Consider the following 71,172-nt stretch of genomic DNA (forward strand, 5'->3'; position numbering starts at 1 on the left):
GGGGTGGTGAAAATTTACACAACACAAAAGATGAAGTAGGGGCAGGGAGGGATATTAAAATGCATGAAAGTTCTCATCTTGATTGGAAAGAGGCTAGAGATGATGACTGACCTTAATCTTTCTTAAAAAAAAGATATAAATTAAGGCATGTATATTAAAATTAAGGATAATCACTAAAAGAATAGACACAAAATGTATAAATTCCACACTAGTAAAGGAAAATAAAGGGAAAAAGTTAAGTAAACAATCCAGTAGACCACAAGAAAGGAAAAATAAAAACAGCATATGAAATAAGATGTAAACCCCAAATATTTCAAGAATCACAATAAGGATAAGTAGGTTAAATAATTAATTAAAATAGAGTCTCAGATTGGAGAGATAAAACAGAGATACATCTAACAAAGTGGTTAAGAAAGACTGAGAATAAAGGAAAAGAAAAAGACGAACCAACTCAATACTAACCAAAGGAGAAGAACTATTATAATGTTAATTATCTTACAAAATAGAATTTAAGGCAAATAAGAGGTAGAAGAAGCATTTATATTGATAAACAAAACAATCTACTTTGGACATTAAAAAATGAATTAACCTATCTGTAACTAATAATAGCAGATACTTACAATTCTAAGTACCTTATACTATTAAATCACTTAGTACTCACAAAAATCCGATGAGGAAGGTACTATTGTGATCCCCATTTTACAGATGAAGAAACTGAGGCACAAACATTAAGTCACTCATAGAGAGGAGCCAGGATTTGACATCCGTAGTCCAATACAGATTTTATGATTTTTAACTGCTATGCTATCCTTCCTTTTCTAACAATGTAGTCTATCAATCTATCTACCTACCTATCATCTATCTATCTATCTCTAAAAATTATAAAATCAGTCATTGGAGGAAATGGCCAAATCTACAAAAGATAAGAACAGTCTAACATAAAAATAAGTATATATTAGACACATGTGAATGTGCACACATACATTCACACAAAAGCTTGTGCCCAACAGAGAAGGTTTTTCAGGCACACAGAGAATATTTATAAAACTCAACCACACATTAGGCCACAGTCTCCTCAAAAATGTTCTCTGACTACAGTGCAACAAAAATAGAAATCACTAAAAAAAAAAACCTCTCCCATAGATTTACAAATATTTAAAACACACTTGCAAATAATCCATTAAAGAGGTAATGGAAAATTCTGAACAACTTGAAATCAAAATTTTGATATATATCAAAATCTGTGGCATTCAGCTATGGTAGTTTGTGGAGGAAAATGCATAGCTTTATAGGCATTTATTTTAAAAGAAGAGATCATGAAAGTGAATTAGCAACTGTTCAGCTTAAGAAGCTAGAAAAAGAGCAACAGAACAAAGCCAAAGAAAGATGAGTGAAATAAATAATAAAGATAAATGTGAAAACTAATGAAACCACAAACAAATAATGAAATAACAAACAAAGCAGAAATGATGACCACCACCAAAAGCTGATTTTTGGAAAGACTAATAAAATGTGCAAACTTCAGACAAGAGTGATCAAGAAAAAAAAAAGGCAAACAATAATCTGCATAACAGATTAAAGGAGAAAAATCATATTACCATCTCCATAGACCCAGAAAAGGGATTAGACATACATAAATCAACACCTGTACCTGATGAAAGTTCTTGTCTAACTAAGAATATAAGACAACTTTCTTAACCTGATAAAGGTTAGCTACCACAAAACCTACAGCAGCCACCATACTTAATGGAGAATAAATTCCCACTGCTTGTTACTACCACCACTGTTCACCTTTGCATCTGAAGTACTAACCAATGCAATAAGAAAAAGAAATGAGCAGGATGGAGATTAGAAAAAAGGAGACTAAATTACCAGTATTTGAGGACTGTTGGATTATGGATTCTATATTACAAAAAAAAAGAGAATCAATGAACAACTTACTAAAATTCATAAAAAGTGTAGCAAGGTAGCCAGATAGAAGGTCAGCACATAGAAAACATTAGTATTCCTATATACTATCCATCACCAAATAGAAGATGAGATAGAGACACAGGAGATACAATTCACAAAGCTATAACAATGAGAAGGTATCTAGGAGTAAACCTAACAACAAATGTGCAACACCCTTATGGAGATAATGATCAAACTTAAGTGAAGGGTAGAAAAGACTACCTAAGTGAATGGGGAGATATACCACACTCATGAAGGAGAAGGTGTTGCATTGCTAACATGACAATTCTTCTACAAATTAATCTCTGAATCAAATATAAATCCAATAGGTTTGTAAAAACCTGACGAACAGATCCTAAAATTAACATGGATGAATAAAGAATGTGCAGAATATTTTTAAAAAGAAGCACAAAGAAGAGTACTTGCTTTATCTGATATCAAGACATTTTCAGCTCTGGTAATTAAAGAAGCCTGGTATTGGCTCAGGAATAGACAGATGAATGGAACAGAAAAAGGATGAGACCTTTACATATCTAGTATATGACATCTGGTATATGACATCACGAACCAGTGGGAAAGAAGAGTGTCTTCAATAAATGGTGATTGGAAAATTCAGTGCTCCACATGGACAAAAAGAAAATAGATTCCTACCTTACATTATTCTCAAAAATCATCACCAGAGGAGTTAAAGATATAAATGTGGAAAACAAAATTCAAATACCATTAAAATAAAATATGAGACAAATGATTTGTACTAGGAAATTTTCTGAAACTTTCTTAAGTAAGACACAAAAGCACAAAGGCAAATATACATTTTACCACATCAAAATTAAAAACTGTGTTGATAAAAGTCACCATTAACAGGGTTTATAATCAAATGATGGACTGGAATAAGATATTTCCAATGTATAAAACAGACCAGGAATTAATTTCAAGACCTTATAAAAAATTCCTACAGATCAGGAAGAAAATGACAAATCATCCAACAGAAAAATGGGCAAAGATAAAAGCAGAAGATTCACTGAAGAAGAAATAAAAATGGGCAACACAGCTATAAAAGATATTAGATATGATTAGATGTCATGGGGATATAAATTAAGATATCAACAAGGTACCATTTTTATTAATCAAGTTGACCAAAGAAATTTCAAATGCTGGCAAGGGCATAGGGAAAATTATATTCTCTTACGTTTCTGATGGGGGTGTAAATTGATAGATCCATTCTGGAGAACAATTTGACAATAACAAGTGAAATGAGAATGAACACTGTATGACTCAGCAATTTACTCCTGGTGCTATACCCTTGAGAAAATCTTGTCTATGTATACATGAGGACATATACATGGATTTTCGTTGAGGCATTTTTTAAAATAATAGGGCAAAATTGGAAACAATCCTAACATCCATCAGGAAGAGAATAGACATGTTACTAAGACATGTAAATACGTTTTAAATATATGATCAAATGCTGCACAGTGATTCATTAATTCTGTTATATTCCAGTTAGTGACCAAAATGAAGTCACTGCCCTCTTGGAGCTTACACTCTTGAGAGAGGAGGCAGAAAATAACCATACAAGTATCAGATGATGGTATGTGATAAGAGGTAAGATAAAGCAAGCAAAGGAGATAGCACATATGAGGGAGGGAGCAGCAGTAATTATATATACATGTATATAATTTATCCTTCAATGCAGCAATCCCACTTCTAGGAATCTACTCTCAAGATATACCTTTAGCAATATGAAAATACATATGTACAATGTTACTTATTGCAGCTTTACTAGCAATTGAAAAATATTGGAATATTGGAAACTACCTAAATGTCTAAACATAGGAGAGTGATTGAAGAGACTAGGATATATACACACAATAGAGTATTATGCAGCTGTAAAAAAAGAACGAGGAAGAGCTCTGTGCACTGATGTAAAGTGATTTACAGGAGTTATTGTTAAGTGGAAAAAGCAAAGTGCAAGGATAATATATAGTATGGTGCCTTTTGTACAATAAGGAAGTGAAAATAAGGAAATATACACACACCTGCTAATCGTTATAAAAACAAAGACAGGAAGGATAACCCAGAAAACAAAGAAGTTGGTTATCTACAAGAGGTGGGGGAAATGGAGCAGAAAGGGTATGGGAGGGAGCTTTATTTCTCTGAGTATGTCTTTTTGATTAGTTTTGACTTTTATGATCATGCTAATGCTCTTCATATTCAGAAAATAAAATCAATAAGGATAGGAAGGGGGGAAAACCCTAAAACAGAAAACAAACGAACCTGATTGGATGTCAACTGAATATTATAACCACATTGAGGAGGAAATAAAACACCAACTCATCAACACTATTTTTAAAAATTATTTTTAAGATTATTTGACTATTTACCCTCAGTATTGGGCAAGGTTGCTGGGCCAAGGGGGACTGCCAAGAGGCCCAAGCTCTTAGTAGGTTTGTTTATGGTAGTGGAAGTGTGAAGCAAGCTTGCTATATTACAGGCTGGGGCAAATGTGTGACTGAATGTGTCATAGTTGGGAGTAAGGGTTCTCACTGGAATAAGAGAGGTACAGATAAGGAACAGAGGAAGACAAATAAGAAGCCCAGGGGATGAATGTGGAATGAATGTATAGATGTATATGCATGCATATGTGCACATGTATATGTATGCGTGTGTGTAAATATGTATGTGTGTATAGTAATAAGTACATGAATATGTTTCTTAGCTCCTTCCAGTGAAAAAAGCCCAGTAGCAACTAGTACACTCAACACCCAGATCTTGGTCCTTAATATCGTTCTTTACTAAAAGAAACCAGGGCTCCTCAGAGAAATAGCCAATCTCAGAACTGGGGCAGAAAGTAAGGCAGTGCTCAAATAAGTAAGGAGAGTAATGAATTATAAGACATTGAAAGATGGAAACCTGTGAGTCCACACCCATAATAAAGAGATAAATAGATGGATAAACAAATGGACAGGACTCTTGTTTTTAGTAGCAAAGATAGAAAGAGAGGATGAGAATGATAAAGTAAATGGGTCAAAATGTTAAGAGTAGGTGAATCTGGTTAAAGTGTATATGGGTTGTTTTTATTCTATTCTGGATACTTTTCTGTCAGTTTGAAATGATTTCCAAATAAAAATGGAAAATATTTAATTTATAACAGCATCAAGATTCTAAAATATTTTGATGTAGCAAAGGTGATGGGTTGTCACTTGCATAACTTTTAAGCATGTACCTTTAAAAGATGGATTCTATTAACATAACTATAATATCGTTATCACACTAAAAATTAATGACAATTCTGTACCATTGTCAAATATCCAGTCTGTGTTCAGATTCTCCATTTTCACATTTTTTCTTTATATGTAGTTTTTTTGTTTGAATTAGGAACCAAATGAGGTCAAGTGGAATGATATGTTTTCAAGTGTCTTTTTTTTAATAGTTTTCAGATTTTCTGCGTGTTCAGTTTTTTTTAAATAAAGTTATTTATTTATTTATTTATGGCTGTGTTGGGTTTCATTGCTACACGCAGGCTTTCTCTAGTTGTGGTGAGTGGGGGCTACTCTTTGTTGTGGTGCGTGAGCTGCTCATTGCGGTGGCTTCTCTTGTTGAAGAGCACAGGCTCTAGGTGCGTGGGCTTCAGTAGTTGTGGCATGCGGGCTCAGTAGTTGTAGCTCGTGGGTTCTAGAGTGCAGGCTCAGTAGTTGCGGCGCATGGGCTTAGTTGCTCTGTGGCATGTGGGATCCGCCCGGACCAGGGCTTGAACCCGTGTCCTCTGCATTGGCAGGCGGATTCTTAACCACTGCGCCACCAGGGAAGCCCTGTTTTCAAGTGTCTTTTAAACGGCAGGTTCTTCCTCTAGCTCTTTTGGTTTTTTTTTTTTTTTTTTTTTTGCAATTGATTTGTTGAGAAAACTGTGTTGTTTGTACTGTAGAGTTCCCACAGTCTGTATGTTGATGATTGCATCCCTGTGGGGGTAGTTGAACAAGTTCCTCTGAGCTTATTATTTTCTGTAAATTGTTAGTTGGATCTAGAGGGCTGACCAGATTTGGGTTCAAGTTTTTCTTTTTTTTAGCAAGAATAATTCATATGTGGAGCTGGGTGACTTTAACGCACTTCTCTCAGTAATTGGCAGCTTTATCTAGTGAACATGTACAGAACACTGCACCCAACCACAGACTGCACATTGTTTTGCACACACAAGGGAACTTTACAAAAACTGACCACATACTGGAAGTAAAGCAAGTCTTAACATGTTTCAGAGGATCAAAATTATTCATAACATGATCTCTGACCACAGTGTAATTAAGCTAGAAACCCATGAGAAAGGAAAAAAAGAACAAAACAGCAGCCCCTGACAGTTGTAGGCTGGCCTGGCTATGAGAGCCAGGCCATGCTGTTCTTTTACTGGATGTAAACCCTCTCATGGAATACCAAGCTTAGACAAGGTTACTCTGAGACCATGATAAAGTCAGATGAAGCAAGGCCATTTCATGATTTTTTTCTAAGCACAGATAAAACCAGGGTCAATGTGCAACCGGCAGATACCAAACATTTCCCTCTTACCTGACTTTCCCAATCACAGCTTTAGACTCACTGTAGTTGATCTCTCTATAAAGAAGATTTACTGACATTTTCAGTCACAGAATTGTCCTTGCTTTCTGATTGCATCTAAAGCAAACCCTCAATTCCTTGGACTCTCCCCCAAATCACCCAACTAAAGCCCAAATATTATGATAGGTTCTTTCTAGTACATTCATTCTGAGACACCCCACAGCTCCCCATGACGTGCATCTCACTCACTACAGAGAGTAATAGGCCCAACTTGTTCATCTACAGTTGTGTTTCTGGGCATATTGACACTCATAGCAAAAAGATTACTAGGAAAATCCCCACACGTTTAGAAATGAAGAAATACACATTTAAATAACCCAGGGTTCAAAGACAACAACATGATGGAAATTAGGTAATGTTTCATCGAATGATTAAAAAGTACTACCCATCTGAATTGGTCAGTGGCCTGACAGGAAACAGATGGTGCATGCAAACTAAGTAATTTGAGGAGAGTTAAATAAAGGGATTGGAGTGGTTTTGTAACTTGTCGTCTTGAGTACCCTGAACTACATTTCCCAGAATTCCCTTTCCTATAGGTTTCAGTTAGGGTGGGCCACATAAGAGATTCTGATGGGAGATTTGGAGAAGAGAAGGGAAACACACATCACTGAAAACATTCTCATAACTAGAAGATAGAAGGAACAAAATAACAAGAAAAAGACAAATAACACAGTATAAAAATGGGCCAAAGTTTTGAACAGACATTTTTTTTTCACATTATAAGAAAACCGAATGAATCACAAGCATATGAAAGGTACTCAACTTCATTTGTCATTACAGAACTGTGAGTTATCATTACACACCCACCAGATTGGTGGGAACCAAAAAGTCTGACGATTCTAAGAGTTGGCAAACCTGTGGAGCAATGGAAAATTAATTTCATACACTGCTGATGGGAATGTGTGTTGGAAAACAGGCTGGCATTTTGTAAGAAGATTGAAGGCATACTTCTGTGAGCCAACATTTCATTGCCAAGTATACTTGGCAACTTATGTACGTTGGCACCAGGAAACAAGTGTAAGTGGTTGTAATGGGTTCAACAGTAGCCCCCAAGAGATACGTGCACATCCTAACTCCCAGACCTTGTGACCTTATTTGGAAAAAGGGTCTTTGCAGGTGTGACGAAGTTAAGGATCTTGAGATAGGGTCATCCTGGGTTAGCTGGGTGGGCCCTAAATGCAATGACAAGTGTCCTTGTAAGAGCAAGGCAGAGGGAGATTTAGATAGACAGAAGAGGTCATTGATCAAGGGCAGAGATTGAGTGATTCTCCCCTAGAACCTTCAAAGTGAGCATGGCCCTGTTGACACCTTGATCTTGGACCTCTGGCTTCCAGAACGGTGACACAGTAAATTTCTGTTGTAGTAAACCACCAAGTTTGTGGTACTGTTAAGACAGTCACAGGAAACTGAGACAATGGTTCATCATAGCATTTGGGTGCTGAAAACAAATCCAATATCCAGCGAGGATAGAATGGATGTAAAAGCTATGGTAAAGTTATACAGAGGAGGGATTCCCTGGTGGAGCAGTGGTTAAGAATCCGCCTGCCAATGCAGGGCACATGGGTTCGATCCTAGTCTGGGAAGATCCCACATGCCGTGGAGAAACTAAGCCCGTGTGCCATTAGCTTGCACTCTAGAACCTGTGAGCCACAACTACTGAGCCTGCATGCCACAACTACTGAAGCCCGTGTGCCTAGAGCCCATGTTCTGCAACAAGAGAAGCCATTGCAATGAGAAGCCCGTGCACCACAACGAAGAGTAGCCCCTGCTCACCACAACTAGAGAAAGCCCACGCACAGCAACAAAGACCCAACACAGCCAAAAATCAATAAATAAAAAGTTATACAGAGGAATACTTTACCAAAATATGAGAATAAACTCTCTATATGCTACAGCATGGGTGAATTTTAAAGACAGTGCTGAGTGAAATAAGCAAGACACAGAAGAATACATAAATTACAATTCTATTTATATAAAGTTTTAAAAGAGGAAAACTTAAAGCACATTATTTATGGTTGGATGTATGTTCAGGTGGCAAGACTCTGATGAAAAGCAGGGAAATGGTTACCATAGAAGTTAGGGAGGGAGAGGGAGATGATTTCAAGCAGACATGCTGGGGCCAGAGGGTAGGACTCTAAGTTGGTTTTTTTTTTTTTCCAGTACGTGGGCCCCTCACTGCCATGGCCTCTCCCGTTGCGAAGCACAGGCTCCAGACGCGCAGGGCTCAGCGGCCATGGCTCACGGGCATAGCCGCTCCGTGGCATGTGGGATCCTCCCGGACCGGGGCACGAACCCGCGTCCCCTGCATTGGCAAGCAGGCCCCCAACCACTACGCCACCAGGGAAGCCCATGAGCCCATGGCCCGGACTCTAAGTTTTTGATCTGGGGATGGTTATAAAAGTATATTCACTTTTTTTTGTCTGCGCCACACAGCACGTGAGATCTTAGTTCCCCAACCAGGGATCAAACCCATGCCCCCTGCAGTGGAAGCGCAGAGTTGTAACCTCTGGACCGCCAGGGAAGTCCCTAAAAGCATGTTCACTTTATTTAAAGTTCAGGAAATGCATGTAAAACATATATGATTTACACCCTTCTCCGCATCTATGTTGTACTTCACAATTTGAAAGGTTAAAACTTTACAAAACAGATTTGAAATGATGACTATTTGCAGATGATATGTCTCTATATCTGGAAAATCCAAGAGAATCTACTTTAAAATGTTACAAAGAGTTAAGAAGAATGCACTAAGTTGGCTGGGTACAGAACCATTTAGACAAATGACAAACTAGAAGACATAATGAAAGAAAAAACTCCATTTAACAAAAAAGATAAAATATCTAGAAATGAACTTAACAAGAAATATGCAAGACCTATGAAAAGAAACTTTAAAATGTTCCTCTGGGACATAAAAAAAAGTCCTGACTGAATGCAAAGGTCTACCATGTTCTCAGGCAGGAAACTTTAACTTCAAAAAGATGCAAAATCTCCCTACATCAATCTATAAATTAAAAGTGATCTCAAAAATACGATATAATTTGTTGGAACTTTTCAAGGTGATTCTCATATATTACTATGGAAAACTAAAGGAGTGAAAATAGCCATCAATATTCTTAAAGGAAGACTAATGAGAGGGGTACTAGTCCTATCGGATATTAAAACATAATAAAGGTACAGTAATTTAAAAAGTATGGTACTGGTGTATGAATAGAATGACAGAATAGAAAAAAAAGGAAAGTCTAAAATACACCCGAATAGAAATAAGAATTTAGTATATGATAAAACTGTTATTTCAGTTCAGGGGAAAATGAGTCACTCAATAAATGGTGTTGGGACACCTAAGTGGCCATCTCGGAAAAATATAAAGTTGAATCCCTACCTCACAACATACAGCGAACTAAATTTCAGATGGATCAGATTTAAAGATTAAAAAAGCAAAATGATAAAACTACTAGAAGAGACAATGGTACATTTAAAATATAATGTTGGAGGAGGGAACAACTTTTAAAGTACAACTTAGACCTCAGAAGCCAAAAAAGAAAAGGGATCCTAATTAAATACATAAAAACAACAAAAATTTTTTTCTTTAATACAAAAATTACTGGGCTTCCCTAGTGGCGCAGTGGTTGAGAGTCTGCCTGCCGATGCAGGGGACACGGGTTCGTGCCCCGGTCCGGGAAGATCCCACATGCCGCGGAGCGGCTGGGCCCGTGAGCCATGGCCGCTGAGCCTGCGCATCTGGAGCCTGTGCTCTGGAACGGGAGAGGCCACAACAGTGAGAGGGCCGCGTACCACAAAAAAAAAAAAAAAAAAAATTACCGTTAGCAAAGTCCAAGGAAAGTGCTAAGTAGGGAAAATTATTTGCAACTCCTTTCAGAGACGAGGGGACTAGCTTTCCCATTATGTAAATAGTACCTACAAAATAGTAAGAAAAATGCCAACAACTCAATAGAAAAAATGGGCAAAAGCTATGAATACAGCTCACATGAAAGAAATACAAATGACTTCTAAATAAGAGAAATCAAAATTAAAACTACAGTGAGCTACCTTTTTCCACTTATCAGTTTGGCAGCAGTAGGAAAGTTTGCCTGGCAAATCATTAGAGCTCATATGAGAGCTTTTCACAAGCTCTATCTTCCCAGCAATTAGCAATTAACAAATGTAATATTTTAAAAACTCCTGATCCCAAGAGCAATACAAACTATAAAATTCTTTGGACTAAAATGTATTAAAATGTGTAAGACAGATGTGAAGGAAAATATAAAAACTCATAATAGGACATAAAAGCAGGCCTGAATAAACAGTGAGATATACCATGTTCTTGGACAGAAGACTCAAGTTTTAAAGACGTTAGTTCCCTTGAAATTAATCTATAACTTCAATGCAACCCCAATAAAAATCCCAAGAGGATTTTAATAGAAACTGATGAGCTGATTCTTAAATTCATTCTGAAGAGAAATGCACAAGATTGGCCTATAAATTTAAAAGAAAGAACTTATTAGATATCAAAACATACTATGATGCTATAGTAATTGAAACAGTATAGTACTGATGCAAGAATCAGCATACTAATTGATGGAACAACAGGAATTCCAGAAACACACCCCAGGAAACTTGGCAGTTTAGTATCCATCCATCCATCCATGCATTGAATCCATTCTTCCATTCAGTTGACAAACAGTGATTGTCTATGATGTGTCAGAGATTCCTGAATGATTAAAAAAATATAAACATAAAAACCAGAACTATAAAAAGTAGAACTATAAAAACAAATTTATAAAAAGAAAACTAGAGTATATCTTTCTAGTCCTTGGATAAAGATGTTATTTAGCAAATATGCAGACACCACAAAAGGAAAACTCGATAACGTTTGACAGCATGAGGATAAAAAATACAACTTCTGCATCACAATAAATGTACTATAAACTAAGTTAAAAATAAATAACTGTGGAAGAAAGCATATGCAACATGTATAACAGGTGAAGGGCTAATGTCAAGCAGATAAGAAGACTACAAGTCAAAAGGAAAAAAGACGAAGAATATGAACAAGCAGTTCGCTGAGGCGTCAATGTGAATGGCCCATAAATATTTGAAAAGATGTTCAGCCTGACTCTATTAGTAACCAGGAAAATGCCAATGATAACAAGGAGATGCCATTGTCCCATCAGTGTTGGCAAGGCGGGGGGGAATGGGAACTCTTATATACTCTTGATACAGGCTCTTTTGGAGGGAAGTTTGACAGTATCTATTTTTTTAAAATGCCCATATCCTTTGAACCCAGTAAATGCCACTTCTGAGTATCTGTGGAGGAGACTGTTCATTGTCCCCACCCGAGGCTATCTTTCCTGGATGCTGGACAGCTCAGCTAGACTGTTTCCCAGTCTCTTATGGGGTAGGTGTGGTGGCCCCTTCACTTCACTGGTGCCCGAGCACGGGTGTGCCATTGCGGGAGCTGACCTCGCAGTCAAGGCAATGTCCTTGAGCCGAGCTCCTGGGCATGGTCCCTGGACCACTGCTCAGCCACTAGCTGTCTGTTAGTGGTCGATGATGAGGCTAGTACAGACATCAGGAAGAAGTGTTATGAAGCTTTTATAGCAATTCAACATCGCCATGACATCTTTATTGCATTTTACCAAAGTCTTGGTCTGCAGTGGATTGTGGGGGTGCATATAAACTGGTCTGGAGGAGAGAGAATAAACAAGATGCAAGGACCTGGGGTCCCTGAGTGACTGTATGGGGCAGAGCTGCCACATCAACCTGGACTGCTCAGCTCAGACTTCCGTGGGCAAGGAATAATCTTCAGTCTTCCATAAACCACCACGTTATTGGTGGACTCTTTGTTGAAGCCGTCTAGTGCCGCCCTACCTGACTCAGCATCCGTCCTGTCCTGTGTGATGGGGCAAGGCTGCCCATGCAGCGTTGTTTCCAAAACCCTGCAAGACACCTGAATGTGCACCAAGGAGCAGAAGCAGGGAACAAACCAGGCTATATCTGTGCTGTGGAATACTGAGCTGTAGTTAGAACCTCTATCCCAGGCATGCTTAATTATATGAAGAGAGTAAGCTGCAGAATAATCATATAGTATGAGAAACTCTCCCATGTATATGTATCTATATGCATGTAAATGTGCAGAAAATGTCAGGAACAATCCTTTGGGGGGGGATTAGGAGGGGCCTAAAGAATGGCTAAAATGGCTTCTATTTTATCCCTATTTGTTTAATATTTTAAAATGAGCTTATATCCATGCTTTGCTTGTGTAATTAAAATAAATTTAAAAGAATATAAAATACAGAATATTTATACATTTTAAAGTAATAATACAGTACAGAATAATAATGTTATTCAGTGGTTCGGGGTACCAGCACAGCATTCACTGCACTGAGTAAAAGAACTTTAAGAATGGAATTTAGTACTCAGTTGTTTGATTCCATTTAGGTCATGAATGTTTTCAGAAAAAGTCCTACGGGGAATTCTCATTTTGTAAGATTTTCCAGAAGGAAAATCTCCAAAGTTGTATACAACTCTGTCTTTGATAAATCATCTCTGATCCTGAAATAATAAAGAATTGAAGGTATGAAGAAAAGAATCAAGTTTTAGAGAAAAACGAGGCTCTCAAAACAGGAGGGATGGGGGTTGATGGGGGGGTGATAGTAAAAGGGTATAGCATTTCTTTTTGAGCTGACAAAATGTACTAAAATTAACTGGTGGTGGTTTTGAACATCATCATATTGTACACTTCAAACGGGTGAATTGTATCATATGTGAGTTGTATCTCAATAAAGCTGTTAAAGAAAATAAACAGAAGGCTAGAAACAAAACAAAACAAAACAAGTTTGGTCTCAACTAAACAAACGTCAAACCAGACTTTACAAAATGCTTAAATTGCTAAAAAATTTAAAGGAAATCTTGTCACAAGAACTGCTATAGATGCCGACAGTTCTCAGTGACTAAAGACAATGGGCTTTGGAGATTTGACCAAACTGTTAATCCTAGGTTCTGTTGACTTAAAAAAATGCGCAACGTGAGAGCTGCGAGTTAAGTTTTATTTGGGGCAAAATGAGGGCTGCAGCCCGGGAGACAGCGTTTCAGAGAGCTCTGAGAAACTTCTCTGAGGGGATGAGGGGAGGGGCCAGGATAAAGAGGAGTTTTGCAATGAAGAGCAGGTAATTGGGAACATCAAAATATTATTGTTAAATAAAGAAAACCAGGTATCTCAAGGCAAGGGATTTAGTGCTTTTCTATGTCTGGGAAGATGCAAGAGTCTGGGCTCACTGAAATCATTCCTTTGATGTGCACCTCAGCTATCTGGGGCCAGTATCCTGTGTTTTCACATCCTCAGGGCTCACCGCGGGGAGTGGCTGCAGTCTGATGGCTGCTAGATGGCAGGTATTCTTTTTAGCCCTGAGTTTCCTCAGGGCTCACCAGCTCACTTTGGAGGGCTGCAATCGTTGGTGACTGTGACATCCTTTGTTTCTTGATATGGCAGGAAATATTCCATTTATAACTATTCCATTTATCAGTACAAACTTCCTTGTGGCAAACATACTACTGAAACCTTTCTTCTCAAATCCTCGAAAAACATGAGGTCATGCTGAGGCAAGTGCACAGCACAAGGGCCCAATGAACCAGTCACAGGCAACTGAGAGCATGGGTCCTGAAAGTCGGAGGATGAAAGTATGTAACAAAATTGTAATAACAGTTACATTTGGAGAAAATTTCAGAATTATTGAATCTCAGAAGTTCATTCTCTGCTAGCGAGATCTGGGACTTGGCCTTGGCCATCTTCGGAGCCAGCTTGGTGCTGTGAGGCTTCTAGAGGTTCAGGGTCAGTAGTCCCCACCCCCAACGATTCTGCACCTCCCATTCAGCTTCCCAGAGTGCAGGCGTCTCCCGGTCTGGGGGTTGGGGCTTCTGAGTCAAGGCTGAGGTTGCATCCATTCCCATCCTCCGGGCACGTGCCACTCACCTGTCATCTCCAACCAGACTTTGAAGTGGCTGTCCTGGAACACACAGAGGCCTGGGACGAAGTTGAGCCTGGCCAGGCTTCCTGCTCCCTGACGTGCCCGGGGCTCTGGCACCCACCCCGGCTCCCCCGGGGCCCTGGTTCCCTTCCCGAGGGTTCTGGGCCGCACTTTGCCCCATCTCCCCGCCTGTAAAGGGAGCCATCGGGGCCTGGCTCCGGGGGTGGGTGCGGGCGGAGGAGGCGCCCCGGGGGTGGGGAGTAGGGGGTCGCCCTGCCCCCCAGCTCCCCAGGCCCTGTCTGGCAGCCGCTGTCCGCCTGCTGCCCTGCCCCCACCTGGACGTGCCGCAGAATCCTCCGAGCGCACCGGTCCCCCAGCTCTGCGTAGCTGCCCGCCAGCTCCTCGTCGGCCTCCCCAAGCTGCTCCACCAGGCTGAGCAGCATCATGGGCACCGCCATGGACTCCGAGGCCCAGACAGGAAGGTCTTTGTGAAGCAAAATCAACAGGACCTGAGGATGGAGGGAGGGTGATTCATTTGCTAATATTATGCGCGTGTGTTTGGCTCTGTAGTTGTTTTTTTTTTTTTAATTTTTAACCCAAGCGTAACCGGTATCCACTAAACTGCACAAATCCTAGGAGCCCAGCTTTGTGAACTTAGGTCCCGTTTGTGGTAACATTTTGGTTATGGGTCTGTCTTGCTCTAGTGCTCTGTCCCCGGGGGCAGGGGTTACGTCATTCTCTTTCGGACTTGGAAAACAAGGTCCTCAATAAATGCTTGTTGAATGAAGGTCAGAAAAGGGGTGAGGGGTGAGAGAGTACAGGGTTTTTTCTAAGCTGTCTTGCCTGAAAAAATTTGGGGGCCATATTTTTATTATATATTTTAAAATATTTTAATTAAAGCAGTAATATGCGCTCAGTGGGAAAGAGGTCAAGCAGTTCACCAAAGTATAAGTCAAACTCATAAATGCATGAATCCAAGAGAAGCCCAAGTCCCCTCACCTCCATTAATGGTGGGCAGGGCAGCCTTGCCCACGAGTTTCTCTCTTCTTCTTTCTTCTTTCTCTCATCACCAGTGTGATAGTTTCAGTCCAGTCCTGCTGGACCACCTCAGACTCACATCAACGGTGCACTTCAATGTGAGGCTAGTGGCAGCCCATTAGTCAGTCTTTTGAATGAAATGCATTTTTTTTTTCCGGTACGTGGGCCTCTCACTGTTGTGGCCTCTCCCGTTGCGGAGCACAGGCTGCGGACGCGCAGGCTCAGCGGCCATGGCTCACGGGCCCAGCTGCTCCGCGGCATGTGGGATCTTCCCGGACCAGGGCACGAACCCATGTCCCCTGCATCAGCAGGCGGACTCTCAACCACTGCGCCACCAGGGAAGCCCTGAATGAAATGCATTTTAGCCCAGTGTTCCGATGATGACCTGGGCCAGCGGGGCTGGTACCCAGCAGATGCTCAGCATCTCTTGGAGGAGCTGGTGAGGGTGGACCTCGATGCAGCTCTGGAAGCTTCAGCCTAGTGGGCTAGGAGACTATTGGGAGTATTCTGCATTTTAGCAGAAGTATCCCCTTTCTACTTACATGCTGGCTATGGACTGCATGTCTGTGCCCCCCCCCGCCCCCGCCAACTCATACATTGAAATCCTAACCCTCAGTGTGATGGGATTAATAGGTGAGGCCTTTAGAGGGCTTTTAGGTCATGAGGATGGAGCCCCATGAATGGAATTAGTGCCCTTATAAAAGAGACCACAGAAAGCTCCCCCACCCTTTCCACCACAGGAGGACACAGCTAAATGACAGCCATCTATGAATCAGGAAGCAGGTCCTCACTGGATACTAGCTCTGCCAGCACCATGATCTTGGACTTCCCATTCTCCAGAACTGTGAGCAATAAATGTCTGTTGTTTAAAAGCTACCTAGTTTATGGTATTTTTGTTATAGCAGCCTGAATGGACTAAGACAATGCCAGCGGCCCCTCCCAGGTGGTCTGTGAGCTGGGCAGAAGTGGGCTGGGGCAGAGGGCCGTGGGTGGGAGCCTCCTTAGCAATGACGGAGGCTCAGACGCTGGCCCATGAGGTGGGGGGTCTGGGGACTGTGAACTCTCAGGTAAGCAAAAGACTTCTGGGGGCCCTCAGAGGAAGGTGGTGTTGAGAGAAGCTCCAGGGCTCCAGAAGGCAGGGGCACTAGAAGAGGGGCAGAAATGAACATTCTCCATCCACCCCCTGCTGGAGGTCCACAAGGCCCCAAGAGAAAAGCCCCAGGCTGTCCCCCCTCCCCTGGGCCCATTATTAGCTATTCAAGTGGACCTGTGGCCTTGACTTTTACACAGGGAAGTTTGCCAGAACAGAGCTTGCACGTTTTAAGGAAAAATCGGTGAAACTCTTAGTAGCAAGCACATCATGAAACCAGCAAAGCAAATGAATGGCTCTTTCCAAACAACTGGCTTGCAAGCAGAGAAGGCTGGGCTGCGGGTGGGGCAGGGTGGTATCACACCACCTGCTTAGAAGCTGCATTTGGGTAGAAGAATAATTGACAGCGTGATGAGGATAGGACCATGGGGGAAAGATGACATAGGCCTTGCCTGGGCGCCTCCAGGGAGACTGGGTTGGTGGGTGGAGTCATGCGCCTTTCCAAAATGTGGCTTCCTCTTGTTGGAGCACATCGTGGCCCAGAAGGGCCCAACCTAAGCACTTCCTGGAGCCCACTTTACACTTGGCCTTCCAGGATGGGGCAGCTGACTCCATGGCCGATCTCTGTTTGTTTGCATTTGGGAGGGTCAGGAAGCCAGCAGCCTGTCCTTGTCACCTGCCTTTTCTGAGGCTATGGACACTAGAGAGAAGGCCAGCCACTGGCCACCAAGAAGACTGACCTCCCCACTCCCACGCAGCCCAGAGAGGCTGGCTAATTCTCAAGTCCCAGAAGCCACTTCTGTCACCCCATTCCTGATTCCTAGGGGAGAAGCTCAGGGTCAAGCCGGTCTTCTGCTTCCACTTGGAATTCAGACCCAGGGGAGAGCTCCAGCTGGAGTGGAGGCAGACAACTGGCTGAATGACAGGCCCCTTCTGCCAAGGGACAGCTTAAACTTCCAGGAAAACCAGCCCTCTCTCTCAAGGCACCTCCTTTCCCCTCTAGGCATCCAGCAGGCAGTTGCAGGGGCGGGGAGGGGGCGGGGGGGGGGCAAGACAGGGGTGTAACTCCAGAGTGTGGAGAAAAGAGGAAGGGAAGAACTGATAAACCAAGCTTTGACAAAATAAGTCAAGGAAGACCAATGCCATTGAACATATATTTATTGAAATCTACTCGATGCAAGGCACTGTGCTAGATCTGGAAGGGGAATCAGACATGAAGGGTCACCCCTGTCTTCTAAGAGCTCACAATCTAATGGGTGGGGAATGGGTGGGGAGGGAGAAGCTCTAGTGCAAAGCTGATTATAGTAAGTGCCATAAAACAGACAAGTTAAGGAGACTGGGGAGGAATGAGAAAATAGTGCCAACAACCAAAATACAAACTGGGGCAGGACATTGCTGTTCTCAGATCTGCAAGTAATGCTGAAGGCCATTTTTGTTTAAAGAGACCATTTCTACTTTTGAAAATAAACACCCAACTGATGCAATGAGAACTACACAACGTAAGTATTCTAGTCATACAGAAGTTATCAATTCCCCAATCTGACGGATTTGCTACAAGTAGCGAGACACTTCCAAAATAAAGAACAGGGTGGGCGGTGACTTAAACTCATTTCCTGGGGCAAACATGGGGTCAGTACAGGAACAGTGCCCAGACAGAAAAGCATTGGTCAAACTCACTGAGACTAGGAGGCATAGATTTGCACCCACCCTAGCAAACAGAATACAGTATCACATTTAAAACAGGTGTTTACGACAGTCAGGTGGGCCTTGGGCCAGGAACGAGGGCCAGGTAGGACATGAGGAAAGCGAGCCGTGTTATTCTTCTCAGGAAGCAGCCAAATGGGACAATGCAACTGCTCTTGACAGACTGCAAAAAGCAGAGACCCACTCAAGCTGGCTTAGGTCAAGGGGTCTATGGCAGGGACACAAGTGGACCAGTGAGGGCAGTTGCCAGAGATCCCAGAAGGTAACCCAGTCAGGCCTCCCTTGCGGTGCTGGGGTTGAGGCTGCTCTGGGGGTGCCCAGCCGGAGCCCATAGATCTTCAAGCTGGTGCTGCCCATGGGGGCAACTCCTCTAAATCCCAGGTGGCTCCCTCTTTCTTCCAGCACCAACTAGAAACTTCTCTCTCAGTTTCCTTGTTTGTACTTCACAGTTGGAGAACCCGAAAGGTCTGGTCCGTGTCTCCAGCGCTGTGGACCGGTTGCTGCCTTTGAGTCAGGTGCTCAGTTCTGGTTGAATTAATGTGGCCTAGACAGGGTGGGGGCCACATGGCACACAATGGGGCTGGAGCCCCAGGCACGTGGAATGCAACCCCGTGCAAGAGAGACAGACGCCCACCGTAACCGGGTGGGGCTCAGTCTGGAATGACACAAGTAATGGGTATGACACAACTAATCCACACAGTTAATCTTATTAAGCAGCAAAAGTGGTAAACAGTTACTTTCTTTTGAAAATTTCAGCAAGTATTCAAAACTTTAATAAAAGCAATGGAGGGTTTCTTTCAGAATATAAGAAAAGGGCCTATTTCGAAGGAGAGCCAGCATTCTATATAACCCACCTGCTCTCCATTTGCCTTGCAAAAGGAATATGTGTGATTAGAAAGAAAAATGAAATGAGGTAGATACACAAATGCATAGACAAGCACACACGACAGCAAGTCTCATCACGTTTTGCATCTGACGTAGCAGTAGACCTAGAGAGTCCAAGGAAATCCACCCCCCAGGGACCAGAGGCAAACACTTGAACTCGGTGCAACTACAGGACACACATTAAAGCCACAGAGAGAGCACGGACTTCACCTGCAAACAGAGTGACGGAAAAGACGTGTTCACTCTGGCAGACGGTTTGTTCGAGAGAAAATCATAGAACCAAGAATGGAACAAAGGAAAGAAGGGCATGACGGGATGCCAAGATGCCGTGCCCTGGCTGCGGACAAGTGCAGCGGTGACGGCGACACTAAGTTCTGAGTTAATACTCCATCTGGATCCTTCATAAAACCCGGGCAAGACATGGCAAGGTACTTCCAGGTTAAGGTGCCAGACTTGCCCCGCCGTGGACGCCAACATTCCTTACCAAATAACAGTTGTAGCAAATACGTCATAACAGCTTGAAAAGAGAAAACTCATGAGAGAAGGAAGTAGTGATTTCACACACAGATTCACAACTACTGCAAGAACTGAGGCCCCCAGAGCAGAAAGAATCACTATGCAACAAGTGCTGTGAGCTTCTCTCCAGCCCAGGGGTCAGGATGGAGACATCACAGAGAGCCACTGGCGTGGCCTAGGGGCCATTCCAGAGTACCTTCTGGCTAAGGTCACAAGGGTCACTGTGGGACCCTGCTTCCTAGCCTCTACCCCAGGCACAGCTGCTGGGAAGTCACACTACAGCCCTGGTGAGGCCAGCTTCTATCTGTGGGCTCTGCAGGCCACTGGAGGAGCCAGGTTCCTGGCCAGCCCTTGCTGCTGAAAGTGACAGGCCAGCCCCAGGATGACCAACTTCTACTTTTATGCCACATGGGCCGTCGTCAGAAGGGCATCGTTGCCCTCCAAACCCTTGTTGTGCTGCCCCTCCTGGGCAAGGCTGTTACAAGTCACAGCCCAGGCCTGGTGTGGCCATCAGTGGGGCACGGTTCATCTCCGAGCCTTTGCTCTGTCGCCCCTCTTAGGTGTGGCTGCAGGAGGTGACGTCAGAACACATGGGTGAATTTCCCCTAGTTGCAAAAAGCAGAAGCCACCAAACCGACCTCTTTCTAGTTCCAGAATCACTCGCTAGGAGGATGCCATCCATGTGACAGTGTCAGTCGGGTAAGTTTTCTTGTGTTTTAGATGTCTCTTGGGTGGATCTGCTGCTCAGGCACTGAATCCACGCTGAGCATGGCCAAGGCTCCCAGGAGCTGGAAGGTTGGCCAGCTGTTGCCAAGACCAAGTTCGGACCACCCCATTGATCTAGGTGAGGCCCAGCCCTGCTGCTGAAGGTTAGGGCTATACTGAGGAACAGTCAGAGTGTGCTGGCCAATCCGAGATGGAAATTCCTCTTGAGTGCCTGAGTGGCCAGGTTGGATAGTCAAGTACCGCCCACAGACATGCAGAGTCTGCATCTTGGATGAGGAGTGAGCCTGTGTCTCCGGCCCATTTCCATCCAGCCTGCCCACCTGGAGCATCCACCTTCTGGTGGGGCAGGGTTTTCAACTTTTCATTTGTAATTCAAATTCTAGAAGAAAACGTCATCATCTCTAACTACTGAAGCAATGGAAGTTAAGACTTAACTGACAACAATGAATGTTTGGATACGTAAAAATCAAAAGCTTACACAACAAAAATGTAATATAACTGCTACAAAGAGCAAAGCAAAAAAACTGGAAAAGAGATCATCACAATCGATACAGAAAGAGCTGCTGTATAAAGTCAATATATCCAAAGGTAACTTGGTAACTGGTCAAAGGAGATGAACGTACTCTGCATGCAAGAAAACGGAAACAGTATTTTAAGTCATCACGTGAGAGAAAGAAGATGAGACTAGGAGTCAGGAGGCCTGGGTCCATCCTCAGTTTGGGTACTAATGAGTCATAGAACAACAGCAATAACCATGGTGATGATGGCAGATGACTTCACTGAGTGTGTACCTCCGTGCCAGGCACAGCATCGCAGTCATTGCGATAACCTTAGGAGGTAGTCCTGTGATCATCCTCATTTTACAGAGGTGGAAACGGAGGATTGGAGAAGTACCATCTAGGTCCCATATGAGAGGCTATCGTTCCCGAAAAGGAGGCGTCACCTTACACTTGAGTCCTTGCGACGTCCCTGTTATTACGGGGATGCTCTCTCAACTACTTGATTTTGAACAAAACAGTGCTGTTTGAGGACAAGACCCATTAGCCTGAAACAAATCCCATTCGATGCTAGCTTTGGATATGACTGGGAGTCACCAGATTGAATTGGTTTAAGAAAAAAGGACACAAAAGAAATTTAACTCAGATTTAGTACTTCTTCTTAAGAGTACGACCTCACAATGACAAGTGTTCGATGCTTTAAAAAAGCCTTTTAAAGGTCATTTAAAAAAAGAAAAACCTTAAGTGGTTGCATTGTACAGCTACAGAATAAATTTAAAAATGACAACAATCATTCTAATGTTACATGAACCTGTACTTATGGCTTGGGAGGCGATTTCTAGTGAGACCCTTGTGCAGGGATTGTCACAGTGCTATGTGGCACATAGCTAGGATGGATGGAAGTCATTGGGTGTGTGCTTTGAAAATGATGACTCCAAAGGGCCTCTGAGGTTGGTGAAGATGGTGAGGTTAGAAATGCATATGAGGAATTAGGATAAAATGATCTCATGGAGTGGAGCTAGGGCAAAAAGGAATCTTCTCTAAATTAATATATTATTCTATATAATACGTGATTTACAATATGTATGTAGAACTAAATTAATAAATTAAATATTATAAGACATTTGATTATTCTATTTACAACCCTAAAAATTTATAAATTCAAGTAGGCCAAAAAAGTTTGGGGCTATCGATCTTCTGTTGGGGAAAGTCGGGGTAACATTCTACGGACACCATCATTGAATAGCTCTGGGTCTCAGTTTCCTTGAAGGGGGAGCTTGCAGGAGAGGACCAAGCATCCCGAGCTCCACCCCCACATCTGGGTTTCTCTTCTCTTGTTCTCCAATTCAAGGCCTGTGCATTTAAATACCTTGAAGGTACTCGATTCCAGTTGAACCAGCCAAAACTCAATCAAAATGGTAGAAGCTACTCTCGATAGGCAAGATGGGAAACACAAACACTTATAAATTGCTGGTGGCAGTATAAATTGGTTTCAACCTCTCTGAAGAGAAAATATATAAGCGCTACAAAACTGTTCATCTCCTTTGACTCTGCCCTCCCCCTCTAGGGCCCCGGGCCCCGAGGGAATCCGCTGCCGGCCACGGGGCCGCGGGCCTTCCCTACTCGCGGTGGGTCGGTTGATGCTTCTGCAGCGCCGACCGCCTCTTGAACACGCGGCCACACTCGCTGCACTCGCAGCGTCTTGCTCCGCTGTGGGTCCTCCGATGGCGACTCAGGCCGGAGCTCCGGCGGAAGGCCTTCCCGCATTTGTCGCACTCGTAGGGTTTCAGTCCGCTGTGGATGCGCCGGTGTTTGATCAGGTCGGAGGGCCCCCGGAAGGCCTTGCCGCAGTCGCCACACGCGTAGGGCCGCTCGCCGGTGTGGATGCGCTGGTGCTCCAGGAGGCTGGAGCTCTGTCGGAAGGCCTTCCCGCACTGGCTGCACTCGTACGGCTTCTCGCCCGTGTGGATCCGCCGATGCTTGGTGAGCTCTGAGCTCCTCCGGAAGAGCTTGCCACAGTGAGGGCAGCCGTAGGGCTTGGCCCCGCTGTGGATGCGCTGGTGCTCGGCCAGGCCGTTGACCCCTCGGAAGGACTTGCCGCAGTCGTCGCAGTCGAAGGGCAGGTGGCCCGTGTGCATCCGCTGGTGCTTGAGAAACTCCTGGCGATCCAGGAAATCCCTGCTACACGTCTTGCAGGCAAAGGGCTTCTCCGAAGTGTGCAGCTTCTGGTGGCGGAAGAGGTGGGTGTTGACCTTGAAGGAGCGCCCGCATTCCTCGCAGTCAAAGGGCTTCTCTCGGCTGTGGACGCGCAGATGCTGACTGAGGCCTGCGTTCTTCTTGAACCTTTTCCCACATTCTTCACACTCGAAGGGCTTTGCCTCCCTCTCCATTTGCTCTCTCTTCTCCATGGCCTCATCAAGGGCCCGGCTGGGGCCCGGCCGGGGCTCTGCCGCCACATGACTCTTCCGGTGCTCGTTGAACTCAGACGCCCCCCGAAAGACCTGCCCGCAATCGCCGCACTCCCAGCCCTTTTCCTCACTGTGAATTCGCTGGTGCTGCACGAGGAGGACCTTAAGCCGAAAGGCATCCCCACACTCTTTACATGCAAAATGATGTTCTACAGGTAGATTCTGGGGGCTCCCTCCCCTCCCCTCAGAGTCCCTGTTCTGTTTGACCTTAGGGCTGTGCTCACTGGCCGTCGGGGAGCTCGTGGACGCCATCTCCTGTGACTGGGCGACTTCACCCATCCTTGGTGGTTGGGTCACCCAGGTGCTTTCTGAAATGAAAACCACAAGACACTGCAGTCAGCCGAGGCAGAAAGAAGGAGGTTACTCTCCTTCGTCAACAATCACTTTCCTCCTTAGACCGCTGCCAAGCACCGGGCCTGGAGGCCACCGGGGCAGGATGGTGGTTCCCCACCCAGCTGGAAACAAGCGCGGTAGATGGAAGGGGCATAAGGGCCTGATTGCTGGATGCTCCCTGTCAAGGTGATTGAGGGGCAGGCACACCACTCCCATCCCAAAGGCTCACCTGGGCCTCCCCAACGATGCCCTGGCATTCCTTCAGGTTTCTTTTTTACTCACCTGAATGCTCAGCTCAGTCCACGTGAGGGGATGGGTCTGACTTGCACCAGGTGAGAGACCAAGTCAGGATTCAAAACAGGAACTCCTGCTTGCGGAAAAGGAAACAAGCTATGGCAGCATCCAGAGATGACATCAGGATGGCGTAGGAATGGTTCAGGGCCTTTGAAGGGGAAAGCCTTTCAATCCCCAAAGTCTGGGTTGGCTGTTCCCTTAGTCAAGTCATTCATCCATTTAAAATGCCTTTCCCAACAGTCAGCTCCTTCCAGGGGCTGTGGATGAAGCAGGCTCTGGGCCCATCTGGGTGGAGTACCAGTTTGTCTTCCTGAGGAGCTGATCCTCCCTTTCCCCCATCCTCCCTCCTCCAGGTCTGCACATTGAACTTGGGGTTCTTCCATAACTGTCAAAGCTGACCCCTGGCAGTCTCTCCTCCGAAGAAGCCTCCCCACCTCACCACGTGCAGCCCCTGATGGTGCAAAGGAGCTTGCTACGTCAACGTCTCTCAACAGTAAACTACAGTAAAGTTGCCATGAAATTTATATAATTTGTGGGTTAAAAAAGTATTTAACTAGGTGGCATAGGAAGGGTGGGAGGGAGGGAGACGCAAGAGGGAAGAGATGTGGGGATATATGTATATGTATAAGTGATTCACTTTGTTATACAGCAGAAACTAACACACCATTGTAAAGCAATTATACTCCAATAAAGATGTTAAAAAAGTATTTAATTATAGTGGCTAGTTTGTTCTAATTTCTTTCCCAGTGAAAGACTGAGGGGGCTTCTTTCCATGCCATTAGGAGTTGGGAGGGACACCTGCTACTTTGAGATGTCGGGTGTAGCAGACCCTCTGTATTTCCTCACAGCCCATTCCCAGGGAGCATAAGCCCCTGGAAGGTGAGCTTGTGTAACGCTATGCCAGGTGCCCCTTATCCTACTCCCAGCTTTGTAGGACCATGAAGCTGGTGGCAAAGCCTGTGGAAGGGCTGGGGGCATCCTTACCCACAGAGGTCACATTCCTTCAATATGCCGGTGTCCTCTGCTCAGGATCCAGCCTCAGCCACTCCCTTTGAGGAGGTATTGTGCCACGTCATCAAACGTCACCGGATCCTGAAAGAATTCCCAGGGATAATCTGTCCTTCCATCCACTCTAGAATGAGGCAAGGGCAGTGCCACTAACCCCAAGGATGAGAGGTGAGAGTCTGAAGTGAGCGTGCATTGCTAACATGGAAATATAACTACAAGCCTCAAGAAGTGCTAGAAAGAGAATCTGACCACGTGCCAAGAGACCTGGGCCGTGGCCCTGGCTCCCACTGTCCTCCCAAGGGACTTCAGTTCAATCATTTCCTGGACTGAAATGCAGCTCCCCCATCAGTACGATGGGAATTACAAGCCCAGCAGGCAACCATTCCTTGGCAGACTCCGGGGAGAGAAGCAGAGAGAGGGAGGGAAGGCAGCAGCTGGGGTTCAGGCCCTGCTGTGTGTCATGCTGGGGCAAAAGGCAGAGTCCAAGGCCAGAATCAGGGAGCAGTGACAGATTCCCAAGCCAGACTGAAGGAAGCACAGCTCACCTGGGCCTCCAGCACCCCAAGGGGGCCTGCCAGGACTTGGTTTCCCAGGAATCCATCTTGGGGAAGGGCAAGACCCTGTGGGGCAGGCAGAGCTAAGGAAAGTGAAAAGAGCCGTGAGTGACAGCAGCCCTGCCTCTGGGTCCCGTGGGATGAGACTGGTGATTTCCTTTTCCCCTGTTTTAAATTTTCTTGAGTCTTCTCTCGCACAGAGGCTGAATGACAAGCCAGAGCACGGATATACCTAACAAAATGCATCCCAAACAGTGGGGAAAGTGGGCTGGCAGAGAATTGATACAGGCAGGCCAGAGGGAACCCAGACAAGACAAATGAATGTTAGCCCAGGCACAGGCAGAAGACAAACTCAGACCAACAGCCAGTGGCAGGGAGACTGGCTCTCAGAGACAGGTCGGCCACAGGCCTCATAGCAGTAGGCCTTGTAGAGTTCAATGCTCACACTGCACAGGAAGGAAGCATCCCCAAAAGAACATCAGAAGAAATAACTAGGAAGTGAGAGATCCTTCTCAACTTTGTAGGGGCAACAAAAAAACCAGACTGGGCTACTGGAGGGAAGACACATAACAGAGCAGGAGCCAGGGCTTCCTGACTAGCAGTAAGGCCCTCTAAAGGCCACACTCCACCCCACCGAAACAATTCACCAGGTGACGGCTTGCAGACAACAATGTTTCTGTGATATATTTGACAAAATGAAAAGTTGAACAAAATACCTGGAAAAAGACACCTCCAAAAAAAAAAAAAAAAAGATCTTCAAAGACTAAGTTGCTAAATAAAGGATCTGAACCACATGTATCAGTTGCCTTTTGTCTTTCGGATCCCACCACAGGTGTGCATGCATCCCAGGCCTCCCACTTCAGTGAGTTCACAGAAACAGGAACACAGTTTCTATTCTGATGTCAGGTCAACTCAGTTCACAGTTACATGAAAAGGAAGCATTTTTACACTAGCTCAAGGAGTACAGAACCCAGATACTCCAGAAATACTTTTACGTAAAATTAGATGTTATATTAAAAGGGTTAGACAGAGACTTCCACTTTGATGGAGTAACAAGGAACAGATTTAATGTCGTGCCATAAATAAGTAGAAAACTGGACAAAATAGATGTGAAACAACAGTGTTTAGATATTGGACAGCAGGCAGCACAGGATCATGATCCTTGAGAGAAGAGAACAAATGAGGTGAGCTTTATCAGGGTCCCAGATCTCTTCCTGGAAGCAATTTCCAGATTGAGAGTATAGGGAAGGGGGACCCAAACAGAGCTTGGTGGCCAGCGTTCAGGGAAGCTGAGGCAGACCAGCGTTCAGGGAAGCTGAGGCAGAACAGAGTTCCAGAAAGGAGGGAGCTATACAGAAAAGAGCTCCAAAAAATCTGTACGAGGCTCCCCTTTAGTCTTTCTTAACTACTAAGCCATGCATGCATAGAGTGAAACTCCCAAAGACTAGGAAAAGAATGACCAGGAAGCTGTAAGTTCAACAATTCCTAGGACACACAAAGGTAGGGAGATGTTCAGGGTCTAACCAACCAGAGCAGGGAGTCCTCAGTGATCACGTGGGGTAGTCAGTAGAGAATCAGAGGGGCCATACCTTAGTAGTAGGACTGATCTATCCCTGGAGCCACAGCTACCCTGGATCTGCTCTAGAAAAACTTGAAATTAGGCCTTGAAGGGATGCAACTATTCCACAAATAACTACCTCCCAAAACAAAGTCCAACAATTTTCACAGTGAAACAACAAAATCCAGACACTCAACAACATAATCTCTACAATGTTCAACATCCAATAAAAAATTAAGTAAATGCCAAGAAGCAGGAAAATGTGACTCATGGAAAGGAAAATAATGTCAATAGAAACACTCAGAAATGATCACTGACATGACAGAACTCACAGACAAGGATAACAGCTAGTTTAACAATGTATAACTATTTAAAGAAAAACAGGAACATAATGAAAGAAATGGATGATATAACAAGAACCAAATGGGACTTATTGAGGTGAAAACTGTAATATTTAAAATGAGAATTTCATTGGATGTGATTAACAGCAGATTAGACACAGCCCTCTCCCCCTCACAAAATTAGAAAATTTGAAGACATAGCAATAGAAATTATCCCAAATTTAGATCAGAATGAAAAACATATTTAAAAAACAGAGTCTCAGTGACTTGAGGATAACAGAAAGTGGTCTAATACATATGTAACTGCAATCTGAGAAGATGAGGAAAAGGAGGAGGGAGATGAAAGTATAATTGAAGAAATAATGGTTAAAGTGTATTGTTTTCTAAATTTGATGAAACCTAGATCCAAGAAGCCCAATTACCCCCTAGCAAGTCTAAACAAACAAACAAAAAACAAAACGAAAAAAACCCCCAACAACCCCACACATGTACACTAAGACACATCATAATCATATTGCTGAAAACTAGTGATAAAGAGAAAATCTTAAAGCAGCCAGAGGGAAAAAAGATGTTGTATACAGAGGAGCAAAGATAAGAATGGCTGCTAACTTCTTATCAGAAAATGTGCAAGCCAGAAAACAAGTGAATGACATTTTTAAAGTGCTAAAGGAAAAAAAAAAAAACATGTCAACTGAGACTTCTATATTCAGGGAAAGTATCCTTCAAAAATAAAGGCAAAATAAAAACTTTTTTAGACAGAGAAAAGCTGAAAGAATCTGTCACCAGCAGACCTGTACTACAAGATATATTAAAGAAAGTTCTTCAGGTGAAGGGAAATGATACCAGATGGAAACTTGGATCACAAAGGAATGAAGAACATCAGGAATGTAAATATGTGCAGAAATATAAACACTTTTACCTCTCTCATTTTTAAATCTTTAAGAGATAATTGAACATTTAAAGCAAAAATAATAAGGTAGTGCAGGGTTTATAACATGTGTAGAAATAAAATGTACGACTGTGTGCTTTACAAAGCCCTCCAAGACCCTGATGCATGCCAGTAGTGGAGATAAAATACAGTTCTAAAAAATAATCCAAAAGAAGAAAGGTAAAAAATACAGAGGAAAAAGAATGTATGGGGCAAATGGAAATAAATACCAAGAGGCAAATTTAAACACAACCATATGGATAGTTAAATTAAATATAAATGGACTAAACACACCAGTTAATAGGCAGAGATCATCAGATTGTATTTTTTTTTAAATGAGACTCAACTATATGCTGTCAACAAGAAACTTTAAATATAAAGAGTTTAAATGTAAAGACAGAGATAGGTTAAAAGTAAAAGGATGGAAAACAATATACTATAACCAACAGGAAGAGTCTCAATAATCCCAACATCATAAAAACATGAGGGAGAACTTTCTGAAGAATCCTAGAACTCAGAGCAGGAAGAAAACTGGAGAGCTTAAGTATAAAATCAATCGGTGGTAAGAGACAAGAAAAAAAAACAGAAAAAATTTAAAAAATAAATGAAAATGAAAAAAAATCAACAGGTGGCCAATGCAGAATGACACACAGCAGATTACAAAAATTTGAATCCTCCTTCAAAGAAGATTATAGACAGACAGTAACTGTTTATTAAAAAATCCAGAAAGTGTAGGGGAAGGGGAGAGAATGGTATATATTTATGTTTTAGGAGAAAAAAGGAATAAACTGAGAGTGACTCACAGTGAATGAGCACATCGAGACTGCAATGTGCACCACCCTGGGGTAGAGTCCAGGTCTAGAAAGGTCTTCTGCTTTCTGTTTCTGTAATGAATTTTTAGTAACCAAACTGCATTTCTTTGGTAATCAGAAAGGAACAACAAATTTAAAAGATTTCAGTTGACTTTGGATAAGAAAGATGCTCAGCATGCGAGAGGACAGGGCTAATGCCAAGGAGACAACAGGGAACTGCCCCTGAAGCTGGGCAACATCCCGAGGTGCCCACACAGGCAAGGCAGGCACAGCAGAGCAGGGCTGGCAGGAATATGTGGGCACTCCTAGAAAGCTTAGAGGCAGGTCCATGGGGTTGTCACTTCCTGGGATCATCCCCCCCAAGTTATCAGAACCATGACAGGTGTGAGCAGAAGGCCTTCTTTGGCCCCAGTGTCCACGGAAGCTCTATTTCCATCTTTAAGTTGCTGCCAGCACAGGTGCTCCCCAGTGTGTGAGGGAAGCCCCAGGTGCCCAGCAGCCAAGCCCTCTGTATCCCACTGTCACCTGGGCAGGGCACCCTCGGAGCAGTTGGATTCTTCCTGTTATACATTTGATGTCTGGTTTGACTTTGGCTTCCAATACAAAATGAACTGGTCGTAGATTACTTATACAATTCATTCTAAAAAATTCACTTCCAATTGACATTGAGGTTTTGTTGTCAAGTGGAATGGAGAGGAGAGCATCGCACCTTCGCCTCCTGAGGAAGATGGTCTGTTACAAGCCTCGTCTCACCACCCTCAGGCCGGAGACCTAAGGCCTTAACCCCCTCCAAGTCCCTGGCTGAGCCCACCACACCCATATCCTGCACCCCATGTCTCAGTCATTCCTTCCAGACCCTCGGCCTTCAACCTGTCATAAACACGCCAAGGCAATACCCCTGAGGGCCTCTGAACCTGCCTCAGGTGGCTCCTTTGAAGAATTCGGGCCTCACTCAAGTGTCACCTCCTCCAAATGACTTCACTCTCCAGCCCCGTCACGGTTTACTTATAACACTTTTCACTACCTAAAACGTATCCTCCGAAATTGCTTGTTTTTACCTGATTCTCCCTGGGGGAAATGTCACCTCTGACAGGACAGGGCCCTTCTCTTTCTTGGTCACCCCCGAATCCCCAGCATCTGCAGCAGCTCCTAACACTCAGTGGGCATGTGAGAAATTGTGGGCGGAGGGGTGTGTTAAATGCATCAAACTTCCATTAACAGAGCACCTACTATGCGTTTGGCACTGTGCTTCTCCCTTCACATATCGCCACCTATAGTCATTCCCGCCTCCATTTTACAGAGAAGGAAGACACAGATCTGAGAGGTGAACTAACTTGCCTAAGGTCTAGCTCCCAAGATTTGAGACATTTCAAACCACACCAGAAAAGAGAGAAGTAAGATGCCACCAGGTAATATCTAACACCAGGCCTTATCCAAAGGCCATGCAGCCATTGAGTGTCCTTGAAGCCTAATGGTGCGTATGGGTTTAGGGGACTGGCTTTAAATCCTCCCATGAACATGCCATCACAGACCTTCCCTGCGCAATAGATACACATGTCATTCTCTCTCACTCACAGTTTTTCCAAGCCACCCATGTTTAATTGAGCAGGTCCTCCTGAAGTGTTCCCACCAAAGTGTTTTCACTTAATTGGCATGATTAACTGTTGAAGTCCTGGAGCCACAACCCCCAAGTGAATTGTTAATTATCCTTTAATTCCTGTGTAGCAACAGGACTGGCCCTTCCTGTACCAGGCTTGCCCAGGGGACTTAACCTAAGTGCACTTCAGATCACTACCCACAGTGACAGAACCCATGGACACACAGAGAACATTTCGAAGGTGCTCATAAAAATGGGAGGGAAAAAGTGAGCCCTGCTTTCACAAAAGGAAGCTAAACTCTGCACAAAGAACAAGGTATATCGGGTAAAAGCTTTATGAGATGCAAAGGAAGATCATTAAAAAAGATAATACACATTAATTCCACTGCAGTTAAAAATAAAATCATCATCAATCCTGAAAACAATCTGATAATTCAGAAGCCGGATTGCCCAACTGCTCCACTTTAAAATGGTGGAACTAATCTGGAAAAGAAACTGCACTCTGTGACAAAAGTGACACATACAGGTGTCTACTGCCTTCCAAAAGTGGACCTTGGGAGATCAAGGTCAAAGCCATTCCAGGCACAATATGAAAACCATTGTAGTGCACCCGATGGATACAGAGGGTGATCCTGATCTTGAATGTGAGGCACTTTCACTCACCATGCAAAAGCATGCCCCAAATCTTGTAAGTGCACTTCTTCACCCAACCAGGAAAAGGAAGTTGGTAGAAAGACTATGGGAAAACAAATCTTTGCCTCTTAATATAAATATTATCTTCCTTCTTTAAGTGGGATCTGAAGTATATAGTCTAATGACTATATTCTCCCAGAGAGTGAAGGCCCTATCAAGGTTGACTGCGAATTCCACTCTGGACCTAGCCAAGTACCACAGACACTGCAGCTGCTTCACAGACACATTTCTGAAAAATCATGCTTCCTAAAACATGGGAGTTCACGTGAGTGAACAAATGTTCCTGAAATGTGCTTTAGATGGCAATGTAAATTTTAACCAGCTTATTTAAATCCAATTTTCCATACTGAATCAGAAACACTGAGAACCAAAACAATCATTTCACTTTGATCTGAAAGAACAGAAGTTAACAGTTGAACCCAGTGGAGACAAAAGCCAACAGTTGTCACAAAAAATAGTGAATAATTAGGTGTATTCTGGTCACCTTTGAGCTCGGGACCCCTCCTTAGGATGTCTGGCTACTAGGAAAGTTCACTTCTGAGCCTAAAAGATCAGTGTTAGACTAATTCCATGGCACAAGTAGCCAAGCAACCTCTTCAGCAGGTGCCATCCTTCCCTGGGCAGGGGGGGCAGGGGAGAGGGAGCAAGGTCACCCAAACTAGATCAATCTGGCAGCTTCCAGAAACTTCAAAGGGGTGCCAGAAACACCTGGACTCCCTGGAGCATCTAGATAAGGACCTGAAACAGAATGTCCTCAGGCCCCAGAAGACAACAGGTGGCTCATGGTATTCATTTCAGTTCTGGGCCAGAGCAAAAATGCCCTGGAGGGAATCTTTATAGGCCACATGAGAGACTGCACTCTCGATCATCTAATTCAGATGGGTGCCTTCAGCTCCCTCTCCCACCCCTAACCCTAACCCTAACCCTAAATCATCCTATTAATTACCTAGATTCAAAATTCTCCTTACTGGATATCTGTCCTCCCTTGAGTTGTGTTGTTTAGATCGAGAGAACTATCTCTGGGCAAAGATGGTTCAACGACACTGGCATATATAAAAATATAAGTGCTTCCAGAATCAAAAATAATACTTCTCACCATCTTGCATCCCCATGGGGTCTTCTAACAGCATGGCCAGCTTTAAGGCCAGCAGACATGGTCTATAAATATCCAGACTTGCCCCAAAGAGAGATGCAGGGATGGCATCGTGTCTCAGAACAATTCTGAGCGATTAGTCAGGCAGGTAAGATCCCACCTGTTGGACTGAAATAATTTGGGGGGACAGAAGCAGATTTGGGTACTCCTTCCGGGAACATGTCTTTTTTGGGTCATGAGTGCTCAACCAAAGGACAGGCTGTGAGACTGAACACACTGTTGAGACCCCAATCCACCTGAGTCAGGCAAGGTTGGGATCCTGAGCCAAGCCCCTGGGCTGGAGCTGGGCTTAGCCTTCAGCAGCTCTCAACCCGTCCCGCCAGGATGTGGCTGCAAAGGCCCCATTTGGGCCCACCCTGTACTGTGCAAGTGCACTGCTACTAGAAGTGAATCCTAAAGGGCCAAAAGAGAGGGTGTTTCACCAGGAAAGTCTGTTTCTCTTGGGATGTTTGTGTCTGTGTGTGCCTTTTTCTGTGTGCGTGGGTGGGAGGCATCTGTCTCCGTCTTCCTTGTTTTCCTCTCTCACTCTGCCTGGGCACCTGTCTCTCTCTGTTTAGGTTTCCATTTTCTTTGCCTTCTATAAAAAGCCAGAAGGTAGACCAGAAGGGGATTTTGTAGTGCTTGTTGTACTTAATTGAGGGAAGGTTTATGTTCCCATTTCCCCAAGAAGACACATGCTCTCTTACTGAAAATCAAAATACATTTTAAGTATAGCTTCGTTTAAGTCACACTGCCCAGGATATGAACGATTCTAAATGGGGGTGGGGGAATGCTGTGCAAATCCCAAGGGGCCCTGGGCAGTTGGGGAGCCCAGGCAGGTTAGGGCCAGGGTTGGATGGGTGGGTTAGAACCCTGGCCTGGGGTTTGCTAAGAACTCAAGGGACAGAGTAGCTGGTGTAGGTGGGGATGAGAACTCTGCATTTTCAACCAGCACTCAGGAAATTGGGATGCTGATCTGTGCCTGGTTAGCACTGGGCCCGTCTAGAATCTGGAGGCTTCCTCACCTCCAGGGCTCATCAGACAGGACTCTGGCCCATGAGCCTCCTGAATGGGATCCCACCCTCTGTGCTAACTGTCAGCTTTCTGGGAAGAGAATTCACAGTTTCTAGTGATTTTCTAAGGGGTCTCCTCACCCAAAGAAGGCTGAAAATCACTGTTCGATAGGATTCTAAATGTAGATCCTAAGACATTTGGGGGGAATGGATTGGACTGTGTTAGGCACTGTGCAAGCTGCTTCTACTCAAAGGCCCAGGGAAGGAGGGAGGATGGGGGATGGGGTGAGGCAGCATTAGTACCCAGAGCGGGTGCTGTTCTAGCAAATCCCATCTGCAATCCTTTGGTAAAAGAAAAATGTCAGGTCTGAGGTTGAAGAGGAAATATTTCACTGACCAAGGAGACTGAAGGGGGCTGGTGGCCCCCAGCTGGGCCAACGTTGGCTGGAGGGTGTCAGTTGGAACAGGGTGGGACCTCCGGGAAGAGGGCCAGGATTCTGGCGAGGTTGGTGTTTGAAAGGGACCATGGGCTTCGGGCAGCAGGCGACTGTGTGGGGGGGGGGATGGAAAAAGACATGTAGTTAATCACCCAAATATAGACTAGAGGAGGCAGCAAAGGAGTTTGGGGGGGCACTGGAGCGGGTGATGGTGGCCCCAGAAGGGCGACAGAATAAGCACTGTTCAGATCCAGGGCCTTGAGCTCGTTTTCACCCAGCAAGGGCTGCCCCTCCCCCTCCCTCACAGCATTTGGGCTCTAGGCTGCCCCCCATCCTTCCCAACAAGCTGACGCTCGACCCCCACCCAAAAGGAAAGGAGAGACTCCGCCAGCAGGAAGTCCCCAGTACTGTCCCCAGTACACCTACCCCGCGTCTCTGACTGCTGTTCAGCCCCTCCCCCAGACTGGGGAAAAGCCCTTTAACACCCCCCAACGCCCCCTCCCACTTGGCCTGCTCTGCGCTTGGGGTGGGGGGGTCCCCTCTTCCCATAGCGACCGGTTCCCATCCCTTAGCGTCACCCCAAAAGCAGCGTAGGCCTCAGCACGTCCAGCGATTCCCGCCCCTAACCGTCGCCCCCTGTCCGCCGCGGGAAGGCCTTCCGCCTCTTCGCACCCACCATCCCGGACCCGTCTCCCGCTCCACCTGGCCCCAGGTCCGAGCTGCTTCCCGCGGGAACAGAGACGCCCCCCAACAAAGCTTGGCCGCCCCCTGCCCCCCCACCGCACACTTTCTGGAACACTCACCCCAGTCCTGCACACTCTCCTGGGCCGTCCCCTGCACATCCTCCCGAGGCCCAAACGATCACCCGGGACCCGCACATTCATCCGCGACTCCCAGCACATCCTCTGGCGGCCCGCGCGCTCATCCCGGCCCCGCACACCCTCCCGGGCCCCGCACACCCTCCAGGGCTCCGCGCACATCCTCTTGTGGCCCGCACGCTCACCTCGGCCCGGCGGCGGCCAACGCGCGGTCCTTGGCGGAGCGGCGCTGGCGCGGCCCAGGCCCGGCGTGGCAGGAAGCGCCACGGAGCCGCCGGCACCCGGCTGAGCCCAGCAGCTCCACGGCGCGTTTCCGGAGCCGCGGGCGCCGCCGTGGGTAGTGGGAGAGCGAGGCCCCACCCTGGCTCCGGCCCCGCCCGGCCCGCCGGTCTCAATTGGCCCGGAGAGGGGGCGGGGCTGGAAGGGGGCGTGGCCTAGCCTGGGGTGGGTGGGTCAGGCCAGACCCCAGGGGAGCTGCGCGGTGGGGACAGGTGCTCGGGTGGAGGCTGGAGGAGTAGAATGAATGTACTAATGAATGAATGAATGAACTAGTGAATGAACCAACAAGCCCACGAAGGAGGGAACGAAGGAATGGAGAGGACCCCTCCCCCTTGGGCGCCTTTAGGACGGGAATATGGGTGGAGGGATGAGAACGGAGGGCGACGCAGAGCAAAGCCAGTCCCCACTGGAGGGGTCAAAGCGCCTCGCTCAGTCACGGAAGGTGTGAGCTCTCGCCGGGCCAGGTACTGAGAATACAGCTGTGAGCAAAACCAGGCTGCATCCCTGCCCTCAGGGGGCGCGCATTTGGCGCCCAAGAGCTCCTGTGAGTTATGTGTTTGTGTGTGGGGGTGTGCACACGCGCGCGCCCGCGTGCTCGGGTAAAGGTGGAGGGGAAAGTCACTTGAGGTAATTTCAAAATGGCAGGTCATACTAAGAAGAGAAAAGAACAGGATTCTTGGATCGGGGGTGCTGCAAGTAGTGACAGCCACTTCCAGAGGAATTTCTGCCAGTCAACAAAGATCTAGGAAGCTGCTGCACCCTGCAGTGTGCTAAGCCCATCGATGCTTTCTTGAAGATTCCTGTTTCGTAAGGAATACAATAATAAGGGTCAACAAACAACACACAAGAATGACAAGAACTGTGAAGAATATCAATTAGGGGGGTGTTTGGGAGTGACGGGTGGGGAATTTCAGTGAGGCTATGGTTGATAATGAGACTTGAATGACAAGAAGGACTCAGCCGTGTGAAGGTTGTTGATAGGAAGAGCATCCACAGGTAAAAGGAATAGCAAGTGCAAATTCCCTGTGATAGGAACCAACTGGGCATATTCTAGGATCAAAAGGAAAATGCTGGAGAGCAGTAAGCCAAGGGAAAAAGAGCCACACTAGCTGGGCACTGAAATTAAGTCTGAAGGACACGGTCTAACTTTTTTGTTCATTTTTTATTAATATACATTTATTGTTTTATTAATGATAATGATTATAACCAACTTCTTAAATATTCCTGTAACAATTTTATCTGTTAGATGCTACCAACTTTTTTTCTTATTTACCTTCCACATTTTATTATGAAAACTTTGCAACATACAGATCAATTGAAAGATTTGTACGCATATACCAATCACCAATATTCTACAATTAGCATTATGCTACACTTGCTTGATTGCATGGTCATCCTTATTTAACTGATCCATTTCAAAGTATCAATAAGTTGCAGACATACAAGCACAGTTCACCCCTTAACACTTCAGCACACATAGCATTACCTAGAGATCAATACCTGTTTACTGTTTTTTTTTTGTTGTTGTTGTTTTTGGAGGTAAAATTTACATACAGTGAAATGCGCAAGTCTTAAGTGCCCCATGCAGTGACTTTTGACAAATGCATGCACCAAGCTCTTGTCAGGATACTGAACATTATCAACACCCCAGAAATCTCCTCTGTGCCCATTCCCAGTCGGCTCCCACCACAATTCCACACAGAGGCAACCGCTGTTCTGAATTTTTTCCATCTTAGATTACTTTCGCCTATTTGAGAACTTCATATGGATGGAATTATATGGTATGTACTATTTTGTGTCTGGTTTCTTTCATTCAGTATGATGATTTTGAGATTTATCTATGTTGTTTAACGTGTTGCTTCTTTCCTTTAATAACTGAATAGTATTCCATTATCTGGATATATTCCAGTTAGTTTTTATTCATTCACCAGTTTATGATCTGGTCTCTTTTCATTTTGGAGTATTATAAATAAAGCTACTGTGAACGTTCGTGTACAAGTTTGTGTAGACATATGCTTTCATTTAGTTGAGTAACTACCTAGAAAGGGAATTGCCACATCATAGTAGAGTTGTTTTATAAGAAACTGCCAGAATATTCTCCGAAGTGGTTGTACAATTTATGTTCCCACAGATATGTATGAAAGTTCCTTTTCTTTCCAATCCTCCTCTGTATTTGGGGTTGTAAGCCTTTATTTTTAGCCATTTAAGTGGGTGTGAAGTGGTAACTCATTGTGATTTTAATTATCATCTCCCTGATGACTAATCATGTTGCGTGTGATGTTTTTATGTGTCTGTTCAAATAGCTTGCCCACATTTATGCGTTGTTTGTCTTTTTATTATTTACTTGTAGGTGTAATTTTTTGAAAAACAGCTCTTTTGAGGTATATTTGACAAACAATAACCTGGACATGTTTAAGCTGTACTATCTGATAAGGTTTGACATATATATATGCATACATATATATATATATATATATATATATATATGTTCATGAAACCATCACCACAATCAAGGCAATTAAAGATATCCATTACTCTCAAAGTTTCCTTGTGTCCCTTTGTAGTCCTTTTCTCTTATCTTTTCTTCTTCCTCTTGTCCTCAAGCAACCACTGATCTGCTTTCTGTCACTATAGGGTAGTTTGCATTTTCTAGAGTTTTATGTAAATGGAATCGTATAATAAGTGTACTTTTGTATCTGGCTCCTTTTACCTAACAAAACTATTTTGAGATTTATCCATATTGTTGTATGTATCAACAGTTCACTCCTTTCTATTGCTGAATAATGTTCCATTGCATTAATGTACCATAATGGGTTTCTTCATTCATTGGTTGATGGACATTTGGGTAGTTTCCAGTTTGGGGCAACTATAAATAAAGCTTCTATGAACATTTGTGTACAAACCTTTATATGGACATACATTTCCTTTTACCTTGGGTAAATACCAAGGAGTGGTATGGCTAGATAATATAGTAGAAGTATGTTTAACTTTCAAAAAACACTACGAAATCGTTTTCCAAAATGGTTGTACCATTTTACATTCCCACCAACAGTGTAGGAGAGCTCCAGTTGTTTCCTATCCTTGTCAATACTTGGTATAGCCAGTCTTAATTTTAGCCATGCTGATAGGTATGTAGTGTAATCTCATTATGATTTTAATCTGAACTTCCCTGACTAGTGATATTGATGTCAGCCATCTGTTACTCTTCTTTGGTGAAGTGTCTACTTAAACCTTCTGCCCATTTTACAGTATTATTATCAGGTTGTTTGTCTTCTTATTAAGTTGCAAACGCTCTTTATATATTCAGAATACAAGTCTTTTGTCAGGTATATGCTTTGCAAACATTTTATCCCAGTCTGTAACTTGTCCTTTGAAGAGCACAAATTCTAAATTTTGATGAAGTTAAATTTATCAATCTGCTCTTTTATGGATTGTGCTTTTGGTGTCATATCTAAGACATCTTTGTCTAATCCAAGGTCACAAAGATCTTGTTTTCTTTTAAAAGTTGTATGGTTCTAGGTTTTATATTTACTTAGGTTTCTGATCCATTTTGAGTCAATTTTTGTGTGTTTTGTGAGATATGGGTCAAAGTTCATTTTTGTGCATGTGGATATCCAATTATTTCATCAACATTTGTTGAAAAGACTATCTCTACTGTAATTTTTTGCCTATATCAAAGATCAGTTTTCCAGAAATTTGTGGATTCAGGGATGTCTATACGGTTCTATTGATGTATTTTCTATCTTTATACCAATAACATGAAGTTTTGATTAGTGTTTTGTAATAATCTTTGGAATCAGATAGTGTAAGTTCTTTAACTTTGTTCTCAGTGTTGTTTTAACTAGTCTAGGTTTTTATGCATTCCCAAAAATGGGATTTGGGGATTTTGACTGGGGCTGGTTTAAATTCTGTAGATCAATTTGGAGAGAATTGACATCTTTTCACCAATATTGAGTTCTTTGAGCCATAAACTAGGTCTCTCTCCATTTATTTTGGTCTTTAATTTCTCTCACCAATATTTGGTATTTTTCAATGCACTGTTCTTTCATATCTTTTGTCAGATTTGCTCCTAAGTACTGCACATTTTTGATGCTATTGTGAGTGGTACTGTTTTTAAAATTTTTAATTCCTGATTGATCATTGCTAGCATATAGGAATACAATTGATTTTTGTATATTGATCTTATATACTTCTTCCTTTCCAGTCTGGATACTGTTTACTTCTTTTCCTTGCCTAATTTCCCAGGCTTGAACCTCCAATACAATGTTGAATAGAAAGTGTAAGAGTGGACATCCCTGTCTTCATTCTGATTTTAGGGGGAAAGCACTCAGTCTTTCACCACTAAGGATGATGTTAGCTGTAGGTTTTTTAGAGATTTCAGTTATCAGGTTGAGGAAGTTCCCTTCTATTCCTAGTTTTCTGGGAGTTTTTTTTTTTTTTATATCATGACTGGATGTTGGATTCTGTCAAATGTTTTTTCTGCATCTATTGAGAATATTGCTGTAGTCAGAATGTATCCCCCATGCCCCCCCAAAATCATATGTTGAAATCTTAACTCCCAAAGGTGATGGTATTAGGAGGTGGGGCCTTTGGGAAGTATTTAGGTCCCAATGGGATCAATGCCCTTATAAAACAGGCTCCAGAGATGCCGTGCTCCTTTAGCATGTGATGACCTAGCAAGAAGTTGCTGGCTATTAACTAGGAAGTGAGCCCTCACCAGGATGCAACCATGTTGGCACCTTGATCTTGGACCTCCAGCCTCCAGAACTGTGAGAAGTAAATTTCTGTTGTTTATAAGCCACACAGTCTGTGGTATTTTGTTATACCAGCCTGAATAGACTAAGAGATAGGTCATATTGTTTTTATTTTTGTTAATATGCTGAGTTATGTTGATAAAATTTCAAATGTTTAAACTTGTATTCTCATTATAGACTACTTAGTCATAATGTTATCATTTTTGTATCTTGTTGAACTTCATTTGCTAAAATTTTGTCTAGAATTTTTGCATGTATGTTCATGAAACACATCAGTCTGTAATTTTCTTTTATATGATGTCTTTGAATGGCTTTGATATAAAGCTAGTGCTGGCCTCATTGAATGAGTTGGAAGTATTCTTTCCTCCTCACATCTATGGAAGAGTTTGTGTAGTATTGACATTATTTCTTCCTTAAATAATTTGTAGAATTTGATATTCCCGCTTGCATATTTGTTTACATGTGAGGGCAGGCTTCAGAGGATGTCATGCTGGGTGGCTAAAACTTCAGAGACCCAGAGGACACAGTTCAGGGTGACCACAGTGGAGGGAAAGTGAGAAGGAAAATCCTGGACAGGAAAGAACCAGAGGCACAGAACCCAAATTTGGCATATAAACTCTGCCCAAATCTCTGGTGACACTGGGATGTGTATGTACAGGGCAGACTCCAAGAAAATAACTGAGCAGAGATTTCAGATGATGCTCAACACAGGGGAGACAGAGTTTGGAGTCTGAGTTTAGCTAAGTTAACTGGCTGCTAAAGCAGCAGCAGCAGCAACAATAACACCTCTTTGGAGAAATGTAACAGAAAGCAAGAAGCCAGAGCCACTAGAACACATTATTGGCAATGTCCACGATATGATGCTTAATTACTAGATGAAACAAGAAAATGTGGTGACACTCAAGAAAAAAAACATTCAGGGGCCTCCCTGGTGGCGCAGTGGTTGAGAGTCCGCCTGCCGATGCAGGGGATACGGGTTCGTGCCCCGGTCTGGGAGGATCCCATATGCCGCGGAGCGGCTGGGCCCGTGAGCCATGGCCGCTGGGCCTGCGCATCCGGAGCCTGTGCTCCGCAACGGGAGAGGCCACAACAGTGAGAGGCCCGCATACCGCAAAAAAAAAGAAAAAAAAAAAAAAAACATTCAGGAACACATAGAATTCATAAGTGTATTTGCACCCAATAACAGAACGTAAAATATCTGAAATAAAATAAATAAAATTTAATAAAATTTGACAGAATAATGGGAGAAATAGATATTTCAACAATTTTAGTTGGAGATTTTAACACTGCTGCTTCAGCAATTGATACAACAACTAGGCAAGAAATCGGCAAATATATAGAAGATCTGTATGACATAATCAATCACCTTTACTTCAAAAAACTTCAGAAAACTGCAAAATATAGATTATTTACAAGGGCATATTGTACATTCACCTGGGTAGATCAAATGCTGGGCCATGAAACAAGTCTCAACAGAAAGAGAGAAATTTTATATAGTAAATTATCTGAGTCCATAATGGCATTCCACTACAAATTAATAACAATACTATATCTCCAAATATTTGGAAATTCAACATCATACTTCTAGAAAACCCATGGGTCAAAGAAGAAAGCATAAAGGAATTTAGAAAATATTTCAAATGGAATAATAATAAAAAATAAAACGTGGAGACAGCTAAGGAAGTGATTAGAAGGTTAAGTACTAAACCTTGATAAAAAAGATTATGGAAAAAAGGGAAATTATGGAAAAATACCCCTCATGAACAGTGTAACAAAAATATTTAACTATCAGCAAGTCAAATCCAGCAATACATAAATAGGGAAGTTTTTCTATTGCCTACTCACAGATGTGAGGCACAGATATTCAGTGACTTGTATAGGCCACTCAGCTGTTAAGAGACTTTATGCTCACCTGACCCAAAGCCCACACACTTTCTAATGCCATGGCTGCCCGGGTGGTTGAGGGCAGGCTTTACAGTGTGAAGAGGTGTGTATGAGGCTCCTGGCTTGGGAACAGCCAGCCTGTGTCTGTTGTGGAGATTCCAGGCTTAATGAGGGCAGGATGTGAGTGCAGGGTGGGGTCCTGTTAGTAGGTTCCTCTGCCCCCACAACTCCGGGTTTCCAGCACCCCACCCCCGACACATTTGGGACAATTACCGATGGAGGCCATTTTGTTGCTGGAGGGCCAACGAGCGCGCCTGTCGCTCCCGGATGCTCCGAGCCCTGCCACATCAAGCCCTTACCAAGCAGGTCCCGTGGCGGCAACACTGACGCCTCAAATGCTCTCCTCATCCAGCCATTTGCCCTGCACAGAGACGCTGAGACCTTTCTCCCTCGTCCACCTGGGTTTTCTGGGAGCACTGGGAAGCCCACGGTGACCTCAGCACAGAGGGCCTGGGACACCCCTGGACTGCGCAGCCCTGAGGCGCATTCTTCTGACTCTCAGGCTCCGTCCAGGGCTTCGAGGTGGCCTCTGGAGTCGGCTCGGCAGCCCGCAGGCAGCGCCCACAGAGTCGGAGAAAGTGAGCGGGCGACCAGGGGCTGCGCTCAGGCGGGGCCCCAGAATTGCCGCGGGCGCCCCGGGCAGGGGCCAGATCGCTGCCCCGACAGGCAGTGGGGGCGGGAGGGGCGTCGGGGGTCCCGGCGTCATGCTGGCGAGGAGGGATTGGGACTCCCGTCTGCCGGGTCTGGGGAGGGTGTGGGGATCTTGCCTGCGGGCGGCGGGGGGAGGGGAGGGGAGGGCGGCTCCAGCTGCAGAGGGGCAGGTGCTGGTGGGAGGGGGAGGGGCTCCCGACTCGGGGTGGGGGGTGCGGGAGGGGGGTCTCCAGGTTGCCGGGGTCGGCGTAGGGGGCAGGGGCGCTCCAGGTCCCGCACTGGGAGAGAGAGGCTGGGAGGGCCCCTGGCTGGGGGGTCTGGGAGGGGAGGGCTCCTGGCTGCCGGGTTGCAGACCCTGGTGAGAGGGGCTCGGCGGCCATGGCCGGATCAGGGGCGTCGGCCAAGGCGAAAGGGGGTCTCCTCGCTGCGGAGGTGAGGGGTGCAGTGGGGCGGGGTCTCTGAGCCGCTGCGGTGGCGGGTGGGGAGCGTGAACCGGCGAAAGGGGAGCCCCAGGCCGCCGCTTTCTTTCGGGGGCGGTGGGGTGGGCTGTCTGTTGCCAGTGTCCCTCTGTCCCCTCTGCATTCACAGGCCGCAGTGCGGAGACTGCGACAGTCCGCGCTCCTCTGTCGGATCGCGCACCCTGCCCCCAGGTCCGGGCGATGGCTCTGGCGATGCTTCGGGACTGGTGCAGGTGGGTGGGTGTGAACGCTCAGCGCTGTCTGCTCACCTTGGGCATCCCAGATGACTGCGAGGATCAGACCGTGCAGGCTGCCTGGGCAGGTACGGAGTGCTGGGCAAGGTCTTCAGAAAGGAGCTGGGGTCGAGGGTGGCCTGGTCGAGTCTGCTGACAATTTCAACCAAGGTTTGAGTCCCCAACAAATACCAGGCAAGGGAGGGGCCTGGACTGTCACCGTCCTGCCCCAGGCCCCTGATGCTGAGTCACAGGATAGACCCAATTTCCCTGCACAGCCCCAGAGACAAGCAGTGGTTGATGACTCAGGTCAGGCAGGAGCTGGAGTTGACGCAGGAGCCGGATGTGATGCAGGAGCTGCAGGTGAGGCAGGAGATGCAGGTGAGGCAGGAGCCGGAGGTGACGCAGGAGCTGCAGGTGAGGCAGGAGATGCAGGTGAGGCAGGAGCTGCAGGTGAGGCAGGAGGTGCAGGTGAGGAGGGAGCCTCAGGTGAGGCAGAAGCTGGAGGTGAGGAAGGAGCTGCAGATGAGGAAGGAGCTGCAGGTGAAGCAGGAGCTGCAGGTGAGGCAGGAGCTGCAGGTGGGGAAGGAGCTGAGGGTCAAGCAGGAACTGAAGGTGGAGCAGGAGTGTCAGATGAGGAAGGAGCTGCACGTGACAGAAATGTTGCAGGCGTGGCAGGACTTCTGGGTATGGCAGGACCCGCGGGCGACGCAGTGACTGCAGCTGAGGCAGCAGCTGTGAGAGCGGTGGGCCCCATGGATGAGGCGGGGCCCTGGACCCAGCAGTGGAGGCAGGCCTTGCAGCCCGTGCTAGACAATACGGCCTACCAGGAGCTGGAACCCTTCTCTGGGATGGAAGAGCCGGCCCCGGGGAAGAGTCCTTTGAGAGCTGGCTGGAGCAGGCCAACGACGCGCTGCACCTGTGGCGCCATGTGTCTGAGAGGGAGAGGCTGGTGGAGAGCTTGCGCGGCCCCGCGCTGGACCTCCTGTGCGGCCTCCTGGCAGAAGATCCCGAGCTGGCTGCCCAGGACTGCCTGGCCGCGCTGGTGCAGGTGTTTGGGAACAAGGAGCCCCGGGGGAGCGCTCGCTGAAGTTCGTGACCTGTGCCCAGCGGCCCCAGGAGACTCTCTCTGTGTACGTGATGCGCCTGGAAGGCCTGCTGCAGTCGGCCCTGGAGAAGGGGGCCATCCAGCCGGCCATGGCAGACCATTTGGGCACCCGGCAGGTGCTGATGCGGGCCCTGCTGAACGACACGCTCCAGGAGAAGCTGAGGAGGATGCGGCTGATGAGGAGGCCTCCCGGCTTTGTGGGGATGCTGCGGCTCATCCAGAAGACCGAGGCCTGGGAGGCCGATCCGGCTAGCAGGGAGCCGTTCCCAGGGGAAGAAGAGGCCCATGTGGACGTGGGAGTCCTGGCAGCAGCCGCCCAGGCCACCCCGGCCCATGAGGCCATCACCGCAGGCACCACTGCATATGACACCAAGCCCTCCCCGGCCGGGGAAGATACCACCACCCAGGCCGCCCGTTCCAAGGAAGGTAGCGCCGAGGACCACCCGGCACATGAAGAGGCCAGTGCGGCAGTTGCCGACAACGCCAAGGCTGGCGAGGCGGCCCCTGAAGACCATGGTGCTACCAGGGCAGCCCTTGAAGACCATGGTGCCGCCAGGGCAGCCCCTGGCCCTGGGGAGACCAGCAAGGCCTCCATGGTCACTCAGGAAAATGGAAGTGCTCCCGCCCCTGCGGGCCTAGGTCAGGCAGGACCCTCAGATGCCCCCGGATCCCCATGCCTGGCCGGATGGGCAGTGCTTCCCCGGTGGCCCCAGGACGTCCTGGCTGGGAGCCAAAGGGCCTCGCCCAGGCAGGAGGCCAGGAGGCCGAGGAGACCCCCGACGAGGGGCTCAAGCCTGGCCCAGAAGAGCCTGGAAATGAGGATGGGGCTGCAGAGATGAGCCCCCTGGGGTCCACCTCGGGCCAGTAGGCTCAGCAGGCCCTGGGGCCCCCAGGCTTGGAGGCAGGCGGAGGCCAGGCCAGGCAGCCTCCTGGCCCCATGTTAGGGGCGACTCAAGGTGTGTGGGCCTCCCTCCTGAGAGGGGACCCTTATTCATCATCCCCTGGGGCAGGCTGCTCCCTGTACTGGCCAGGCCAAATGTGTCCCTGTAGGCTCCAGAAGGACCCAGGTGTCAAGGAACCCCCCAGCCCCCGCTCCCCTCCCCACAATGCACACACCCTAGCCATCGTCCCCCCGCAGAGCCCTGAGGTGCACCACGTGCCAGCCAAGGCTCTGGTCTCTGTGGGCCAGTGTCGAGAGCTAAACGTGTGCTTTCTGGGCATAGATTCAGGCCCAGCGCTGCCTGTTGTTGTGGAAATGTGCGTGTGTTCTCCTCTGAGCCGTTCCCCCCACCCCTGCCTGGCACGGAGACCCCGAGCCCAGTCCCAGGAGCCGGCGTGGAGGACGGGATGGACGAGGTCACAGCCTGCGCCCACCCCAGGACCTGGGAGCCCACGTGGGACCTTGGGAAGGAAGACCTGGACCGGGGCTGCAGGAGACTTTTTGACACCAGCAGGTAACCCCTTTTTCTTGGCATGGGAAGGAGAATGATTTAACAGTCTCTCAATAGTACGTTCTAATTAGGTAAGGCATGTTCAGGTCTGTGTTCCCCTTCTCTGACATAGGAAATATCTGCACTTAAAGGTAATCTTTAATTTAAAATTGTGTCTGCTTTTAATATTTTTATTAAAATGTTATCGAAAAGGCTCTTGTTCTGTGTCCCGAATAAAGCAAAAGAAATCTATTCTGTCAACAAATGACCACAACTTCTGGTCCGAAAAGTGACTACAGGCTTCAGAGCCTTGGTACTCTAAGCGTAGTCAGGGATCTGCAGCATGGGAGTCACCTAGCTTTCGAGAAACGCGGAATCTCAGTCCCACCCCAGTCCTCCTGAATCAGAACTTGCATTTTTATCAAAATCTACCAGATTTGCAGATTTCCAGTGCGATAACCTGAGCTCCCCCCACGCCGTTTTCCGGAATAGCGAGTTAGGGTCCCGCGGGCCCCCGGGAAAATATTCCAGTCTTCCTTCTGTGGAAGAAATTTTCTTTGGAAAAGGGCGGGAAGCAGTTTGGGTACTAGGTGGGTAGTACTAGGCTGTGAAGTCAAGGGAATAATGGGAGAATGTAATTCTTTGAAAGCTTTCGGTCTCGGTGAATACGAAAAATTTTCGTGCCCTTGCATTTTTACCGGAAGCAGCTGTATTTCTGCCGTCCTCCTCTAGAAAACAGACCAATTAAAAAAATATATCAGGATTTCATTTAGTAAACACCCACCGGGCTTTTACTTTTGCACCCGGCCCTGCGCTGACCGCTTGGAATATTCAAATAGGGAGAGCGACTGGTGACTGTCACGCCACAGCTCCCGTCCAATGGGGAACAGACATGCTAAACAAGAGCCAAGATGGCTGCTGGGCCTGGCGTGGCACGTGGTGGCTCTGGCGGTCTCCTTCCAGGGACCAGCCTAGGAATTGCAGGGGACCCTATTCCCCACCTAACCCTGCTCACAGTCCAAGGCTGGATTCTGTCCAGCTCTGCAGTTTAAGGTGCCCCGGTTGAATTTGAACTCTGTCCGCCTAGTTGCGTACACTGGTGCAGGGCGGGGCGAGGGCTCCACCTCTCGAGGGGGGATGGTGGGCGCTACGCTGCTAGGGCGCAGGCGCGAGCGGGCCGTGTGCAGCTCTGCGGGGCGAGGGTGGGCGGGGAGTTTGTAGCCGGACAGCCCCTTTCCACGGGCTCCCGACCCAGTGTGCACCGCGCGAGCAGTGGTGACGGTCGCGTGGTGGTTGTGGAGCACAGGCGCTTCGGCCTGTAGGCATCTCCAGCAGGTACTGGTCGGGGCCCGGAGCACAGAGAGCCATCCAAACCCCATGGGATTCCGCACAATGACCCTTGCCATCTCCCTTGGCGTCCCAGGGGTTGGTGGCTACAGGTTTCCCCTGGACGTGGGATCCCACTACATCAGGCATGGCGCCGCATCAATTCCGTGCCATTTCCAGGCACCGCGACCAGCCTAGGAATTGCAGGGGAACCTATTCCACACCTAACCCTGCTCACAGCCATTGCGGTCAGGACTAGTGGCTCTGGGCCTTATCCTAGAGGGAGAGTGGCTTCAGCCGTTCCTCCCCTGGCCTCCAGCAACTTCCACTGACCAGATGTATTCCTGCTCTGGAATGAGGAATGTTTGAGGTAGCGGGTGTGTGAAGGGGTCGTCGGGGCTTAGGGAGGTGGGCTTAGGTGTGGGTGGGGACAACAGGGGAATGAGGGCGGGAGGCTTGGGGACAGTAGTTGGACTTGAGTGAGGTCAGGGCTTGGGACAGGGATGATGCTTGGGAAGGGGTGGGACATGGCTTGAGTGGGGGCAGGGATTTGGCTTGGGTGGAGGCAGGGCTTTGTTAGGGATCAGACTTGAGTGAGGGGGGTTGGGACATGGGAAGGGGTGGGGCTCGGTGGGGGCAGGGATCGAACTTCCGTAAGCGTGGGGCTTGGCGTCAGGGGCTGGGCTTAAGTGGGGGTGGCGCCTGGGTTGGGGGTAGGTCTTGGTGGGATCAAACTTCCGTGAGGGGAGGCTTGGCATCAGGGGTGGGGCTTAAGGCCTACGTCGTGCGTCAGTGGGGGCAAAGTTTGAGGGAGGGGGTGGATTTGAGGGCGGGGCAATAATCATACTGTAGGATTCCTCCTGTACTAGCCCTGAATACCAGTTGAGCAGTTTTGGTTTTGTTTTTTTGAATTTTTGACTTTTATTTATTTTTTTATACAGCAGGTTCTTATTAGTCATCCATTTTATACACATCTGTGTATACATGTCAATCCCAATCGCCCAATTCGTCACACCACCCCCCCCCAGCCCCCTGAGCCGTTTCTCGTATCCCTGTACCAGAGAGCCTCTGTAGGCTCAGAATTGGCACAGCCTGAGCAGGGGCGTGTGGGGTAGAACCATAGCAAAGTACCTCTGCCTTGCCTTGCACAGATGCAGCGAAGCAGTACCACCTCCCCAGCACCAGGAACTGCCTCTGGGCAGAGCTGGAGGGCATGCCTAGTGTTGAGTGTGGGTGGAATCCCCGTATCTGCACTGCCGGTGGGTCCCTAATCAGCATGGTGAACAGCTGTGACGTAGACCTATGTTGAGAGAGGCTTCTGTAACCCTGGCAAAAAGCAGGAGGGGTGGGGTTGCCTGCCAAGGTTTACAGGGTCTGCAGGGTAGGGTCACACCTAGGGCGAGAGTTGTCTGTTTCAGCAGTGTGGCACTGTAGACCCTTTTTGGGTCCCTTTTCTCGCCCTGATTCTACTGTTTCTCAGCACTTAATCCTTGCTGCCCACCCCCCATCTCCCCTCCCCTCCAACAACAACAGGACACTTCTCTGGTTGGAGGCCAGTGACATCACCTGTTGCCCCTTCACCTTACCACAGAACAGCCCTCTGCGATGGAAACCCATGGTCCACGCTGTTCTCAGTATCCATGGCAACACTGCAGCTTGTCACACGTTCTCCACAGCCACCAGCTTCATTGCCTTGTGCAGAGCTCCAACCATCTTTCTCACTTGTCAGACATTTTCTGAGAAAGGAGGGAACTCCACATCTCCGTCCTCCAACCTTTGCCCCAGAGAAGTGGGTACCAGGTGCCCTGGGCCTGAACAGCCCTGAGCCAGGGAGTGGGACAGCCTGCTGTCCTCTCCCGTTTGGCGGGCTTTGTCAGGCCCCTCCTCCTGACGCTGGCCTTTTCACCACAGGCACCTCCAGTACACACAGAAGAGTCCTTGGACTTTGAGGAGGAGTCCACGGCAAGCAGAGGTGAGCAGGGAGGGGGTGAGGTGCGGGGAGTTTGGCCTAAAGACACCTCTCCACCAAGTGACTGGGGAAGCCCTGAAAAGCAGGGCCTGAATCTCTGTGACCAGAAGTGGGGGTAGTGCATGGGCTTTTAGTCGGGGTGGGAGGGTGGGCGTTAATGATGCTCTCACCCCATTTGCATTATAGGCTGTGCAAACCCAGAACGATTCTGCCTTCATACTTGGCATTGACTCAGAATTCCTTGAGTCCTGGTCAGACTCTGTGAGCTGATTACTGCCCCGTGTACTAGATCAGTCCGTAGATAGAGGGAGCAATGGCTGTGAATCTGTTGGAGGATTGGTGCAAAGGGATGGACCTGGACCCCAGGAAGGCCCTGCTCATCGTGGGCATCCCTGTGGAGTGTAGTGAAGATGAAATAAAAGAGACCCTGAAGGCGGGCTTACAGCCCCTCGGTGCCTACAGTGTGCTGGGCACAACATTCAGAAGGGAAGACGACTCTAAGGCAGTTTTCATTGCATTGGCCGACACGGTCAATTATGCTTCGACGCCCAGTCAGATCCCAGGAAAGGGAGGTACCTGGGAAGTGGTGGTGAAACCCCGTACATCAGATGATGAATTTATCAACAGACTGAAGTGCTTCCTGAAACATGAGGGCCGGAGAATGGTAGATACGGTCAGAACCGTGGGGACGTACCTTGAGGACATAGAGCCAAAAGGCTTGGCTCAAGTCAAGCCACCAGACCTGCAGCCTCTGAAAGGAAGCATGTGGTACCGAAAACTGAAGGTGTTTTCGGGAAACACTTTCCCAGGCCCAGGCGAAGAGAACTTTGAAGCCTGGCTAGAGCAGGTGACTGAGTTGATGCAGATGTGGCAGGTGTCTGAGGTAGAGAAGCAGCGGCGTTTGCTGGAAAGCTTACGCGGCCCCGCCCTGTCCATCATGCGGGCGCTCCGGGCCAACAGCGAGTCCATGACTGTAGCGCAGTGCCTGGACGCCCTGAAGCAGATCTTTGGGAATAAAGAGGACTATAGAACCTCACAGTTAAAGTTCCTCCAGATCTTCCAGAAGTCCGGAGAGAAAGTCTCTACCTTTCTGGTACGGTTAGAGCCCGTGCTGCAGAACGCTGTGAAGCACAGCCCCGAGTCAGTGGGAAGGGCAGACGTGATTCGCCTGAAATACATCCTGGCTCAGGCCTCCATGAGCACCTCCCTCCAGGGCAAGCTCAAGCTCATGGAGCAGCGAGGGCATGCGCCCACTTTCCTGGAGTTAATGAAGCTCATTCGAGATGAGGAGGAGTTAGAGGCCGCCATGGCCCTGACCAGGGAGAAGCAGAGGCAAGTAGAAAGGGGCCGCATGGCCTCTGGCGCCCAGGCACTGGCAAAAACCAGTGTCCCCGTCTCTCCGGTCAGGGAGCAGACAAGGCTGTTTCGTGAGAGCAGCACGCAGACCGTCCAGGAAGGGGCCACCCTGTCACTGAAGCGCACGCAGGTGCCATGCTGCTGCGGGACTGGGGAGGAAGGCCACAGCCAGACAGCGTGTCCTAGGGATGAGGGCCAATCCCCGGCAAAGCAGAAGCCTCAGCCTGCAGCAGAAGAGTTGGGAAACGAGATGGGGGCTGGGGCCATGAGCCACCCCAAGCCCTAGGGAGCATAGGCTCAAGATACCCAGGCACCCCCTCCCCTAGCAGGCAACACAAATATTTTAACGAGGGGAAGGGGCAGTCCACAGGAACAGTGGGGGCCTTGCCTGGGGCAGAGGGGCAGGGCAGCCAGGCCCAGTCCCCTCGGCATCCCCCAGCTGGAAGGGACTCCACCAACCCAGCCAAAATCAGCTGAGGGAGGCACCGGCGACACAAGAGGGGAGCCACCATACGCAGCACGAGGGGTACCCGAGCCTCAGAGAGAGACCCCAGCACAGCAGAGGCTGAAAAAGGTATAGTCGGGGGCTCTGGCATCAGCCCTGTCTTCTGGCCACCCTCAAACGCCCACCCTGTGGGCTCTGAGCTAATGACGCTGATGGGCCCCCAGGCCACGCGGGGCCTAGAGGCGCCTCCCCCGGGGCCGCCCCTGCCAGAAGGAGCTGGCGCCGGCGCTGGCGAGGACGGGCTGTGGGGCAGAGACAGGGTCCAACTTCAGGATCATCTACACCGCTCGAGGGGAGCCCCAGGAAGGCAGCACCCTGGAGCCTCTGCGCAAGTGAGGGCAGGGGCAAGTCTCCTCCCCCTGCAGCCTGAAAGGGCAGTAGGGACAAGGACAGCAAACACTGAGGAGACGATCCCAGGCGAGAGCGTCAGCTCAGCTTGGCGGCAGGGCGCTGAGTAGCTGGTTGCCCAGTACCCCACAACTGGCTTTGGTGTGAGTGGGGGTGCAGGGAAGCATGTTCCAGAGGAGGAGGAGGGGGAGGGGCAGGAGGGGGAGGGGGTCCGGGCGGGGTCCAAGAGAATTTGTTGGAGGGAGGGAGGAGTGTTTTGTTCTCTCTAGGTTTGTGCATGGCCACTGGAGACCTGGGACTGGCCTGGAGAACCACAACTCACCAGCTGCCAATGCCAGCGCCAGCCCCAAAGCCTGCCACCCGGGAGCAGCCCTCAGTGGCCAGCCCCGGCCTAGGTGAGGGGCACCTGCAGATGGCTGCCACCCACACTGGCCTGGGAGGCGTTAGGGGCCACTCAAGGTTCCTGGGCCTTCCTCCCGAGAGGGGACCCCTATTCAGTGTCCCCCCTCTGGGGCAGGCTGTTCCCTGTACTGGCAAGCCCAAATGTGTCCCTGTAGGCCCCAGAGGGACCCAGGGAGCGTCCCCGCTCCCCTCCCCCCAACACACACACCCTAGCCATCATCCCCCCACAGAGCCCTGAGGTGCGCCACATGCCAGCCAAGGCTCTGGTCTCTGTGGGCCAGTGTCGTGAGCTCAACGTGTGCTTTCTGGGAGTACATTCAAGCCCAGCGCTGCTTGTTGTGGAAATGTGCGTGTGTCCTCTGAGCAGTTCCCCCCACCCCTGCCTGGCACGGAGACCCCGAGGCCAGTCTCAGGAGCCGGCGGGGAGGACGGCATGGACGTGGTCACAGCCAGCGCCCACCCCAGGACCTGGGAGCCCACCTGGGACCTAGGGAATGAAGACCTGGACCGCGGCTGCAGGAGGTCTGCGGGAGGCCCCCCAGGGCTTGTGTTCTGCTGGCTCACCCCGTTGTTCCTCGGGACTCCACGTCCTCGGCTCGGTGGCGCACGCCCTGCTGTGGGACTGTCCTGTGCCCGCCACAGGGCGGGGCCAGGCCCCGGGCATGTGGGCCAGAAATAGAGGGTCTGCCCTGGGGGGAGCAGGCATTGCCGGCGCCCATCTTCCTGGGGAGAGGCCACCCGCGGGGCCCTCAAGAAGGGAGACTGTGGGGGGATGCAGGGCCGCCGGGTGGGGTGTATTGGGGGCACCTTGTTGGGGACCCTGGGGTGGGGGTGCCGGGACCCGTTGGCTCCAGTGGCCATTAGAAGTTCCTCTGTGTGTTGTTATGCTCTCTGTTCAATGGTTTCAGTTAATGTTTCTGTTTAATAAATTTCCCTGAAAGTTTCAGCTGAGTCTGGCCTCTGCTGTGGGCAATGGAGGGAAGGGGCTGCTGTGGTGGGGTCAGGGTTGGGGGCAGCAGCAGTGGCCTGGCACCCCAAGTCGGCACAGAAGTACAGTCCCGGCAGGGTCCACGAGGGTTCGTGTGGTCTCCTGGGCTGGATGGAGCCGGGCGGCAGGGCCTTGTGGGCACGGGCCGTGGCTGGTCGGGTCCCCAGGAATCTCGGGGTGTCCCCGGGAACCAGTGGGTTAGGCGTCGCGGGGAGGGGGAGGGACGACAGGCAGGACCCGAAGCTCCAGGATCCCTGGCAGCTCTGTGGGGGCTCGGGGCACCCAGATGGTTCAGAGAGGTCACGTGTGCCCTCCCAAGGACCAGCCGGCCACAAAAGGGTCCTGGCGTGAGGTCAGAGGCCCCTGCCAGGAACGCGGTGCAGGATTCCGGGGTGGGGGGTGTTTGCCCACCTGCCTGAGCTCCATCTACCCCTGCCGGCCCGCAGTGGCCTGCCCTGGTCTAGACACTGAGGGACGTTTGGGGACCTGGGGCTATGGGATGGCCGAGGGAGGGGGGCCACAGGAGTTCCAGAGCCCTGAGGCTCTGGATGGGGGCACGAAAGGCAGAGAGAGCTGTCCTCCACCTGAAGTCCCGGGCGGGGCGGCCCCCCAAGGGGCAGGGGCACCCCCTCCCTGTCCCATTCCCCTGCATCACTCCTATGTCCTGGGAGCAGGCAGGAGGCGGGGGAGGGTTGTGCTGTGAGTGGGAGGTTGTAGATGGGGCCCGGGGATGACCCTTTCCTACCCAGAGGTTGGCTCTGGACCCCTGGGGCCCTCGGTGCCACCTGAGGAGGGCATCGGGCAGGCTGCAAGGCACTGCTGATCTGGAATACCCCTCCCGGAGGGCCGCGGCTGGTGGGGCAGTTTTCGGAGGCAGCTGTCATCGGGTTAGGAGCCAGGAACCGTCTTCCTCGACATCTCCCGCCCCCCGCCCAGGTCCTGCCTTCTCACCCCAGGGGATGGCTGAGCCCGCTGCAAATTGGGGGCTTCCTTCCATTTGCCTTTGAACCGATTCAGAGTCTTTAGGGGAGGGAGGGAGGGATTGGGCCCCTCCCTGCAGGGGGCTGTTGGGAAGGAGGTCCCGAGGGCCATGCCTGCAGCCTCCTCGGCCCAATGGGCTTGGTTGGTCCCTTGTTGTGGGGACACTTGCATGTGTCCCATCATGCTGCATTGCAGGATCCAGGAGAGGCCCCAGGTGGGGCCCGTGCCCGTCAGCAGGGCAATGGCAACCAGCCCCTTTCCAGCAGCCCCTGAGCATCTGGGGGGCAGGACAAGAAGAGAGGGGATGGGAGGGGGCTGGTCCCTTGTCTCTCCCTTATTCAGAGTGTACCTGTGTTTACGTGTTCCCTGGGCAGGTGCGAGTGTGTGTGAGTGAGTGGGAGTGTGCAAGAGAGTGTGTCAGACCTCACAGGTGCATCTGAGTGTGTGCTTGTGGGAGTGGTGTGTGTCCCTGAATGTGTGTGAGAGTGTGTGTGCGTGTTGTGAGTGGCTGTTGGTTTTGAGTCCTCCTAGGGTGGCGAGGGGCAGCCACTTTCCCGCCCCTCCCACGGCAGGGGCTTCCCAAGGAGGGCCGGACCCCCCAGGCAGGCTGACCCAAGAGGGACCCCAGGAATCAGCCCTCCTCCTCCTGGGCCTGGCACAGAAGAGAGAGGACCCCGCCCCCAGCCCCCGGAGGCCCCTGCCTCCCAGCCTTTCCCTGGCAGGGAGAGGATTTGGAAAGAGGAATGTGCACTTCTCCCCCATCGGCTCCCTTTTTCCTTTGCCTGTTCAGTGGGACCACCCCTCTCCCTGACCCCACCCCCACTTGCTGGCTCCTTCGCCTAGGGCCAGTAGGCAAGGTTCAAAGACCAGGTGATCTCGAGCCACTTCCCCAGGCCTGGGAGATGGACCCACATCCCCTGGCTGCTGGGGGCCCCCAGAGCTGTGCACCCCGAATTCTTCCATATCCAGGTGGGCCCCGTGCCCGGGAGCTGGCTCTGCCCTCTGAGATTTTCCCCACTTGAAGCCCCCATCATTTGGGGTTCAGCCCTTCTCAAGGCCGCCATCCTGCTCCAGACCCCACGTCCTCCTCCTGGAGCCTGGAGCATGGCCTGCCTCCAGAGCCTGAGCTTGCTGTCCCTGTACTCGGGGGTGGTTCCCGTGAGCATGCTGGCTGTCAGCACCTCGGCCTGCCCTGCTTTTTCCCCAGCTACCCGCCTGGGCTCAAACTCATGGCTGTCTATCTCACAGAAGAAAGCTTTAGCTCTCTATCTCCCCAGCACCTTGTTGCAAGCCATGGTCCCCATCACAAAGATGGAAGATCAGCCCCTTTAACAGATTGCTCTCCTATGCCAGAGTATGGCTGGGGCAGATTTCTCTCCACCAGGGCTGCCAGCAAGCCCAGACTACCAGTGAATACCCCTATGGCCTGTGGCCTTGTTCCAGGGCACGCTGTGCTGCTGAAGACTGGGCCCTGACCTTCTCCCTGAGGCCAGATGCTTGTGTCCTAGCACATGGCCACCTGGGCCCTGCACAGGGTGATCCCACGCTGCATGCCGTCCACACTGTGCTTGTGTGTGCTGCTCATGGCAATGCTTTCCATGGCACTACCACACCTTGCCTCCAGTCCCACAAGGCAGTCTGCGAGCCATGATCCCACCTGATGAAACAAGGGACAGCAGAAACCTGGCACTAATGGCCCCGCACCACTGCAAAGGTGCTGAAGGGTTTGGAGCCTGGGAGAAGAGTCGGCCTTACACCCCAAAGCTTGCATCTCTGAGTACTCACTATGTACCAGGCGCTGGGCGGAGCCCCTGGGGCCGCACTCGCTGCTCAAATCCTTAGAGGAGCTCTGGGGGGCAGGTGAGCACTGTTACGACCCCTCTGCTCCTGTTGCAAACACTGGGCACAGGAGGGTTCAGAGACTTGCCTGCAATGCCCCAGCTCCTCAGCAAAGGCGCAGGGATTCCAGGCTAAGCCGGCACACCACACAGCCCAGGCCCTGGAAGAGCAGTCACAGCCCTGGCTGGAGACATGTGGCTAGCAGTGCCAGTCCTGGATACGCACCTGAGGGCTTCGAGGCACATTGTCAGTGGTGACAAGGGAGTGAGGGCCCGTGGCCTTCCGCTCCTCCCTGACCCCAGGCACGGCCCTGCTGCCGGCGCTCTGCCTCTTCCAGGGCAGGTGTTGGGGTGTCTCTCTGGCATCCCCTGGGATGTCACCCCTCACATCCTCAGGGCCTCGCTGGGTATCTCCTTGTGCACCGCGGTCTGTGCACACAGCCCGGCTGGTTCTCAGGCAACACAAGCTTGTTTCACACAAGGCTCCCCACCCAAGTGAGAGGACAAGTGAGGGTGGCCAGGTCCTGGCGAAAATGGAAAATGAGAAGGAAGAGAGCGGCAGAGGGCCGAGGTGAAACCGAGACAGGCCATTCAGCTCACCTCCCTGAGCCCCTGCTCTGGACAGCTCGCCAGACGCCAGCTGGGGGCCTGCGGATGTGGGCTCCAACCCCAGATCCTGACCTTGGGGGGCCCTGTGCCCTCCCCCACGTGCTGTCTCATGCTGCAGCTGCCTGCAGGCCACAAGATGCGGAGACCAGCGCCCGGGCTCTGTGGGGGGCCCAGATGAGGTGGGGCAGCAGAGGGGGGGCCGGATCGGTGGTGCGGGTGTGGGGTGCACGCCAGGCAGGGAGGACTCAGACCCCCACCGGCACCCAACCCGTCTCGGGAGTCAGGCTCCATGGTAGAGGCCAAGGAAGGGGCCGAAAAGGGGCCTGGCACAGTCTTGGAGTTGGAGGGAGCCCGGGACAAGTGGGGAGGGGCAAGATGAGGCTGTGCAGGAGGGCGGGGGTTGCCCTGCAGGGCTGAGCTTGAATGAGGGGACGTCTTTGACCACCTCATCTCAGGGCCTGCGGGGTCCTTCCCGGAGTGGGACTGGTCCCTGGGGGAGGCCTGGGGAAGGCTCCAGATCGGCAGGAGGGCCTCAGGGTGAGCAGGGCCGAGCCACTGCCCACATGTGTACTCCAGACCCCGTGCCCCTGCCAGGCTGTGGGCCGCAGCCCTCATCCTGCAGCACCTGTGAGGTTTGAAACAAGGACCTCCTGTCCCCCTCGGCTGTACTTGATGTTCCCAGGACTGTGCCTCCTTGACCCAGAGCCAAGCACATACCCTGTCCTTGGAGGCCCTCAATCTTGTCGGGCACAGCCCCCAGGGCAGCTCCCCCCAGCCTCTCATCTGCATCCGTGGCTGCTCCGGGACAACTCCTCCCTCTGTGGGGCTCCAGGGGTTCAGCTCCGAGCTGTGCAGGGGGCGGGGCCTCTCTCTAAGGCCACAGAGAAGAGAGCTGGGCCCAGGGGCCTCCTCCAGGCAGCCCCTGCCACTCCTAGGAAGGGTCCTCCCTCCTTCCCCATGCGGATCCAGGTTTCTCTTCCTTCTCTTCTTTCTCTCTAGCCCTGTTGCGCTCACCCCTTCCTCCAGGACCCTTGTTCTACAAGCTGGACCCAGCCATCTCCCTTTTCCCCACACTGTCTGCCTTTGCTGTAGCCCTCAGCCCAGTGACTCCCTCTCGTGACTCGGGGTTGCAGTGGGGCCGGGGAGGGAGACGCTCCAGAGGGAAGGCAGAATTGTTTTCACCAGCACAACCACTAAGAAAATAACTCAAAAATATAGTAAAAGAAATGAGAACACATTAACATGGTACACTAGAAATGATCTATTTAACACAAAACAGGCCATAATGGAGGAATAGTGGGACAAAAATGACATAAGACATATAGCAAAGAATGACAGACATAATCCTGTGTTATCAGGAATTACATTAAATATAAATGGATTAAGGATTAAAGATGCCCAACTTCGTTTGTTTTCAGGGAAATATGAATTAAAACCACAGTGAGGCCAGGTATTGGCGCTAATAGCCAAGATGGCAGCTGCCTGGAGTGTTTATGAGGTTGAATGTTCCCCAATATGTCTGACACCAGTGTCCATGTTTCCAGGGTGAGCTGTAGCCACCCCCTGCCACTCCAGGAGACTCTCCAAGACCAGCAGAGCATGTCACCTCGTCTTAGAGCAGCCTTTAGTCACAACCTCAGGAGGCATAAGGATACCAGGGATGGCAAAGATGGAGCCTGAGAGAGATGATGGTCCCTGTGTCACCTCGTTCTCAGCGGCAGCTGCTGAATCTTGTCTCCTCAGACTCTGGCTCAGGGGAGATAAAGGCACTTGTGGAAAAGGATTCCCAGCTTTGTAGAGACAAGGGTAGCAATGCTGGAGAATCTCAGGCTTCCTCTATGCCTGGAATAGCCGTGGGGGCTGGAAATGATTCCCAGGGATCCTGGACTTGTGGAACACAGCTCCCAGTGTGTCCTAGAAAATATATGGTTGAGATTTGCAAGGCAATGGGGTTCCTGCTAAAAAGATGACAGTCGTTAGCTGGTAAAATTTGGTTTTACTGTTTAATGTGACATTGTTTTGCCCAAGGGTGGGTGTGGAACCATTGGGAAATGAATGAATGAATGATCACGACTAGTAAAATGGAATTCTTAGAAAATAGTTTTCCCCTATAAGATGTCAAATATTTTAGTGAATCCTAATAGAAAAATATTTTAGTTGATTTTTAAAAAATTTGTATTGGAGTATAGTTCACTTACAATGTTGTGTTAGTTTCAGGGGTACGGCAGGGTGAGTCAGTTATACATGTGCATGTGTCCATTCTTTTTTAGATTCTTTTCCCACATAGGTCATTACAGAGTGTGAGTAGAGCTCCCTGTGCTATACAGTAGGTCGTTGTTGGTTATCTATTTTTTTTTTTTTTTTTTTTTTTTTTGCGGTATGCGGGCCTCTCACTGTTGTGGCCTCCCCCGTTGCGGAGCACAGGCTCCGGACGCGCAGGCTCCGGACGCGCAGGCTCAGCGGCCATGGCTCACGGGCCCAGCCGCTCCGCGGCATATGGGATCCTCCCAGACCGGGGCACGAACCCGTATCCCCTGCATCGGCAGGCGGACTCTCAACCACTTGCGCCACCAGGGAGGCCCTATCTATTTTATATATGGTAGTGTGTATATGTCAGTCCCAATCTCCCAATTTATCCCTCCCCCCCTTTCCCCTTTGGTAAGTATATGTTTGTTTTCTACATCTGTGAGTCTGCTTCTGTTTTGTAGATAAGTTCATTTGTACCATTTTTTTGGATTCTGCATATAAGCAATATCATATTTAAAAAAAACCACAATGAGGTACCTCTTCACACCAACCAGGATGTCTGGTATCAAAAAGATGAACAATAACATGTGTTGGCGAGGATGTGAGGAAATTGGAACCCTCACACACTGCTCATACATATGTGGGAACATAAAATGGTGCAGCCACTTTGGAAAATGGTCTGGTAGTTCTTCAAAAGATGAAGCATAGAGTTATCATAGGATCCAGCATCCACTCCTAGGTACCTACCCAAGAGAAATGAAAAGATATGTTGACACAAAGACTTGCACAGAAATGTTCACAACAACATTATTCATAATAGCTGAAAAGTGAAAACAATCCAAATGTTCACTAACTGATGAATGGATAAATAAAATGTACTTTATCCATACAGTGCAGTATTATTCAGCCAGAAAGAAAAATAACGGACCAATACATGCTACAGTATGGACGAGCACTGAAAACATTATCTAAGTGGAAGATGCCAGATGGAAAATGCAACATATTTGATTCCATTCATATGAAATGTTCACAACAGGTAAATCTATAGGGAATGAAAGAGTAGTGGTTGGCAGGGCCTGGCGGAGGGGGAATTGTGGGGTAACTACTTAATGGGGACGGGGTCTTGTCTGGACGGATGAAAGTGTTCTGTGGCTGCATAGAGGTGAGGCTACACAACGCTGTGAAGTTGTCCACTTCAAAAGACTGAATTGTATGGAAAGGGAATTCCATCTCGATTTAAAAGCAGGTGATTTCTTTATACTGGAGACCACCACAGCTCCTGAGTCAGCCCACAGCAGTGCACACAGAAGTGGGTGTGGAACTGCAGTGCCGTCACCGCTTTTCCCTACACACGAGCCATGTGTGCATCCTCACATCACATCTGTGCAGCGCTCGGGAGTACCATCCACGGCCAGTACTACACGGCACAGGGGAAAGGCCACATCCAGCTCCCCCTGTCCCCATCACTGAGGATGATAAGACCACAGTGAGGTCACTTGGGATCGCTTTCCCACGTAATCATTGCATGTTTACATATGAAAAAAGCAACTGGAGCAAACTCCCAGAAGTCCCCTGTTGCCTGGATCAGTTCAGCCCTTCACCACCCCTCTCTGAGAACCAATGTGCAAATGTTCTGGGCAATTCTGCAGGCATGTTGCCAGTGATCTGGAATCACTGAGAGGTGCTGCAGATGAAGGGCTGCCCTGGAGTTGAGGTGGCACTGGAGGAGGGGCATGTCCGGCCTGCCACTCCATGCCCCCTGCAGACTCCTGCCTGGATGGGGCACGTGTGTATCTACTTGTGTCTCTGCACCCCCGGGGTCTGATTGACAAGGAGCGGGCACAGGATGGGGGCTCTGGTTCCAGGGTCGGGTCCTGACTCCTCCCAGAGGGGAGCTGCTCTGGGAACAAACGATAAAGCACGCTGGCTACGTGGGAAAGGGTCCCTGAGAGGGGCAGGAGGTGGGCGTGCCTCTCCCTCCCCCTCCCTCGGGCAGCTCTCTGCCAACCATGCCAGGCGAATCCCGTGATTTAGCGGGAGCATAGGGTGATTGATGGCCAACAGGTAGAGTGGCCCAGAGGCCCCTTGGAGGCCCTGGAAGGGGCATGCCTGAGAGCAGGTGGGGGAAGAACCGAGACACACCTGGGTAGAGACAAAGACGCCTGGTACTTGGGGATGGAGGGCGGGCCCTGCAGACCTCAGGGCCCTGGGCTCTGACTGTGGGCAAGTTCCTGCTGATGCTGGTATCTAGGCGTCCCCCAAAGAGGGGGGAGTGCCTGGGGGGCCAAAGGAGCTGCCAAGGCCAGAATGGCCTAGAGGGAGAGAGGGAGGCATCATCCTGCCTGCCCTGCAGGTGGTCCCCATGGTGACTCAGAGCCCCGGCAGATCTAGTGATGCTAGACACACTTGCATAGGACACACTTGTTCAGAGGAGAGGTCAAGATCCTGGGGGTCTGTTTCTTTCATTGTTTATCAACAAAGGGCCCCATGCTTGGTGCATTCCTCTCCAAGAGATGGAGGCATTTAGTGGGGTTTGTTGCTGGCCTGTTTACTCACACCTTGGGGTTGCTGCTCTGTTTGGCAGGGCCAGCACCTGTGCCACCAGGCACCCTGATAAAGGTAGCGGTGGCAGGAATGCAGCTGCCCTCACTGAGTACTCGCTAAGTGCTGGGCACCTCCTTTGTAGGCACTGGTGTCCTATGTTCGGGCAGCACAGAGCACCTGGGGCTGAGTGTGCTTGGCATGGGGTGTGTGTGTGGGCCAGAGAGAGATCAACTTCGATGACATGGAACTCAGTCTGAGGGGGATCCACAAGGCCTCCATGGAGGAGACGTGTTCTGAGCTTGGTCTTAAAGGCCCAGCCAGGGCTAAAGGGTGGAAGACTAGCGGAGAAACTGTCAACAGTTCTGTCAGAGGGGAGATCCATGTGCACCAGGATGCACGTGTGCCTGGAGGGCCTGGCACCCCGAGAGAGACTGGAGAGGCAAACAAGGACTGGTAATGAAGTTTTCCAAAATCAGCAGAGAGCTCTCTTGATATCCCCTATGGAGGCGCATTCTGTGCAAAAATGCGTAACAGTGGTCTGCATCAGGAGGGAGGCGGCTAGCTCCAGTTCTTGCAAAGGAAAAGCCTGCAATTACAAGCCAGGATTGGCTAGAAAGCAATTTGGAAGACCCCAGCCAGCCGACGCTCTCTGTGCAGCCTTGGAAGCTAGGCTGTGCCTGGACTCCCGACCCAGGGCAACTGTGCATAATAAATGGGCACTATTTTAAGCTTCGAAATTTGTAGCTATAGGGTACACGAGGCTGGATTAGGTAAGTGCAGCTCCTTCCCATGGGTGTGGCTTTCTCGTCATCAAGGCCACACGGAGTGGTGGATGCGGGGCTCAGCACTCCTCAGCCTCTGGGCTTCCTTTGGTCAGCTTCCAGCTATTTTCCTGGCTCAACTCACTACCACAATTCGGCAGTGTTTTTGCCCTCGTTTGTCTTTCTTTACAAGATCTCCTTCCCTAAATTCCCTGACCAAACTCATTTCATTCCTAGCGACGTTTCTCATCACTGCAAGCTGCATCTTTAAATGGCCTCGAGGTCCCAAGGTTTAGAAGATTTTGAATTTTGGAAGACTCCACGTTTTTCTTCTTTCTCTTCCTCCGTATCCCGCCTCCTCTCCCAGGCTTTTGGCGCAAGGGTATTGGAATTGGTTCTAAAATTTGCAGGTCCAGATCACTCTTCCCATCTGCATCATCTGAGCAGTGCTGACTTAACGTGAACTGGCTCCCCCAGCCCAGCAGACACTCCAGGTCTCTGTGAGGTCCAGCAAGAAACTTAACATCAGAAGACCCAGGTCCCTAAGTAAAGTCTTGAAGCACATGGTGACAAAAAGCAACAATGCAATAAGGGACTTGGGCCTGACAACCTCAGCTTTTTGTTATCATGGACTGAAATATGGAATTGGCTTCTTTGATTTGAGCTCCATGATTTTAACTCATACCTCTTTTCTGTATAATTTCTCTAACTTGTGCCATTGGCCATTGCGACGGGTTGAACTGAGTTCCCCCTAAAAGGATATGCTGGAATCTTAACCCCCAGTGCTTCAGAATGTGACCTTATTTTGGAGACAGGATCTTCACAGAGATAACTGAGTTATAATGAAGTTATTAGGATGCGCAGATCCTTCCCTAGCGCCTTCAGAGGTAGCATGGCCCTGCCGATACCTTGATCTCAGAATTCTGGCCTTCAGACTGAGATACTAAGTGTCTGTTGTTTAAGCCACTCAGTTTGGGGTACTTTGTTACAGCAGCCCTAGCAAACAAATACAACCCATTTCTTTATTGCAGGCAGTGTTCAAGCTGAATCCATGATTCCTGATCTGCATTCCATTTATAGACCCTTCCCATATAGAAACAAATAAAGAGAATTTTAAGGCACAAAAACTGTTAGTACAAACATCTGATGTTTTGCATGGATTACAAAAATCTTCCATGTTTGCCCTCCTAAATTTGCATTCTGTGGTACCTGCCCCATCATCAAGAGGAAAAACACATAAAGTCATTGTTAAAAGAGTAAAGACCACCCCCACCCCAATAACCTAAGATACCATGAGAAATGTTTTTCTTCATTCCATTGTGGAGCATCAAATTAAGCAAGTCTTTAAACATTTTGGTCTCAGGACCCCTTTGCACTCTTAAAATTTACTGAGGACCTCAAAGAGCTCTTGTTTATGTGGGTTATACACATATCAATATTTACTGTATTAAAATTGAAAATGAGAAATTAAAAAAATTGTTCATTCATTTAAAGATGACAGTAATAAAACCATTACATGTTAACATGAATAACATATTTTATGGAAAAAATCTATAAAACAAATGAAATTCAGTGGAAAGAGTGGCATTGTTTTACACTTTTGCGACACTTTGATGTCTGGCTTCATAGGAGACAGCTGGGTAATCATGTCTGTTTCTGACTTCAGTCAGCCACAATATCACACTTAGGTTGACTCTGGAAAACTCTACCTTACCCTTGGGAAAAAGTGCAAAAGGCATCTTAGCATCATTATGAAAAGAGATTTGGGGCTTCCCTGGTGGCGCAGTGGTTGAGAGTCCGCCTGCCGATGCAGGGGACACGGGTTCGTGCCCCAGTCCGGGAAGATCCCAGATGCCGTGGAGCGGCTGGGCCCCTGAGCCATGGCTGCTGAGCCTGCGCGTCCGGAGCCTGTGCTCCGCAGCGGGAGAGGCCACAACAGTGAGAGGCCCGCGTACCGCAAAAAAAAAAAAAAAAAAAAAAAAAGAAAAGAAAAGAGATTTGATCTTGTAGACTCCAGCTGAAAGGGTCTCAAGGATTCCAGGGTTCCCTGGACTCTGCTTTGAGAACCGCAGTGCTACTCCATACTTCTTGGGTCCTGGAAATGTATTTATTAATTACATTGACTATGGTCATTGTTATCATTAATCATACATTTTATGTTTGTGGATGCTGTCACTGCACCTGTCCTGTGTGATGCTGTTACTCTGTGGAAAGCAGTCTGGAACAGCACGGAGAGTCAAAGGAATGGCAAAAGGTCAGAATGAAACAGTGGTTAGGCCAGGGCTATGGAGGGACCTGAAAGCTAGCATTGTGGAGACATGCCACTGTGAACAAGCGTTTCTGCAAGCCTGTACTTGCAGCTGGGCATAAAAAGATAAATAAGACAAGGCCATTCACTTGGAAAATTAAGAACTCAGCATGGGGGACAGATAAAGACAGACGTAAGTAATGCACAAAACTATGAGGTCATTGTTACAAGGAATAGCAACAGAATGTGGGTGCAGATTGTTGCAGGCAGAGAACGGGTTGGAGAAAGCCATCTCCTATCGGTGGACCTGGAGAATTTTCCTAGGGTGACCCGGGAAGGGGACATTCCAGAAGGGAGTGCCCCAAAGCATGCAGACAGGACTGGATCTCCAGTACTGAGGGCACTGCTGGGCCAGTGCTGGCGGTGGGCTCTGAGAGGAGGTAGAGGCCTGGAAACTAGAGCATCAGCATCCCCTGGAAACTTTCAGAAATGCAAATTCTCAGGCCCTACCCTACTCCAGATACTTTGGGAGTGGAGCCCAGCGCTCTGAGCTTTAACAAAGCTCTCCAAGTGGTTCTGACAGGGAAGAAACTTCTAGAAGCACTGTAGCCCGGCATTGGGTTAAGAGTACAGGGTTCGGGGTGACTGTATTCTAAGCCCAGTCCCACCACTTATCAGCCTTGTGACCCCCAGCAATACTCTTCACCTTTTGAACCCCATTTTCCACAACTCTGAAGTAGCCATAATAAGGATATCTCCCTGGTAGGCGTGCATGGAGTCTTGGATGGGACAGTGTATATATAGCACTCAGGAGGTGTCTCAGACACAGCACTCAGCTGACAGAATGGGGCGCCCTCTTGCCTACCTTTCTCCGTGTGACTGCCCTTGATACGGAACTGGGCTCACTTGCTCAGTTGACTTGTTTTGGTGATTACCCATTTCACCCCAAGAAACACCATTCCCTTCCCTTCTCAGTTTCCTCATCTGTAGAATGGAGGTCATGAGATGCGCTCTTGGGCTGGAGCGAGGAAGTGAGGTTACCGGAGCCGGTCTCTCCCCCACACTGGTGCTCACCCTTCTCTCGGTCCTTTTCCTGGCTGCTGTGATTGTCCTTCTGCGTGTGCCCAGCATCACCACCCAGAGGGGGCGCTCCTGCAGCGTTATTGTGGGAAGAAGCCCTACGGTTTTGTCAGAGGGGCTACTGAGAGCCCTGCCCTGCTCCCACCCCGCCTCGGTCCCGCCTCTGCCTCCGGGTGCCTGGGCTCTGCAGCTCTTCCAGCGGCTCCTCTGGTTCCTGGGAGCGTGGGGGCGGGGCTGGGAGGGGGCGTGGCCGGCGGAGTGGGCCGGGCTGCCAGTGGCCACTTGGGCAGAAAGGCGAGTCTGGAGGCTTTGCGCAGTGCGACCCTGGATGCAGGCTCGGTGAGCTCCATGCACCTTCCTGGCATCTAGACGCTGACTGACCGCCGGCCTGGACTCCCATGGAGCAGGGCGGCGGGCACGGCGTGCATCCAGATCCTCAAGCAACATGTGAAAATGCAGAAGCCAGTGTTTCAGCTCACCTCCCCAAGTCAGACTCGCAGGGGTGGGGCCCTGGAATCTGCATTTGAGTCTCATGGGCAGGGCGATGCTGCGAAACACGTTTGAAACTCTGGTGGGTCGGCACGGGCAGTGTTCTCCAGCGAAGCTGCCATTCCAAGGTCATGGAGTGGCAGGCGCAAGGTTAAGGCCTTGAAAGATGGCTTTTGAAAGCTCCAGGCAGCTTTGGAATTGACCAAGACAACAAGCTTCTGTGTATAATTTTAGAGCATAATTTTAGTGTTTCATCATATTCAAATTCTTTGGAATTAGAAATCTGTAAGTGATGTGTTCAGTAGCGAGGTAACCAGAAGCCATTCTTGGTAAGCAGGTATGCAGGACCCCAGGTGTGGATGTGTGTGGTTTAGCACTGGAATTGAATGACCTGGGCTGAGAATGAATAAGTAAAGAAATATTCGTGTGTGCTAAGGAGAAACGCAGGTGAAAGAGTCATTGGATGCTGGACTCATTGCTACTAAGGGATAAGGGCACATGCAGATGACATGGGCCAGGAGGAGGCTGAACTCCAGGACCAAACTGTGCAGTAATTACAATAATAGACACAAGCATCAAGTGATCGTGATGCTCTAGGCAATGTGTCGAATACTCTGTAGGTTATTTCATCGACACCTCACAAGAACCCAGTATGACCATTTTTCAGATAAAGAAACGGAAACAGGTTGGGTGACTTGCCAAGGACAAAACTGGTCTCTGGTAGGGATGGGAATTTAACGCGTGTCCTCTTCCTCCTTACATGTGCTGCATCGCCATAATTTTCTTTTGTAGACATTAATTCTTGAGGTTATTTGCACTGGAGTCATTTTAGAACATATACGATTTAACAAGTTCAACTTCACGAGTATCTGCTTCCTGGGTGCATATTCTGGTGCTCAGTACTGTGGGAGGTCTAAAACGAGTGGATGATGTTGCCTGCTCTTTTATTTATTGGCAGGGTTTTTTTTTTGTTTTTTTGTTTTGTTTTGTTTTGTTTTATGGAGCTCCTGCTGTGTGCCAGGCAGTCTCAGGCTCTGAGGACACTTCAGTCCCTTGCCTCACGCAGCCTGCAGGCTAATGAGGGTTAAGAGACATTCTTCAAATAACCACACAGTGTGATTTACAGTTACAGTCATGAAATGGAGAGGTTCTCAGGGCAATGAAGGTGCATGAAGGGGAATTGGCATAGTGCGGGTGGTCCGGAGGGCTGCACCAGGGCAGATTTGTACACGTATACCCAGAGCATTGTGCATGTGAAGCAAGGAACCAACTTTTTGTCCAGTCATGGCTGGCAGAGACTGCACTCCAAAGGCCCTGTTGGTGTCCCCAGAGGACTCAAGGTGCCCCCCTCCCAAATATGTGCATACCTAGCTATTTATAAATCACATATGTGTTACTACTGTAATATAGTATTACTACACTATGAAATATCCACAAACTAGACACTTTAAATTATGTAAGAAAAATAGAAGATGTACTCTTGCCCCCTCCCACCTGGGGCCTGCCACCCGGTTTGTAGACTGCTGACCTTGAGGACTGGGCATAAACAGAGTGAGTGGCATTTAAACAAAGTCACTTTCTCACTGCAGCCTCATGCTCAGCACTGCCCCATTATATTCTAGCCTTCCGGAACTATTTTAGCACCTTCAGCCAGGGCTCAGCCAAACCTGACCCATTGCCTGTTTTTCTATGACTGGAGGGTAAAGAATGGTTTAACATTTTCAAGTGGTTGAAAAAAATCAAAGGAAGAATAATATCTCATGACACGTGAAAATTTTGTGAAATTCAAATGTCAGTGTCCATAAGTAAAGTTGTATTGGCACACAGCCTCGCCCATTCATTCCCAGCAGCATTGAGCCAGCGAAACTAAAAATATTTTCCCTCTGGCCCTTTACGGAAACAGCTTGCCATCCCCACCTTTGACTCACTATGCTCCTTTTTGCCTGTAAGTGCTTCTCCCTGCCTCCTATTCCCGCCTCCTTGGCCTGGGTAGCTGGTACTCGTTATACCTTTTTCTGCTTAAAGAGTTCCCACTGGAAGCCTTCCCTATCTGCTGAATATGGGGAGGTGCCCTTGCTGTTGCCTCCCATAGTCCTCTGGCTTCCACCATCTTGGATCTTAGCAGCATCCTCTGATTTCCAAGTGCCTGTTTCAGCATCTCCTCTACTGGGTGCTGGTTTATGTGTGCTGTGCTGGGGGTTTGCTCTAATCCCAGCTCCCAGCCTAGTTGTTGGCATGGCATGGGTGCTCCAAAAGTGCTTCTTGAATGGATGAATGCCTCTCTGTGCTAAAATTAAATAGGGTTTCGGTTAGATAAACACCAGGACTCAACTTCGTGGCCGACTGGGATAACTCGGTTTACATTCCTCTTTCTTCAGAGACTCGAAAAGCAATAGCAAAGCTGCTACTGATCTTAACCCAGATTGTTTTCCAATCTGGAGTGAATCAATCCAAAGGACAAAACTCTTTTTTGCCAACTACATGTTTATATATATTTATCCAGCACAGAGCACTGATAAGAGGATGGGGCTTTGTTAATGATCTGCCAGTTGAAGAGGAGGGAGGAGCCCACGCAGGCACACACAAAGCTGGGGGTAGGAGTTGAGAGTGGGCATGTGAGCCAGTCCCTGTAGGTTTCCAGTACACACACTGCAGCCATGCGCCAGCCACATCAGGTCAGGCTGTTCAGGCTAAGCGTCACGGGTACACTAGAAGAAAAGACTTTTCTTTCAGTAATTGCCAAGGACTATATTTACTTAAGTGACTTCTAGCAGGTCATTGATGTGACTGTTTATAAAACAGCAGTAGCCAGGCTATTCCTTGAGGCTGCTTCCCCTTGTGCTGGACCTTCTTCCCCGTGGTTTCAGGATGCTGGCTGTGGGGCTCAGACCCAGCTGGCATATCCTCCGCAGGACACTGCTGGGTGTTGAAAGCCTCACCTCCCAGGTGGGGTGCAGCTCAGAAATGTTGGCACGAGGTGGTCCTAACTGGCTGTCAGCAGCTTCAGAGTTCCTCAACCCCCCATGGTTGAAATTGCTTGTCCTTACTTGTAACATGGAGCGTTAGTTAGTGTGCTGAAATTAAAATGCTTAGCTAGCTTTTCTTTTTCTTTTTAAAATATTTTTAAAGGTGGTAAAAGACACATAACATAATATTTACCATCTGAACAATTTTGTGTACAGTTCAGTAGTGTTAAGTATATCCATGTTGCTGTACAGCCAATCTTCAGAAATTTTTCATCTTGCAAAACTGAAATTCTGTCCCCATTAAATATGACCTCATTATTCCCCTCCCCCAGCCCCTGGCAGACACCATTCTACTTTCTGTCTCTATGAATCTGACTACTCTAGGGACCTCATAGAAGTAGCATCATGCATTATCTGTCCTTTGGCGACTGGCTTATTGAACTCACCATAAAGTTCTCACGGTTCATCCATGCTGTAGCATATGTCAGGGTTTCCTTCCTTTTTAAGGCTGAATAATATTCTATCGTATGGATAGACCACATTTTGTTTGTCCATTTGTCCACTGATGGACACCTGGGTAGCTTTCATGTTTTACTTATTGTGAATAATGCTGCTATGAACATGGGTGTACAAGTATCTCTTTGAGACCCTGCTGTTGATTCTTTTGGGTAGATACCAGAAGTGGAATTGCTGGACTGTATGGTAATCCTATGTTTAACCTTTTGAGGAACTACCTGACGGTTTGCTAGCTTTTTAAAAAAAAACAAAACCCAAACACCATTGTAAAGCAATTATACTCCAATAAAGATGTTAAAAAAATAAAACCAAGACTCTTCTAAACTTTCAAATAAAAAATAAAATTCTTTTAATAAATCAAATCATTGATTGTTTTTGCCCTGATTTTTTCCCCCAGGGTCTATTACAATGACAATGTGTCATCATGGGAACAGCGGACAGCTTCCTTTCTCTTCCACACCTCAGTTCCGTTTTGTTGGTGTTGGGGGGAGTCAGGCTCACACTGGGGCTACGAATGGGGCCTAGATGCCTGTGAATTCCCTACCTGAGGAGGCACCCCTCTGTGGGTCTGTGAATATGTGCCTGTTTCCATGGGAGGGCCCATAGAATCCATCCAGTTCTCAAGTAGCTCTTGACTGCAGAAGGCTAAGGGACACCTCAGTTATCTCTCAGATTCCCAAGCACAACCTTCCCACCTCCAGCTTGGCCTCTTTCCATCCCCATGCCAGAAGGCCCTGGGCTCTGCCTCCTCCCATCTGCCCTGTGGCCTGGCCTTGTGTCTGGGTCACAGCTGCTCATCTCAGGGCTCAACATCCTGGTAAGCTTGTTACAGCACATCAGTGACCTTGGGTGTCCAGTCACTACCACTGAAAACCACAGACTTCGTTTGTTCACTGGCCAGTCATTCCTTGAGCTCCTGCACAATGCCTGCCCTCTGATGTGGCAAGGAGATTTGTGAGGACCTCTTTTTTTTTCCCTTGACATGATCCAAGTCCAGAGCACCCCAAACACCTGCATTGGTTGGGAATTCAACCTGGTTTGCCATGTGGAAGGCGATAATTATATCGCCACACTATGGATGTGGGGTGATTACAATCAGCAGGTGATTGGGGGATGTTGTGTGTTCAGTTATGTCTCCCTCTTAAAAATGTGCTGGAATCCAGTGCCCAGTACCTTATAATGTGATCTCACTTGGAAATAGTGTCGTTGCAGATGAAATTAGTCAATATGAAGTTGTTAGAGCAGGTCCTAATCCAATATGACTGGTGTCCTTATATAAAGGTGAAATTTGGACATAGCCACAGACATACACAGAGAGAAGACAATGTGAAGACACAGAGAGAAGACGGTCATCTACAAGTTAAGGAGGTCTGGAACAGATCCTTCCCTCCCTACATTTTGAAGGAATCAACCCTGTTGACACCTTGATTTTGGACTTCTAGGCTCCAAACCGGGAATCAGTATATTTCTGTTGCTTAAGTCACCCACTTTGCGGTAATTAGTTACAGCAGCCATAGAAAACTATTGAGCAAGATGTGTATGTACTGCTACGGTGTTGAGAACTCTAGGCAATAATTCCTGTGCTGGGAAGTAATCAATCCATTGGGGATGTAAGGTGAACACAAAGGAAATTAAATCATGTTATCAAATTTAAATAATGATACAATGGGAGACTTCACAAGGCACTTAATAATAATAATAAAACAAATATAGGGAAAATAGAGGGATATTTCTCACTGATATGTAACTGTTACTTTATTTTAATGCAATCTTCTCCACACATCTTAATTAGAATATTCTTAGAACTTGATTAAACACTAGTAATGTGTAAAGCACTGTGCCAGGTGCCAGGGAGAGACCAGGAAGGCTGGCTTGGTTTCTTCCCTCAGGCAGTTGATAATCTAATGCATCTAGAGATAATGAGAAGACAATTATATACTTCTCTGAACAGACCCTGTATTAGCTTCCCATTGCTTCTGTAACAAATGACACAGATATATAGTCTTAAAACAACATAAATGTCTTACAGTTCTGGAGGTCAGATGTCCAAAATGGGTCTCACTTGGCTAAAGTCAAGGTGTCAGCAGGGCTGTGTTCTAGGGGAGAATCTGTTCCTCACCTTTTCCAGCTTCTAGAGGCCACCTGTATTCCTTGGCTTATGGACTCATCACTCCAACCTCTGCTTTT

At 48.3% G+C, this 71,172-nt stretch overlaps 2 protein-coding genes and 1 pseudogene across 7 annotated transcripts; 2 read left to right on the forward strand and 1 right to left on the reverse strand.

Moving 5' to 3' along the window:
- Positions 1-17,788: 17,788 nt before the first annotated feature.
- ZNF275 (zinc finger protein 275) lies at positions 17,789-35,250 on the reverse strand. Of its 6 annotated transcripts, XM_060087487.1 has the most exons (7): positions 35,141-35,250; positions 34,098-34,247; positions 29,257-29,337; positions 25,618-25,709; positions 25,049-25,156; positions 24,053-24,137; positions 17,789-23,745 (listed from the first exon to the last, which is right to left on the reverse strand). In XM_060087487.1, exon 7 carries the CDS (start codon positions 23,714-23,716, stop codon positions 22,589-22,591), a length of 1,128 nt encoding a protein of 375 aa, XP_059943470.1. In that variant the 5' UTR covers positions 23,717-23,745; positions 24,053-24,137; positions 25,049-25,156; positions 25,618-25,709; positions 29,257-29,337; positions 34,098-34,247; positions 35,141-35,250; the 3' UTR covers positions 17,789-22,588. The 6 variants fall into 6 exon arrangements, with proteins under 6 accessions (XP_059943470.1, XP_059943469.1, XP_059943471.1 ...); XM_060087486.1 differs by lacking the exon at positions 29,257-29,337; XM_060087488.1 differs by lacking the exons at positions 29,257-29,337; positions 34,098-34,247.
- A 7,711-nt stretch (positions 35,251-42,961) lies between these two features.
- LOC132482629 (paraneoplastic antigen Ma6F-like) lies at positions 42,962-45,250 on the forward strand (annotated as a pseudogene).
- Positions 45,251-49,420: 4,170 nt separating this feature from the next.
- LOC132482284 (paraneoplastic antigen-like protein 5) lies at positions 49,421-50,749 on the forward strand. The gene has a single exon (XM_060087480.1). It carries the CDS (start codon positions 49,421-49,423, stop codon positions 50,747-50,749), a length of 1,329 nt encoding a protein of 442 aa, XP_059943463.1.
- The last annotated feature ends 20,423 nt before the right edge of the window (positions 50,750-71,172 follow it).

The sequence above is a fragment of the Mesoplodon densirostris genome, chromosome X (assembly GCF_025265405.1).
Source record: "Mesoplodon densirostris isolate mMesDen1 chromosome X, mMesDen1 primary haplotype, whole genome shotgun sequence".
NCBI classification, from domain to species: Eukaryota; Metazoa; Chordata; class Mammalia; order Artiodactyla; family Ziphiidae; genus Mesoplodon; species Mesoplodon densirostris.

Bases quoted from the DNA above. Each gene is read 5' to 3' on its own strand.
- ZNF275 (XM_060087491.1), bottom strand. From the start codon at position 23,716: ATGGGTGAAGTCGCCCAGTCACAGGAGATGGCGTCCACGAGCTCCCCG.
- LOC132482284 (XM_060087480.1), top strand. From the start codon at position 49,421: ATGGCTGTGAATCTGTTGGAGGATTGGTGCAAAGGGATGGACCTGGAC.